The sequence below is a fragment of the Polyodon spathula genome, chromosome 10 (assembly GCF_017654505.1).
Source record: "Polyodon spathula isolate WHYD16114869_AA chromosome 10, ASM1765450v1, whole genome shotgun sequence".
NCBI classification, from domain to species: Eukaryota; Metazoa; Chordata; class Actinopteri; order Acipenseriformes; family Polyodontidae; genus Polyodon; species Polyodon spathula.
The window spans coordinates 6,391,713-6,463,801 of NC_054543.1; the positions used below are offsets into that span (position 1 = coordinate 6,391,713).

The 72,089-nt window shown below is 37.0% G+C and overlaps 1 long non-coding RNA gene across 2 annotated transcripts; it reads left to right on the plus strand.

The window, feature by feature from the left end:
• The first annotated feature begins 10,410 nt into the window (after positions 1-10,410).
• Positions 10,411-51,888, plus strand: LOC121321521. Of its 2 annotated transcripts, XR_005950949.1 has the most exons (5): positions 10,411-10,563; positions 11,290-11,431; positions 12,642-12,790; positions 49,289-49,434; positions 51,135-51,888. It is a non-coding gene; the product is annotated as an uncharacterized LOC121321521 (long non-coding RNA). The 2 variants fall into 2 exon arrangements; XR_005950948.1 differs by lacking the exon at positions 51,135-51,888 and having other exon boundaries at positions 49,289-50,717.
• The last annotated feature ends 20,201 nt before the right edge of the window (positions 51,889-72,089 follow it).

Sequence of the window (72,089 nt, forward strand, 5' to 3'; positions counted from 1 at the left end):
CACGTGCTACTGAATGAAATGAAAAAAAGAAGAAAGAAAAGCTCTTGGTATCTAATTAAGTGTGCTTAGCTGTGTAAAGAATGATAGAGCCCTTTAGAGTCTTATTGCCATGGCTAAACTTGCTCACTGGCCCGCATCCTGCCTGGTGCTCAGAGCTTATTAAATATGCATCAGCTCTTGAAACACACGGCACAAATAATGTGAGAGTTCTATTAGAAAAGGAGATTTCAAGGTGATAAATGTTATTTCGAAGCGGCCGTGATACGACTCATATTGTGCAGTGATTGGGGACAATATTAAAACCCACAAAAGGCCATTATACCTACATTCTTGTTCCAATTCATGCAATATCGCTACTGTTTAATATGATTTCTATTTATTTTTTTCTCTATTGTTAGAGTTTTATTGAGGTTGTGCCTACTTTATCAAACTGATCTACGCTGGAAATGGAGGTCACGCAAGCCAACGCATTCACTCCAAACCTCCTTTTATTGTGCTTCACTTGCTATGAGCTCATTTAGGAAGCTCATCGCAATATACAGCCTCTTATTCTGATTTCAGATTCCTGACAATACTATCTGTCATTATTTAAACATATTCCATGACAACGGCAGGCTTTATTTAACTTGCTTTATTATTGTACTAATAATGCCCTGTTCCTTTGTCTGCTGCAAGAGGAAGACAGCAAAGAGGGGTAATACACTGGGTTACATTTTCATCCAAATGATGCTTTGGTGGTTCTCTCATAAAAAGCAATAAACCCTGACAGCACATTGGAGGTTCACAGATAAGATTTTGGATCTATACGTTTCATATTCTTCTTCAGGAGGGCGAGGTAATGAATGATAAGTGTTTGACTTTATGATCCGTGCCAAACTTCATCATCAATACAAACATCTCGGGTCTGACAGCTATTCGGATTTGAACCATATCAGAAGGGCGTCCTTCAAACACCCTGTTTGTGAATAACAAAAAATGTTATATGTTTTTGATAGACTTTAAGTAAAACCAACCGAAACAGGCATACAAGACTCTATTTATATAGTTTGACATATTTAATATATATTTTTCTATATATTGTACCTCCCCATCCTTTACCAGAGACACAATATCATGTATGGCAAAATGTATGGTGTAACGGTATATTCATTGTATACAGGTTTTGTAAATGATGAGGCAAACCAGCCCATATTGTGTAGGGTAGTATTGCTAATATGTGCCAAATAAGCTACAAAATTGGCTGTTCATTTGATTGATCAACTGTTAAAACAAATGGTCCAAAACATAATTTAATTTCACATGGCACTGCATTTTGTCTAGTTCTTTAAAGAAGATCTTATTACCTTGTATGAACACATACTATTGTCAAAGATTATTAATTGCTTTTTGATGGATATCATCTTTGGACAATACACTTCAAGTGGACCTTTTTCAGTAGTAACGGGGGGTAAGCAGGACCTGGTCAAGAAGGCCCCACCACCATTAGTCAAACCAAGTTCTCTTGCCAGGTCTCTGAAGCTTGTTTGTCAAAGTGATGCAATTGTTCTGCATTAAGATGAAGTTTTATTCTTTCACTGCTGGGGCCAAGGGCTAAGAGGTTTCGATTCAGCCTACGGGCCATAGTGCGACCATGCTGGCCTTAATCACGTTGTGATCACACTGCCTGGGCTCCTGGTCATCTCTTTCATTAATCACTGGGGCTGTCAACAAGGAAAACATTGAGACAAAACAACAGTACTAATCAGATTTTGATATATCATATTGCTACAATAAATACGAACTAACAGTAACTGCAATGAAGTATTACTGTGAAATTTCACTTGAGTATATCTACTCCAGGTACTACTGCATTATAATCTCTGAGATGGCTCTTCATAGCAATTTAAAAAATGTATCAAATAGCAAGAGAAGAAAGATGATGGGACAGAAATACATATATATATATATATATATATATATATATATATATATATATATATATATATATATATACACACACACACACACACACACACACACACACACACACACAGCAGTATTGTGATTAAAAATGCAATCCCAGACTGCTTCCTGAATATCGCAGCACAATACTATTACTATAGAATATATTTTGTAAGAGCTTATTGTGTGCTTGTGGCTGCAAGCCTGGCCTTTGTTCGAGTCTATCTGTTTTATTGAATAAAATTAGGCAGTGGATCCCTGTGGTTACTTTCATGAAAGCACTTGACACTCAAGTTCGCTAAACAAAAGGTATCTCAATGCTTCTTATTACTTGGAGAGATTATTCCCTGAACCTGAATGGAAACTTCAGACGTGTGAGGTCTTCGTTTCTCCAATGACAGTGAAGATGCAAGACAGATAATAAAAGCATTGCCCTTCACCGAAATTACTCTGCCAAAACCCTGCTGTTAAAAAGATTAAACTCTGAAAGAAAAAAGTTAATATATAGTTGTTAAAGTTAAACCTTGAGACTAAAGAAACAGAACGCCTCTCTGCAAGCAGCGGGAAAATAACCCATCTGTCATTACAGATGGGTGCAGCGTGTATGTTTTATAACAAATTGTTTGGAACGTGATTGAAATCTGACAAAATAACACCATGTTTTATAATAATGTCCCGAAGCAAAAATATGGTCTCTATAACTAAATAGTACTTCATCACCTTTGCCATTCTCAACAGCTCCCATTAATAGCAAGATCACAGTGTTATGCCTCTTATTCCCCAGCTGACCATGTAAGTGACAGCACAGGCTTCGGCAATGACATTGAAAAATATTTGCACTGACATGGCCACAAATCACCATAAGACAAGTTTAAAACTCAATATTCACTGAATGTGCATCTAGTATATTCTTGTTAAAAGTGTAATTCAGTACTTTCTCTGCTCCGCATTCTTTTATTATTATGGTATTGACTGAAACTGTAATAAAGTTGTGTTGCTTGACAGCAAAAAAAAAAAAAAAAAAAGAGAGAGAAAGAAATGCTTGAGTACATTTACTGTAAGAAAGCTTGAATAGAAAACATACCCTTGATTGGGGAACATGTAAGTAATGTAATGAAGCTATGGACTGGTTTGAGATTGTAGCAGAGGAGCTGCACTGCTATAAAAGTTTCCAAATAGAAATAAAAAATAATAAAAATTGAACATAGAATACAGTACAGTGGTAGATAAAGACAATCTGGGTTATTCAAGTCATATTCATTAGTAGCACTAAAAACTATAAATACTCACAATTGCTGCAACTATCCTCAGTTCGAGCAAGGGCTCTACTTGATAACCACTTAAAACAGCAGCCTAGTATACTAATTATATATCAATATTAAAATTCAGTAGACTTGGCCCTTGCTAATCCAAATCCTGATCATCCAGACTGACCTTTCACTGCTTTCTCTTAATGAAATGCCTACTGATCACAGTTGAAACCGAACCAATATCATACATTTATGATAATAAAACAAATACACTAGACAAAACATTTGTGTGTGTGTTGCAAATTAGGATCAGTGTAGTGTTCCAAACGTTAATATGTAGACATTGGGAATTCAGCTTCCATAAACAAACATTTTCAGTGCAGAAACAGTACCTCCACAGTTTCATGGCCTTATAAAAAACAATGGTAGAGTTTCCATGTGTGTTTTTTTTTTTTTAGCTTGAGACATTTACTCGAGAAAAATGTCTCGTGTGAAATGCTTTTTTGGGTTTCCATTCGCTCAGTTTATTTTACTCGAGTAAACCGGGCATCTTGCTGGTGGGATGAAGTTGTGCTGCATTTATTCTTTCACAGATCTGCAGTGGATAGAGTCTTTTCGCGTCACCAGGACAACATTCAGCTTTATAGTGGAACTGGTAAAGGACGATATGCAGCGAAAAAGGAATTACGTACAGCCTCCTGTGCCATTGGAAAAAAAAAAATAGTGGCGATTGCTCTGTATAGGCTAGCATCCTCAGCTGAGTACGTTAGGGTTACTCAGCTGAGTACAGTGTAGTAAAACCACAGTTCATTGCTGTATTTACAAGTTTGTCAACTCCCTTGTTCAGAAGCACTGCAACCCGTACATAGCTATTGCAGGACTGTCCTGCTTCTCCCGAATGACACTTTCTTGCTTGTTCCTACAGGTAGGACTGTTTCATTTTTTAAAAAATGTGTCCCTAGCTTGTGGGAATGTTCTCTCTGTTCCTTTTTCTGAGAGTGCATCAACTACTTGTTGGCACATATGCTTATTACGCTGTTTCGAGCAATCGAGCTGGCTCAATACATCCAAGTCACTAACTATACACTTATTAATGCCCGGGTTTCCTCCTCGCTCCAGCGATTTTGAGTGGAGGGCAGACACACGTCGTCTTTGGACATAGCTGGGATCAATAGCGAGGGAATTCAGTTACAAACATTTAGTAAGCAGCTCACTTGTTCTTCGTGTTTAACTTTAGCATAGTTTTTACAGCAAGGGTATTCTCAAACAGCTGCTTTAATACTATAACAAGGGCAAAACGCAGCTCATGTTAAGTGGTTTTATACAGAACTGGAAAGCCACAAGATATATACAACATGACAGGCCAGACACAGCAAAAAATAATAATAAAAAAGCCGCCCACATTGTCATTAAGGTGAACTACAGCACTGCTAACCATAAAACCACCCATCAGCCACTACTTTCTGCCGTCTTGGAATCCACAGTAACAACTTACCTGCTCCCTTGCAGTATTTATATTGATGTCACTCAAGGATAAACAAGCTAATTAACATTTACATGTGAAATGCAGGTTTCTATGGGAAACTGGGTGTGGATTTTCCCATGTTTTTTGTCATTTACATGAGTAAATGAGTTTTACCCTATCCCTCTTTTTGGCCACAAACCTGATTTACACAAGTAATTCTCCCAAACGTGCACGTGCATCGCCATTTCACGTGTAAATTGCCCCACATGGAAACCCCATGAATCTCACTGCAATCTGCACAGGTGGTGATGACTAGATTTCAATCCAGCAAAATCTGTTATGCATTTATTCATGTGCTAAAACTAGTCAGAGCATTTGTTTCAGTGTGGTGAAGACTGGTCAATATTAAATATAATTTCATTGTGCTTTACTACAGGTTATGGTTCTGCCTTGTAATTCCAATTGTAAGGCATATTGTCTGGGATGTTCTAATAGTATTATCCCTCTATTTCACCAAGCAGTTTAGGCCTTATCATCTGTGTTTAGTTTAATATGTGCATGATATGCTCCAGTAAGTGTGCTTAAGGCACATTGTTAACATAAGGCCAAATCTATAATATAGCATGGACAATTAAGTGCACAATTTTTGTATAAATGCAAAATCCCTCACTGTGAATTATTTAATTCAACCTCTACAGTTCATTTAATAGTGCTCTTTCAGCGGCGGTTTCAGTCACAGAAAACTAATTTCATTCTGCACTTTGATTTAATTAGATTGTATGATATATGGTATTGCTAATTCGGTGGCTCTGTACGCAGTGTCTAGGCCTGTCCCCTTCATTGTCGGCAATCTGTCAGCCCCCATTTTTAACAGTATTGAAAAATTCAAGCTTTATTATTGTCCATTCACTCATTTTCTCCCATCAGGAGGAAAGTAATGAGCTTTTCTTCTTATGAGAGCCAGCAGAGAGAGAGAGAGAGAGAGAGAGAGAGAGAGAGAGAGAGAGAGAGAGAGAGATGTGCCCTTAGTGCTCCAGGCATCAAGCAGCATTAACAGCCTGATTCATGAGTTAAGTTTCTAACTGCCCATGGCTATTAGCTCTCAGTCCTTTGGCTGTCATTTAGTTAACAAGACTCTTTAGTTAATTCACTCTTTTAATGAGACCATGCTGTTGGACTAATATATTTTACTGTATGAAAGGTCACAACAGGAAGCCAAACAGATCGGGTAATGTAGCGGGGAGCGGTGGCTGTCAGGAGCTGGTTCAAGCCTTGCAGGCAACCCGACACACTCTCCGGAGCTGTAATAGGCTGCAGAACTGATGGGCCCACGTTCACCTCAACAGTTGAGTGCCATAAATCACGGGGGGGCTAAATAGAAAGCAGGCTTAATCAGAAGGGCAGACAAAAAGAGGGAGCACGTGTTTCATTACCCATTTAATCACAAACATGATTGCTATACAAGCCATGGAAACGTACGCCGACCAGGGCTGACAAAGAAACAGCTCAGTAGAGTGCTGGTGGAGCACAATTCAGTTTAGCTGCCAGCATTAAATCCTGATGCTTGATCTGGACTGTCTAGGTTTTTCACGTTACAGAATAAAGTGTAGAATTTTAAACTCACTTAATACCGCAGCAGCACAAGGAGTATGGGGAAAGATAGAAATATATAAACCACTGCCACATTTGAAACATTGGGGGACACTTATTCAGTTCTAATAAATACTATAGCAGACTGCAATTCTGGAGAAGTGTGGAGTTTGATAATAACTTGCATTTAACTTTATGTTTAACCAGTTTAACCATAAATACATTTGCTTTACTATGTCTCCTGTTTAACATTAAACTTTTAAGAAGCCTTTTAATTTTCTATAAGTGCATCTCAAATCACCCTATTCCACAATACATGCATCTAGATTCAAGACGGTTATTTTCTATTAGGTACACATAAATGTAGAATAATTTAAATAAGTAACACATTATGTAAAATGTATTGGTTGCCCCTCAGTATTAATAACCTCCCACAGTATTATGGACTCCTCCCACACAAATGGTGGGATTGTTAAAACAAAACAAATTATATATATATATATATATATATATATATATATATATATATATATATATATATATATATATATATATATTTTTTTTTTTTTTAAATAAATATTTTGTTGTAGTGCAGGACACAATTTATTATTTTAATGCCTAGTGGCTAATAATACAAATAAAAAGTCCACTTTTTTACAGGTCTGCCTTTGCTGCTATTTCAGCTGTTCCTCAGATGAGTCCTTCTGCTTCTAATTTTCAGCCCATTGTCCGTCTCTCCTCATTGTCCACACTCTCACTCTATTCTGTCTCCTAACTGGGTTCTAGCTCAATGCAGGATCTGAAATGTTGCCTCCTCCCGTTTTAGGAACATGGCCCCAGCCACTTCCATCTTCTTTGTCTGATAATTACACCATTTTCTTTTTTTGTCATAAGATTAACCAACAGCAATGCAGCGATTGAATCCTTGGCACCCTTCCAAGTCTGGGATAAAAGGGTGAGCCTTACTGTAGAGCCAGGAGTAAGGGCTGGGGTGAGATCATGACCAGGACTGGTTTCATTTACTGCAACCTTAAGCTACTGTACTTATTCAATACATTTAGGTAATACCACAGACCTAATCTGAACTTGAACTGCCAGCAGACTAGTGGGGGAGCTGTCATCGTAAATAAAAACAACATTTAAAAAAGCAGTTTGGGAAGGGGATTCTTTATGCATTTCATTTCTTACCTTAAATATCCTGTTAGTTGTGTTTTGCACAACACTGGCAGGCCCAACCACAGCACACAAGTGGAAAAGCATACTCGTTTTCATATCAGCACCAAGGCATGTGGGGCTTGCAAGCTGTCAAACAGGGATCAGGCAAGCTTTGGGAGCAAAGAGGTGCCGATTTTAACCCCTGAACCAGATAATCTAACAGTAATCCATTCAAAACTAATCAAACATTTACAGAACTGCAGCGGCAGCGAGGAGCAAACAATTCATCACCTTCACATGCTCGTTACAGTCCCAACATCTCAATCTACCTATGTAAATTAGGCAAGGGACCTGACATAGGGTCTGTGTACAGAAATTATAAACAAATATTCATCCATTACGCTGCTGAAATCTAACAGCTGAAGTACTAACAGAAGCTGAACTCCAAGCCCTGGGTATCAATTATTTATAAAGCTGGAACTGACAAGACTGTCTAGGTGAATTAGCAGCATATGTCAAGCTTGTGTTATAAATCCCAGCCTACTGTAACACTCATTTTGGAAGAATGTATGAACAAGGTTGACGATATATCAACAGTTCTGGATTAATAATTCAACAGAGCAATACCTTAAGGGAGTACCCATGGAAATGTGGTTTGTACCGCAGTCGGGGCTGAAAATGGAAAGAAATCCCAAAAAGATACATTTCCCAACAAAGCAATGATCAAACAAACCCATTCTGTTTTAAATGTGTTTCACACGCGCACAATCTTTATTGCCCAGTAATTTCAGATCGGAAGCCGCAAGGCAAAGAAATAAAAATGAAATGCATTCTTTTTTTTTTTTTTGTCTTTAAAAGCCTAAGGAAAAAGCTGATTGCAAAAATATGATAATCGGTGATGAATTTAGTTATATGAGAAGTGTGAGGTAATTATTGTTAATAGAGACGCTCTATAACTCTACAAGACAAAATGATATCCTTGAAAGGTTTGCTTTGATTTTTTTTTTTTTTTTTCCTAAATTAATTAAAGGAGAAAATGAGCTGGATAATCAATATACCAGTAGTTTGTTTCTCAAATGAATTAAACATTATTTTAGTTTTTGTACAGGCAGTCATTCATACCCAGTGTGGACATCAAATAAATGGTAAGTTGAGTGATGGTTTCCATTGATTTATAAGGGGTTTTTAAATTGCAGTATGTTTTATTTTCTCAATGTTTGTCAAATATGACTTGTCTGCACATCTGTAATAGTTAATTTGAACAATAAAAAGTAGGAATAAACTGGTCACATGGTGAGCGAGGAAACAGACAAAAAATATAAATTTGCATTTTGGTGAACTCCTGTGCATTTGAAAGCTACTAGGTAAGGACTGCTACAGTCCTACTGTACATAATTACAGTTCAGCCTCCAAGCCTCATAAGTCAAGGCAAAACAGAACATGCCTCACTAAGGAACTAAATACTGAGTGTGTTATTAAAGAAATGCTGGTTGAAGAGTGAAGTTTCATTTCAAAATAAAACTTCTCATATATATATATATATATATATATATATATATATATATATATATATATATATATATATATAATTTATGATAAACGATTCCTTACAGTTATATCCAGTAAATTAAAAATGAATGAGGCTCTGTTCTTTCTTTTTAATATTTAAAGCAATATTAAAGCCCCTTGCATCCCATGAAAATGTTTTTTAAGGGGAATGATACCATTGGGCATTGTTTGTTGAACAGCTCAAACATATTTATTGTTTTTTGCAGGTTCTTAAAGAAATTCAAAGGCTTTGAATTGTTACAGCTTTGCAAGGAGTATAAAAAGACTAAAGTGGGAATAAACTGCACTGACATTGCTTATCAGTATATTTTGTTTCATTATAGCATGTTCTGTCCTACGCATACAAGGTCAAACATACAGAATGACTGTAGGTGGTGTTCTGTCTACTGAATTACCTGAATCATCTTGCAGTGCATGTATTGTAATCACTTTTGAATGTAAGTGGCAGGTTTTTTGGAAAAATACAAGAGACAGTGTGTGCCTGACAACAGGCAAGTCAGTTGACTGGCTTGTGATGTTCTATCCAGCGTAAAAAGCAGGTATGTGTTGCATATTTGTAATCTGAATAGCGTTACCAGATGTCCTGGGAAAACTGGGATAAAATTGTAAAAATTGTTTAATCTTCCAAGTTTTGCTACTGATTTCACTTTTTTTATAATCACAAAACTGTAGCAGTGAGCTCAGCAAGTTGACAACTGACTAATGTATTATTCAAAATGTAAATAAACAATCTTATGGATTACTTGTTTAATAATTCTGATTATGTGTTAAATAATTAATATTCTGTTTAACATCCTGGACCATGTTAAAAAAATGGCAATAGCTGATCTTTCATAATTGTTATGATCTGCACTAGACACACACGTTTTTTTTTTTTGTTTGTTTGTTTTTTAATTATATGAAGGGAAGACAAAAATGTCCCGGTTTTAGAAATCTATTAACCCTAAATTTGAAAGAAAGGTCTAGGAAGCTTCTGCAACACCATAAAACCCTAACCCTACATCAGGGCCAAAACTAAACCACCTCACCTGAGAAAGGGCTGGGATAATAACCGGAACCTCAAGGAAGAAATTCCCAAACAAGGATTGAATAATATCGCCCAGGAAGACTGTCTTCCCACAACTGTAGTTATACATGTTGCACCTTCATAACAAATGTACAGTGCGCCACAGTTACCGTGCTTTTATATGTTGAACACCTTCGTTAGTGCTCGGTTACCGGCTATTTTTGTCATCGTCCTACAAATACCTAAAATAAAACGTTTCAGATGCCTTCTTGTGTTGACTGTTGTAAACATCAACCATGGCTGAAGCCCAGGTGAAGCGCTGGTGGTTTATCACTGTACTAGTTTTTCTTTACGTTGTGCGGGCTGACGTCAGCTCTTTCTGTTAGTGCAGACGCTCCACGTGGCGTGTTGTTTGTTTACATCTTCCACGGGAAGACTGACATGGGGTGTGTGAGTGGCAGCAATCTGGTGCCATCACATGCCATGAATATTAAGTAACATAGGCTAACTACATGAAAAGTACAAACACAGATCCTGAACTACAACGAGGTGACGGTTTCATGACTACATTTCCCTTTTCCAGCAAAGTAAGAGGTTATGATAACGTTATATGTGGGCTTTGTTTACATGTGCAACGGTATCTCTTTGTTTGCTGCGAAGCGGTTGTGCTTTTACTAATATTATATCGAGTCAATCTTAAAATGTTCTTTTTAGAGAATAAATGTAGCTCTAGCATCCGTTAAAAAAACATAGCTGAATATGTCAGGCAAAATGGCCTAGTAAATGTGACATTAACGTGTGAAGGGTGACCACAGCTTTACAATAAGAGAATGACTTAACTCGCGTGGTTAGTTATTCCTACACTAATAGAATAAAGATTAAAGTTGTTTTTTTTTTAATGTGTCAAAGAACACACATACACACACATGCCTGGTTATGATGAATCTAGGCATTTGTTTTGAAGATGCTATTCTGTATGCTGTGAGTGTACTGTAGGCCGTGGTGACCAATTGTTTGTTTATGGAACACAGGGCTATTTGGATGATCTTAACAGCAGCCAATCTTAATACCGCTTCCTTTAAATGTATAAACCTTGATAGCTATATGACCTTTTAATAATGTTGGCAATAAACCGCCCCTTGGGGAATACCCCAGAAGGATTGCTATAGCGTTCAAATAGAATCAACATATAACAGGTGGTGGTTTGGATCAATAAAGTAGACACTACCGTCACCACTTATAAAGAGATTCACCCACATATTAGTAAAGAATATTAAGTTCAAATATTCAAATATTTTGTTTTTCTTCTACAGATACAAATCTGAAGATGTTCAAACATGGAAGTCGGCTGGTCCTGTTTCACCCTGCCTCAGCCTCAGGTTAAGAGGAGTTTGGTAATCAGGAGCAGAATGTTCAGGAATTGCAGTGTTTTATGGATTTCTTGGCAAAGCTGAGGTAATTTGCCTCTAAACTTTGCACTGTTATTTTATGGAGCGTTGTTGCGTGTGCGTTCTGTCTGGCAACACGACAGCAACACCCCTTTAGTTAAATAATCAAAGATCTCTCATTTAATCTACATGCTTTCATATCATAAAGTAATTACTTTTTACAAATGTCACTATTAGGAATGCAGGCAACTTTAAACACTTTTGTCTCCTATGTGACTTTCGTAAAGTAAAAACAGACAACAGTTAACAAACAGACACAAGACAAAATATCATGGTTCACAGTACGGCAACACAGGCTTACTAGGTTAACGAGCACATCCGCTCCTCCAGTCCTCGGATGCCACGCCGTCTCCCGTCTGAGTCGTTCAACTTGGGTACAGTAGCTTAGCCCCCTTCCTAAATGACCGACTTCCACCTACCCTAAGGAATATATTGTCATGCCATTTGATTAAGGGTACTCTGTTCCTTTTACATAGTGCCCTCACAGGTCAGGAGGGAGACCTAACATCAAGAATCATTCTATCTCTGTCACACACTATATATATATATATATATATTATATATATATATATATATATATATATAATTTTTTTTTTAATTATGTCTCAATCATAACATTCTCGGTGATGCAATACTTTTGGTCATAGCTATAGCTGTGATTAGCTTATTACAATGACAGTGGCTGCTTTTCCTATCCTACCTGTTGATGCCCCAGGTAGTGTTGCATGAGCAGCGTTGCCATGATGGTAAAGGGAATAATTCTGTATTGGAAATATTTGTAAAACACACATACTATAATATACATTTTAATATACTTTTAATAACATAAGAAAAACACACATTGAAGTTACAAAGCGATTGAGGAGTTTAATTCAAGAGCTCTTTAGGTATTCATAAGTTGTTTCTGCATTATGTAACATCATATATAGGTGCTGTTTAGAAAATGTGTTGAAAATTATTTCTCGCAGTCTCTTTAATGAGCACTTTTGACACGTCTTCTGCTTATGTGCCAAACAGCAGCTTTGTACATTTTTTTTGTGTGTGTGTGCTTGCATCATTGTGTTCAGACATTATTATACTTGTTCCCTTTTTTTGCTACTGTGGATTACAATTAACAGCTGTTTAATGTGCAAGGTGCTCACATTATTGCTATGCTGTTAAACAACATTTGCTCAAATTTACATTGTGCCTCTCTGGTTTATTTTTCTGTTGTCAAGGGCATGGCATGTTTTGCCTTGATGTTAAAACCTGGAAGAGCAAAGTATCGGTCCAGGAAAACAGCTGGCATTTAAACCTTACAGAAGAAACAAAGCATTACTCAAACACGTCCATCAGCCAGGTTGCTGATCCCATCCAGGTCATCAAGGTAACCCTATACCTACTGTTACCATTTCTTGTTTATTTTATCATTTTAAAATACATCTGTCAAGTTCCTTGGGGAGCGCTGATGGACAGCAATCTTCAAGGAATGCTACAAATTTTCGATTGGATTTAGGTTGGGACTCTGACTGAGCCACTCAAGGACATTTACCTTTTTGTTCCTTAGCTACTCCAGTGTAGCTTTGGGTCGTTGTCATGCTGAAATTGAACTTCCATCCCAGTTTCAGCTTTCTTGCAGAGGGCAGCAGGTTTTCCTCAAGGACTTTTCTGTACTTTGCTCCAGTCATTTTCCCTTCTATCTTGCAAGTGCCCCAGTGCCTGCCGATGAGAAACATCCCCATAACATGATGCTGTCACCACCATGCTTCACAGTAGAGATGGTGTTCTTTGGGTGATGCACTGTATTGGGTTTGCGCCAAACATATAGCTTTGCATTTAGGCCAAAAAGTTGCATTTTAGTTTCATCAGACCACCAAACTTTTTGTCACATGGCTACAGAAACTCCTGAGTGTTTTTTGCATACTTCAAATGGGATTCAGAGTGGGCTTTCTTGAGTAAAATACAGGTCAGATTTGTGGAGTGCTTAGGATAGTGTTGTCACATGCACACTTTGATCAGTCTTGGCCATAAAAGTCCGTAGCTCTTGCAAAGTTGTCATTGGCCTCTTGGTAGCCTCTCTGATCAGTCTCCTTCTTGCTCGGTCATCCAGTTTGGAGGAACGGCCTGATCTAGGCAGGGTCTTGGTGGTGCCATACACCTTCCACTTCTTAATAATCATCTTAACTGTGCTCCAAGGAATATTCAAGGCCTTTAATATTTTTTTATACACATCTCCTGATCAGTGCCTTTCAACAACTTTGTCCCAGAGTTCTTTTGAAAGCTCCTTGGTGCTCATTGTTGAGTCTTTGCTTTGAAATGCACTACCCAGTAGAGGGAACCTGCAGGAACTACTGAATTTTTCCTGAAATCATGTGAATCACTACAGTTTTACACAGGTGGAGGCCTCTTTGTGTGTGATTTTGAAGGCAGTTGGTTACACCTGAGCTAATTTAGGATTGCTATTAGAAGGGGGGTGGACACTTGGACACCACCAAGCTATTTCAGTTTTTATTTTTAATTAATTTTCTACAAATTTCTAGAATATTTTTTTCACTTGGAAGTTTTGGGGTAGGATGTGTAGATAAATGAAAAAAAATATATATATATTTTACTACATTTTCATTCCAGGCTATAAGGAAACAAAAGGTAAAAATTTTGAAAGGGGGTGTAGACTTTCTATAGGCACTGTAGAGTCTGCTACGAGACAGACATGCCTGCTCAAAATAGCATGGGCTTTGTAAATGTCTTCAGCTACCTAAATATAACCATGCTCCATAAAAATAAGAGGTTCAGTATGCCGTTTTGAAAAATTAAATCAAGTCCCATATTTTTTTCCTCTGGGCTCCATCAGCCCCTAATGGACACGAAATAGATTAATTTGTGCACTGATATTGGGGGCTTCACTTGGCAAGCACAGAGAAGGTAGTAGTTTCATAGTCCTCCTATAATTTTTGATTGATATAAATTATACTGTGAGTGCTATTTTTCTGAGTCAGGGTAACATTGTCTGTACCGAGATAGCAAATACTTATACTTTATTAAACTCCTGAAGCTGAGCTCTTCATTTCAATTGCTATAATTATATTCATTGGAGGAAAAACAAGTGCCTAAGCACAGCTGGCAGGCTATGTACTGTCGGGCAGGATGGGATTAATTGTTTCTGAACAGAAGCTAAATTTTGGCGGAGGTTGGGATAAGTGGGGGCGGCCTCAAACATCTTAGTACTGCGGCTGACATAAGTAATTTACTCTGTTTGCTCTGGTCCATCTCATACTTTAATTCTAAATGCAGGCAGCTTATGCCGTAATTATTCCAGGTCTTCAACTTAGCTAGTAGAGGCAAACTCCTTGTGAAATCTGATTTCTGTATAGATAATGAGTGGATAATTATCCAATTCACCCCCCTAAAAGTTTTTTATTTTTTATTCTTACCCATCATTAATAATAACCTTTCCCTGGAGAACCTTCTTAATAGTGGAGGGAGCTGGGCTTTAGTTCTTTGAAATGAGAGGATGATGTGTCTTTTTTTCTATCTAGTCTGAGGATTAGCTAAAAGCCAAATTTTCAGGTTCATTCTGTGTTTCCAGGGCTGTGAATATTCAATATTCAAAGAAAGAATATTCTTTCAGCTTTGGTGATTAGTGTTTAGTATGGTAATCCGTTGCGTATCCGCCTGTCACATATCTGCCCTAACCGTTTATCTGCCATGATCAACCTCTTCAACAATGTTAATTTATTATTGAACAGCGAAGATTAGTTCAGATATTGTAGATCCAACCAAAGTTTTCGTACACTGTGTTGTATGTGCTGCATGCACTAGTGTAAATAAATCCTATTCGTCTGCGGGGGCATATCATCTTCAACCTCCGTTTTGATCTCCTGCCTGCCAAGCAGCAGTGAATGCACGCAACCACACGGAAGATGGGTACTCTGTTACAAGCATTAACTCTTTGCGGTCCTATTTCGGACCAGATCCGACATTACAATTTTCCCTTTCCACTCCGATGTTGGATCAAAAAGACATAAAGCACAGGTCTCTAGTCAATTTTTTTCTCCGTAAAAAGCCGAGAAAACCCTTCAATGGCCGAGTGAGACTGATAGGAGCCTAATGAAGCCGGGGAAAAAAAAAAAAGGCTGTATCAGATAGTCCCATGCACACAGCGATAGCACAGACATAAACAAAGGAGATCGCAGCTTCTGCATCCAGCACTTAAAGAATATCACAGACATTTGCAAAGCTTTTTGAGATGTTATAGTAATAAAATAATGACTTGGATCGCATTATTGAGGAGTTTGGTGATAAACCAAGTGATCAAGAGAGGATTTGTCAGTATGCACATCTATAAAGAGGTATGTGAAAAATACAGCAAACAAGGGGTGGGGCTTGGCTGGAGATGCAGTACTGACTGTAGTTTTGCAATTCAGTGCCTTTTCAACACATTTTACTCTGGAAAAAAAAAAAATTAAACAGCGTGTGTAAAATAAACAGTGCGTGTGAAAATAAACTGGACCTGACGCGCCTGACAAGCACTGAATAAATGAACCGCTAAGGGTTAATACCCTGTATCCTTCTAAACAAGGGATTTGGGGGAGCTCCCTAATAAAAGCTGAATCACAAAACAATAATTGTGTGAATACAGTAATTGTTCCAGCTGTGTATAATGCTATTTAAGACAGGATTCATTCTCCCAACGTTTTATATATTCACCTTTTACTCTGGTCCCACCACAGTCGGATATGTGACGGTTTACTGTACTAGTAAATACGATAACACTTAAAAATAGTGGCCAATAATTCATAATGAATTCTACCAGAATACCACAAGAATAACACCTGAATATCTTCTGCACTTCCTCTTTGTTTTCATTTTGAATTCAGCCCTGTTAATTCATGTAGATTGAATTATCCATATTTATTCCATGTTATTTTGTAACATGTATAACATGTTATTTTGGTCACATGTATAAAGCAAGCATTCATGCATGAGTTAACACTTCTAACAATTCTTTGGCGGGCGAGTAAGTAAGGGTATGAATTAGTGAAGAATAAACAGTGAATTAATTAGGGATGGATGGAGGGGAAAGAATAACCTAAATTAACGGCTGAATTTAAAATTAGATACTTCAGAACTCGGAGGAAGTGCATAAGATATACAGATGTTATTCCTGGGGTATTCAGCTATAATTCATTATGAATTTGTGGCCATTATTTTAAAGTGTTTTACCGAAAAAAAAAAGTATTTCTTTAGAATAATGCAGGGGTTCCTGTATGAAAGGAAATACTGTACTGTGGAATGGAATGGAGTTTATATACAATGCCCACAGTGACCTCATTCCCCCAAACATTTGTGCTGCTGTCATAAAGTGTTCAGTCATGTAAGGTTGGGTCCTGACTGACACAATACATATGCAGGAATGTTGGTTTTGTTCAGTGTCACTCTGCATTCTTGAATCATTATGAATAGTCCCCCATATCACCCCAATTCAATAAGTGTATCATCTGTTAGTTACAAATATTTTAAAATGCAGATGGGAAGCCTATATAGATTTGAAAGCATTGTATTATGTATCTGCTGCTTTGGCTTTGATTGCCTAACTGCTGGAATTATCGACTAATCAAATAGGAGGAAAAATAGATTGAACAATTGCCGTAACATCCTTACAACACCGGGCAATAGTCTCTTGTTAAAGGAACGCCCTCCACCCCCACTCCTAACAACAAGGTAAAATGGCTGAATGAAAAAAAAAAACTGCTGAACGGTGATTTTGTGACTTAACAGAAAATTAATTGCAAAACATACTACAAAAGAAAGAGCAAAACCTTTTTTGTTATTTGTTTATGTTATTTAGTTATTTACTTATGCACTGTCAGCTATATTTAAACAAAATGCTGTAAAGCCATAAATATTTGCGACCACTATATTTAGCGAAACACCCATAAAACCTGTTTTGCTGCAAAAATGTCGATGACCTGTTGCACTGGTAGCAGCATTTACAGCACTAAGTTATTCTTATCAATTTTTTTTTTTCATATGTGAAAAACACAATAAAAAATTTGCAAATATGTATGGCTTTACAGTATATAGAGTCATATTTACTATCCAACCTTGCCTCTTATCATTTTAACTGACTCATATATCAAATATGTACTGCAGACTCAGCCATAGTGGAAAATGAATGCCCCAGGAAGACTATTGTTACCTCCAGGGTTGCTTCCTGCATTGTAGTCCCCTGTCGGAAACAGTGGTCTTCTGTTGGGTCAATAATTTTCCACTATAGTTCTCTCAAATCCATATTTACTAATATATATATATATATATATATATATATATATATATATATATATATATATATATATATATATATATATATATATATATATATATTAGTGGCAAACAGGGATGTAAACAGAGAAGAACACTAAAAGCACATGGGGTATTTCTAGTGTTGCTGTCTGTAAAAGGATTAATTGACAGCTGGGAAAGCTAGAGGTAAATTTAAATGGAGCTGCCCTAGTCTATGGGAAAGAGAGAGAACCAGGAATGTTTTGGAGCCCTTCTTCAGCTGTGAACTTTTCTTTGTACACAACTGAAGACGGGCTTGCCCGAAATGTCCTGAAATATAAGATTTTGTAATCATTTAAACCTTTTGTGTGCATCTAAAGATTAAAAAGAGAACATTCTTTTAAGGTCAGTTTGCAGTGGATATACATTTTTGTAAACCAAGAAAGTGCTTGCAATTCAGACAATTTTTTGTTTTGTGTGTGTTGTGAATTAAACCAGGATTTTTGTACTTGATTTCGATTATGATGTTACCCTTGTGAATTATAATGTGGACATTCACAAAGATAACGACATTGAATAGCCTGCTGTTGGGATTTGAAAATGGTTGTCGTTTTGTACAGTATGTACAATCCATACTTACTCCGCATGTGTGTTTTATTTATGCCCATGACTATGAGGGATGTTGCTGAGTGTACCAGCTGAGCACCCTGGCACATTCAATCTGAACCCTGGCAGCAAGGGGCAGGCTGAGCTGCAGCTGTAATAAATTACATACAAGTGCTGCAGAACAATAACAAAAAAAAAAGTGTGTGCCATCCATTTCAGTACCATTTACAAGAAATCAATATCAATACTTAATGCAATATTGGTGAAAAATGAGCAAAGATACAGAGCGCATAATAAAGCAGAAATGAAAGACCTTAGAGTCCCATTTCAGGAGGGGGAAAAAAAAACAGCAATACAGTGTTTTTTGCTGTTTTGTTTTTTCCCTGGAATGCATTTTTACAGGGGTTCATGTTTAACCTTTTCTTAGTCTAAAGGCTGGGTGGCTTACTAGATTGTGAATAGAAAGGGAATCATTATACTACTGGATCACTGGTTCCATTCTGGAACAAGCCACCCTTTGTGTGAGAAATAAGTTTGAGTCATTATCGCCATTATTTTCTTTGGTGGAATACTTTATTTCAATTTCTGTTGTAAATGTGAAGAAACATAATGATAGTAATTAAGATTTTTAAAAAGCCTTCCATAATCCTAACATGAATCTCACTTATTTTTCACTGTGGTCAAATCCATTTACCCCTGCAACACTACCCTTACTGGATGTAAGATATACATCAGTAAGAAGTACAACATAGAACGAATGTAGTCTTACATCTACTGGGGCGCAGTTTTGCAGGGGGACATATTAATGGGGCACTCAGGTGTACCAACAGTACTTGGAGAGAAGGCATGATTGAAGACACAGGGCTGGATAAGAATTTGATTTATAATGTGGTGACAGCAAAAGCTGACTTCATCTGATGCAGAGTGAGAAAAAAAAGTCAAACAGCAAAACTGTTGGAATATAAAAATAGGGATTTGTGAGATTGTTTTTAAAGTCTTGGTTATTACCCCTTTAAACCCTGCAGTAGTATTTCCCATGGTAGTCAATATTCTGGCTTTCAGGTAGGTAGCTGCATTCTTCAGCTGTCCACGGTTGTAAATTCCTTCTGGAACACTCTAGTGCCATAAGGTCCATCACTTCACTGTACTTTTCTTTGATTTACTAACTAAGCTGCCACAGCTCAAGTGGATCTTGTTACATTTTTTTTTTTTTTTTGTAGGGAGTGCACATTAAAAAAGATAACTCTTAAAAAAATTTCTCTAACTCTTAAAAGGATACCTCTTAAAGCAGTAGTGATACTCCCTAGTCCCGTTCTCGGTTAAAAACAAGAATGTGTATTTTTTGTTTAAAAATAACCCACCGGTTATTACTGTGTATTTGGCAACTATAAAAAGTAATGTGACCAATAATAGCATTTTGAATTTTGTTCGACAAATGGTTTACGGTACTAGTGTGAGGTGTGACACTTGAATGAGACTCTAATATATTATTATATATATATATATATATATATATATATATATATATATATATATATATTTTGTCACCTTTTTTGCTCGCCACACAGGCTCTCACGGGTTCTTCTCCCTTCTGAATCACAACCCAACACACAGGATTCTACTGAAACAGCGCTCACGCGCACTTTTAATAAACACAAAATGAAATAAACACAAAACAAACACCTAGCTCCTATTTGGAGCACTCACTAAACATAAACAGGAACCTAACTATCACGCAGGACGGCTAAACCGTTTACCTGCCACAAACATTCAAAAACACACCCTCACACAATACCTCGATACAACTGCTCACTCACACAGTCGGGCTCTTCTCTCAGCAGCAGCCTGGAACAGACTGGCTGCCTCTCTTAAATACCCTGCACCTGGCTCTAATTTACAATTACCACCAGGTGCAGGGGATTACTAAACAATAAAACAATTACACAATTAAACCCCATAACACCCAAATGTGCATTCTCACAAGGTTTTTAGCAGGGAAGGATTTTAACCCCCTCCCTGCTATCTCACTATATATATATATATATATATATATATATATATATATATATATATATATATATATATATATATATATAAACTGCATCCAGTATCAAAGCAAAAAAGTAACTTTTTTGCAGTTTGATGAATTGCAAGGAGCATTACAATACACACTGGTTTCGGTAACACTAGACCATTTAGGCCAGTTGATTGCAGCTAGTCCATTGGAAAGAAGGTGACAGACAAAAAAAGGAAGTGATTAGATTCTAACAAGAGCACTCGGGAATACACATATATTAGTTTTGGCAAATAAAAGATTCTGTTGACATTTCTGCAAGTATATTTTTGTCATTGGATGCAATGTGGTCTCTATTACTTCAATAGAAATATACAGGAATAGGCAGGCCGTCGTATTCTGTTTTTGTTTCCAACACGACCAGTGCAGAGAGAAGGAAAAATGGTGCCCCTTGTATATCGTGGAAGTGTGAAAATGTACCATAGGTATTTTGTTCTCCTTATATTTGCCCAAAGTTCTTGAAATATTCATGTTTAGTGTAAGGGGCATTTAACAAAAACATTTCCATTACAAATTACAAGACAAACTATTATTCTAAATACATAGCGACATAAAGCAAGCACAGATGATTTATGGATGTATTGCTAGATGATGGCAGCGTCATGCTCAACAATGTATTTTTTCATTAAATTGATTTTATTTTTCATTACTATTTCTTATTTGGGATGGATGAAACATTAAAACCCTTAACCATGAATTGAGCCATATATAACGCAATATAAAGGAATACCATTAACTATACTACATTCAACTGCTTTGTAGCATTCTTACCACAGACATCTGAACATGTGGTGAAAGTGGCGTTTTTAAGTAAACTATAGAGCGTAAAAATGTCTATTCATTAATTGTTTGTTTAACACGGCATCTTACTCACCTGCGATAAGATGTCTGATTTTGATTTAAAGCTTGAATTCTGTGCCAGTAGATGGCACTGTAATCAAGTCCTAAAAGCTTCTTTCTTACAGAATAGAAAAGCACATATTGGAAAAATTGTTGGCTTTACACAGTAGTCAGCTGACAACTTGGGGCATCAACGAAGAGATTGTTTTTGACTTACCTTTAAAACGCTGCATTGTTGAATTTATTTCTTTGTTACTTAGACTTTCAATATTTCTTGTTAACAACTTTTACTTGTACGGGATCCCCGGAAGTGTTTAAAAAGATGCATTGTGCCCTCAAATGTAAAGTAAGTAAATACTGGAGTTAATTAAGTTATCTGTGAATACTGTGCTTTACTTCTTGATGCAAGATATTAAGAGTGTGAATCATATTGGGAATAACAGTAAAAAAATTAAAAAAAAAAAAAAAAAAAAAAAAAAAAAAAAAACATTTCTAGTGGAAATGGATACTTTCACTTAGTTGTATATACATTTTGATATAATCTGTAGCAATCGCAGTGATGGCATTTTGGCAGCCTTTCATATGTCAATCTTTAAATTCAGTGCCCCAGTTTTATTATATTTTACACCAGGGTACAGTGACTAGAGCACCAATATTACCAACACAATGATGTTGACTTCAACTGTATCATGTGTCATGCAGACCAGTGTAAGTATTATTTGGGGCAGAAAATTGGTAACAAGGCTGGATAACATTGAGGGATGTGATCAGATTTACCTTTAAAATCTGAGTGTTGCGAATAACTTAGTACAGATGCCCCTTAAACGTGTTTGCCGATATTCAGTACTTATACTGTGACTGCAAAAGTGATTCGATTGTTCTGTACTTTCCATGCATTGGGTGTTCTGCATGGTACTGTATCCAGACTTAGTTTCCCTTTGAGCTTGAGAAAAATAATCTGTCTCAGAAGAAATTAATTTGTGACTCCCAGCAGATTGTACCCGTTTCTTGTGTGTCTCATCTGTGTGTGAATAAGCAGCTAAACAATATTGTTTCAAGTAGGTTTAATACACAGCACTAAATATTTTTGACAAACAAGAAATAAAGGGCTGATTATTGTAGTATTCTTAAGGTGCGGTGAAGTGTATTCCAGTTGCTATAGAAACCAGAAAATGGTAAAAGATCCTGTATAAAAGAAAATGTAAATGTGTATATTAAGTCTTGGAGCTTTATGTAACTGCCTGCATGAAGCCTTTACAAATGAAAGCTTGCATACACTTGTATTAGCCTGTTGAACCACAATGCACATTTCACTTTTAGATATATTGACTATATTTAAATGCCAACCAATAATCACTCAGCCTTTTCATGCAGTTCCATAAAATAATGTGAAATGATAGCAAGATTTTAAGGAAAGCAGGTATTTTGAGCTTAAAACAAACCACACAAATAAAACATTGTAAGGGATGTGTATTGATCCAGGCAAGGCATTTAATGAATTCTGTTATCATAAATTAAACATACTTTATCTAAAATGACAAAAAAGCTGTTATTCATGAACAAAAATACATGATCTATTATTTTATGAAGGGCCCAAACACACCACAGTAGTAGAAGTTTTGGAACTTTATGTTAAGTGATTGGTAGATTTTGTAGTGCAGCTGCATACTCTGTGTTGCCCTTTTCTTCAGTTACAGCTATGATTCAGGAATATGTTACTTGAACATTGCTTCCTCAGTCCTGTCTAAATCCCTTCCTGGTTCCAGTGTGTGATCTTAAATGAGAGCACTGTTCTGTTTTACAGTCTGTCTGCACGACATTTAAGTGTTACTAGTACCAAGTATGAATTTAAAAGTGAAAAATGACCCTGTTTTTAGTCATCCTTAAACACTTCTAATAAGGGTGACTAGGCTACAGCAGGTACGGTACTTCATGGAAAATACCCACATCTATTTAAATATAGTGTCTGCTGGCTCCCAGGCCCCATTTCTGACCACTATCTCCTATCAGTGATAATAGAAAGCTTTCATTTATTATCCTTTGTTCAAGCTCTTGTTCCTGCATTGAAAGTTATGAGAGTGGAGTAAGGACTGTCTAACCTAGAAATTCAACAAATTAAACATTGATGGAATTTTATTATTTTGTTCCGCTCTTCGAATCACGTGATTTGGCTGCAGTATTTCACAACATTAAAGTCTCTCTCTCTCTCTCTCTCTCTCTCTCTCTCTCTCTCTCCTCCCTTGTGATTATTTTAGATCACTGCCATTAACGTTGGTATGTTGAGCGATAATTAGTCACTCAGTGTTCTGTGTGACTGAGCATTCATTTAGGTAGACAATGCTAGCTGTTTTCAGGACACTTGTTAACTGAATGCAGTTAATTATATAGAAGCTAATTACATGTAAATGTTGCATCTAAAAGCAGCTACCCAGCCCGCTCACTGCTTTAATAGGCGAACAGTTGGAATTCCTGTTTTGTTTATTTTGGAGTGAGGCAATTAATTGATTTAGCTGATGAAGTGAATACGCCATATAATCTTTCCAGGCAATATGGCAGCAGCCCAAATGAGTTACTGTTAATATATATGCAGCAGCCATGTTTATTCTTCTGTGTTTGACTCATCACCTTGACTGCCAGTTATGTTATTGTTTAAATTGATTGCCACACATGATAAGCAACCGTTTTTTCAACAGATTACGCATAAATTTTTTAATTATTTTTATTTCAATCACTGTGTCCAAAACCAGATGTTCATAGGCTTTCTCACTTCCTTGGTGCTTTTTGAAACTGAGATCCGAAGAAAATAGAAAAACGTTACTGTTTGGAAAAAGAAAAATAGATCCCATTCTAGTGGTTAACCAAATGGTTTTCCACAGGGACAGTAACTTAACTACAGTCCACTTGCTGTTCTGCAAGCCAAAATGAATATAAGATCTGTGCCTTTTTATCGGCACGCCTCGGGAGAAGGAAGCATATCCCAAATAAGCGACTGCCCCAATTAAACGAGAGGCAGTTCAGATGACCATAGTCACACTTTTTTGTTTCTTAAATCATAGCACATTATGATTCAGTATTAAATACATAATTTAAAATACAAGGAGTCAGTGTTTTTTTATATTATTATTTTTTATTCCTAAACAAAATTAATCGCTGTTTTTTATTTCTACGTGAAATGAAATTACGTCTTATTACAAGACGAGCACTTGCAATGTTGACACGCCAACTTTCTTTGCAACAGCAGCCCGAGAAACCACAGGAGTTCTTCAACAGTTTAATGTGGTTTACGCAGTTTACACAAGTCACAGCGTAATCACGTACTCCCTGCACTGACTGCACTGTGCTACGCGGCCTGTCTTGCTCTGAAAAGCAATCTCCATTCATCAGTTGAAAATACTGTATCCCAATTAAACAAAGTGACGTCCCAATTAAACAAGATAAATAACATTGGGAAGAACCGACTCCCAGAGTTGTGTCCCATTTAAACAGAAATCCTGATTATCAGTATCCTGATTAGGCGCCACGAACTGTATTAGAAACATGTTCTTTTTTTATGTATACCAGTTACAGAATGTGTTCTTTTATTAGTGCTTCAACTACGACGACAACTATGTAGGAAGAACAAAGACCTGTGCAAGGGCATGATTGCTCACTAGGGTGATTCCAAAGTAGGAGAGCCGTAGTGCCACACGATCTTTAGCGCGAGTGCCATTGTCCTTGTACTGCAGCAATCTTCCAGGACTCCCATAGAAGTCAGGTGTAAATCGCAATGGGTTGGGGTTAAGTAGTACAATTTAATTTAGCTGAATCTTTCGTGCCTTCAGGCTAGAAAGGAAACATCTTAAGCTTGCATGTTTCAGCAGTGACACCATGCTGGGGCATGGAGTGCATTAATAATGCCACCTACTAATCATCCAAATACCACTTCCACAGTGGCCTAGCATACCAGATAGCCACCAAGTGACTAAAAGTCCCTACCACACAACCGTCACAAATCTATTTAAGACCGATCTGCTTCAGCAATGTGTTTGCTGTTCAGTGCTCCCTCGTTATAAGGTGGACCTTTATACCACGGAACAGGTTATACGAATTTGTGGTAATGGCTCCTGCCATTACAATAGTACTTGTGCTCTTGTTATAAGGCAGAGCACAGATTGCATGGTCTCATACCTATGGCTCCTGACTTCAGCATTATAAAGGGACTGTACCATAAAAAGTCCACAGATGACAGCATAAAAAGTAACAAAATAGATCTACATTCTACATCTTTTCTTTATCACTAGTGCTATATTAATTGATACATCTATAGCAATAAACATAATACTCCCTAAGCTTTACCAAGGCAGAAAAAATATATTTTGTTTAATGTACAGTTAATTTAATTTAAAATTATTTTTCATAAAAATAAAAATAAACCTTGGTTATGTACTGTGTACCACCTTATATAAAGTGAAATAAATGTAGCAGCACATTTACCCATTTATCAATATTTGATCACCTGTGGCAAATTATGCTGTTTTAAGTCCATTTTAATTAAACTGTTGTCAAATTAAGAATATTTAGTGCATTCTAAGAGAGTGAAGTCAAGGGTAAAGCCAAGCAGAGGTCTCCGTATTTGCAGTCCTGTGGGAGGACCTGTAGGCTATAAAGGGACACAAGATCCATTACGTGTTGTAATGGAGGGAGTCCTTTGGGTAACATAAGGCTAGTTCTCTGGGGGAGACTGGACTGCTGAACCTTAGGCTTGCAATACTCCAGCGGAATCCCCTCAGATCCCAGGCGGAGGGGCACAGCACTAGCAGAGCCAGATGCTTTACATTTGATACCAATCAAACATGAAATCTTGAATCTCCTGTGGATACAGGAACCCCTTTCGGGACATGCTTTGTTAAAACCTGATATGTTATTTACAAAAAATATTTGTAAATGGAAGCACTCTGGTCCATCATGATGTGGTCCCTACAACATCTTTCACAGGGAAACATGAGGCTTGTTGTATAGATGTCACAAAATCTATGCTTTTTTTTTTATTTGGGGGGGGGGATTCTAAAACATGTAAAAATGTTGGATACGCCCTATGGGAGTTATTTTAAATGCTTGGTAACATATGTTGAGTAAGCATCTGGAACTAAAAAATATAGTCACAGTTTGAGCATATTTACTGAAAGAACACTTAACCCAAGAAAACAGAGTATTACTGAAACACAAAAGCAAAGCAGAATCTATATATGAAAATATATGAAAATTATGAAATTGAGTGAAGATCAAAAAACCTGGTCTATACAACCAGAGTGCACACATCTCTAACGTTCAAACTGAAGATGGCATATTGCTAAGAATGTGGATAGATACAGTATATGGGATGTTAGTTCAGAAACTGAAAGCAGCACTTTATGTAGTGTCTGGATCCCACAAGATACGAATCAATAACAAGAAACTAAATGTTGTAAATGAAAAAAATAACCAACTGTACAGTACATACAAAGAAACAGAAATTGTAATTGTAACAAATAACTTTCTAATTACAAGCCACATTTACTGTCGTTCTTTTAAGATGTGTTTTTACAGTATAAGGCTAACTTATGTCATATATTCAATTGTTGGAGTAATGTATCGTACATTAACATCACTGTACTTCCCAAAATGAGTTTTATGATTGGTTACAGACATTTTGAGTATGTTATGGTATAATTGTTTAAACATGGTTATTTGTAAAGAAAATTAGGAAATTAAACCGAATCTAACACCCTTACTGCACCTTTCGCACTGGACCAGATGGAATTCATGGAGAGTAGGTGACTTGTATGTAGTGTTGCATTCATAAAGTACTGTATGTTCAGCTGTAAATATAGAATTATCTGTTGATAACAAAGTGGAGTTCACTGTTTATTCCCTTTCTTGTGTACCCAGGGTAGTGCTTTATACTTTTTTTGCGGTTGTGTTTTCCATTGTTAGCAAGTTTCTTGATGTGTTACAGAGCCACCCAATACACAATCTCACCAGACTTAAAGATGTTATCCTGCTGAAAATCACTGAAAGAGTTTGTGGTCATATTGGCTCAGTTTAAGTATTAAAAACAGGGAAGGTTCCTATTTCATATTGTACAATCAACATTAATTAACAATTCCCCAAAACACAGGGAAAGCCACAGCAGCAATGCAAACTTAACGCTAGTGAATAAATGTGTTTCAAAAAGGATTTTATTTTATGCACTAGGCACTTAATTATGCAGCATGTTACCATGTTCATTTTGCAAATACATGAGTATTAGGCTGTAAGTAGCAGCTGCTCTGGGAGGCTTGGATGTACCAGAGTCACCCGATAGCTCCCCAGACTCGCTTTTCAGCCCCAGAAATAAGATGCATCTTTGATTTGCTACTTGTAAACAGACAGAGACAAGAGGAGCCCTGATCAGCTGAACTGACCTGCCACTTGTGGCAGCTGTTTAGTGGAGTAAAATCATTGCATGCTGCAATTACCAACTGTAAAGGGGTTCCACTAGGAAACAGCATTGAACAGGGAGAAGTCCATTGTTATTATAGGACTGGACTGCTCTCATCAGGTTTGTCAGGGACAGATGGGTAAATGGTGCTGCTTGACTGTTGTTTGTTTCTTTAACAGTCTAGAAAAGTTTGATTTATTTTTTTTTTTAAATATGTCATGAATTTAAGGTTTCTAAATAGGGACCATACAAACAGAAGGTGGATGTTTTGTTATTTTGCCATACTGGAGTTGCATGGAGGATAAGTGTTAAGCGATAGGGAGTTTGTAGGCCAAAGTCTTAATTCTAAAGAAAAATTGACTCAAAGTTAGTAAAAAAAACAAATTAATCATGCAATAATAATAACAATGGGTTTTCTAGGAAATTGAGTGGAGTACAGTGAATCAAAAAAAGCTTTACAATAGAGCACCACTGATGTGGGTATTAAAGGAAGCGATCCACTAACTTAAACTGCCTGATAATGTGGCTCCTTGTCACTTCAGGCTGATATAAATTGTGGTGATACACAGCATATGACAGCAGATGTCCAACATTACTGGAATGAAAACCTAATTGGTGCATGTTGTCCTTTAAACAGGCAGCTAGAAAATGGATCTGGAGTGCCCAAACCATTCTTACATAAAACAGATGTCCCCATAAAAAAGGGAAATTCTTAATCAGCTTCTAAAACCCGTCGTCAATAGCTAGAATTATATGTAATACTTAAATGGATCAGTGGATTAGCAAACGTTTATACCAAACACTGAGTATTTCATACAGATTGTAAATCAACACATAAACCTTAATGTATGTTGTTCTGAGATTCCATGGCAATTTAAGCAATGCAGTGTTTGTAATATATGGCATTATATATTTTTGACTTCTGTATACATTCGATATAAAATATATGTTTTAACTTTGTTGTGTTTTTTAAGACTAATACTGTACAGTAATAGAAGGTGTTTGGCACTTTCTAGGGTATATGTGATTAATTTTTGCGTATTATTTTTTACTTTGGTTTTACTCCTCCTAATTTCGATTATCATTGTCTTAATTGTTTATAGTATCACAGTGGCCCTCTCAGTCACAGATTCTGGAGTGACGTGCCAGAACACCATGTTATTAAGTAATAGGGGTTTATTTTTGTGAAAGGTAGTGATATATGCATCAGGAGGTGCTAAGGGAAGCGCTTGGTTTATGTGTCGCCTGCATGGTAGTCCTTGTTTAGTACGGGTCTGTACAGATTCAATTATAAATGGAAGACTATAAATTGGCCATTGGGACCCACTTGGAGTGTACCAGACTTGTTTCAAGGTTGTCTGAAACACAGGCAGGGGTTGAACCTATGACCTCTTGGTCCAAAAGCACCGCATTTAATTACAGGTCAGTAAAACATATCTCACCCCTGCTACTATACAGTGCACTTTGGCATCCAGTTAGCGTTGACAGCTTACCCAAAAGTACATCTACAAGGGACTCCTAATAGCCTCACCAAAGCGGCAGTCTACACCTGTGCTCACCAGATCTGGGAGCAGTTTCCTGCCTCACAGCTGTAGGCAGCTTCCTGAGATGCCTGTCACAGAAAGGGCAGCCCTGGCTTAAACAGCCATAAGTGAGTGGAATAAGATTGACAGATCCAATCTTATGCTTTTTCACTCAGGAGGTCTGTTTCTGATTTTACCCATAATAAAAAATAGCTGTAGACCGTGTTATGGGTTAATCAGCTACACTATCCAGTTAGGATTTGGTATGTGGTCAGATGAATCACACTGTAATTGGCTGTAATGAATTCAATTATTTGTGATTATCTACTGTTGGTGGTAAAAAAAAAAAAAAAATAGTCCGTTTAGATAAATGTGGTTCTTTCTTTTTTTCTTTGTTTTTGCTTGGGTTAAGAAAATAAACATCTACATTTATTAAAAAGTAGACTGCAAAAAGAAACGAGAAAACAAGTGGTTTTCTATCTCATTTTTTCTTGTTCGATTTTGGTTGATTTGACCTTTTATTTGTCTTTCATTGAGGAAAGCAAGGACACTGATGAGTCAGTGAGGCTGTTTAGGGAGAAGCAGTAGCTGTTAATGCAGGCAGTGGTGGTAGACTGTCTGCCTCCAGTCTGAATTCCAATCGGTGCGGTGGACTAATGAGCCAAGATAGTGAGCTTCGCTGGGAGCTGCAATGGAGGTAAGATGTCATGTCCGTCTGTTGGATAACAATTAAATGTGGCACCTCAAGCAGATCAATTTAATTTCAGCCGAGGGTTTTTTTTTTTTATATGAAGTGCTACACTGCTCTTTGCTCTCCCTGTTAATGTGGGGGCCCTCGAGTGACTTTCGGATGACCTGTGCCTATTATCCACCCCTATCCTTTCCAACCTAAAGCAGTCACCGAAGATGCTCCAAAGAAATGAAACACGATAATAAAACAGTACTTGAAATATCAACATCCCGGCCTAATTAGAGTCAGGCTAATGGTCCCTAATTGCATATCTGAAATGTACCAGTTGAGTTCTTTCTAGTGTAACTTGACTACATGTCTCTTTGTACTGATTAATGGAGCCAGAGCTGCAAACTAAAATGCAGTTAATTTATTGTAAGATCTATTAGGCATATAAAAAGGGGAGAGCACGAATTATTAGCCTCTCGTTGCTGGGGATACATTTCATCTGTGAGTCAGAGCTGATTCCACACAGATTAAGCTTGTTCATTTTACTTACTGCCGACATTCTTCTCTGCATTGCTAAAGCCAAGCCACACGCTTTCCAAGCTGAAATGGGTAGGGGGGGAATGAAAAAAAAAAAAAACAGGGTACTGTACAACACTTACATTAACTACTTTGTTCTTCTAATTAATCTAATTACACAAAGGGGGAGGCCATTTTCCATCTGTGCGTAGTAGCTTTTACAATTTTGATTATATTGTTCTTTTGTTCAGTTGCTTTTTCTTTTTTTTTTTTTAGGAAAGAAATATTGAAGCCATTGTCAGCAGCTAGCAAGATGTAACATTTTCAATAAGGATACAGTTTAAATGACCTTTTCCTCCATGCAGGAAGCCACTAAGAGGATGGCATTTCACACAAAAGTGTTCTTATTTTATTTGTCTACTGGTTTACCATTTAGCATCTATCATTATTTAATCCTTTATTTGGTGATATTTGGTTTGGTCTGATTTAGTTGTATTTAAAAGTTTTATGTTTTGAATGCCCCTGAATCTTGAGAAGTGTGTTTTCAATTTTGCTGTAATTTACATTTAACTGGTTTAGCTGGGAAGTGCATTGGCAAATGTGTTTTTAATCTAGTCCTTGTAAAACTAAGTTAAAAAAAAGTAAAAGCATCACCCTGTTTGTGGTTTCATGCTTCATACCCTGTAGCCTATCTGTTCCAAAAGCAATTTACAAGAAACAGTTAAAAGCAAATTGTCTGAATGTATATTTTTAGCATATATACCCTTACAACAGTACCCTTTTTATTTCAGAATTTCAGACATTTTACTGTAGAATCTGGTGCTTTACAAAATAGGAAATGTAACTGATGAAATGTTTGCACTTTCAAGTGTTTTTACACTGTTTTAAAGTGAAGCATGGTGTTTGAGAATTAGTTGCCAAATGCCTGGGGTCCACTGTTTAACAGAACCATTAAAAGCCTGTTGTAATCATTAGACATCACATCAGTCTACAGTTTGACCAGGAGCAATGGAAATTCCCAGGGGGGTGTGAGGATGTGGTTTCACTAGTTGTGCCTTCTCTTAGTACATCTATTCAATGGCACAGACTAAAATGTTTCTTTAGTTTTGCTCAGATTTTATGGATGAATAATCTTGCAGTATAAAATATTATTATAAATCTTAGGGAGCTGGTTTTGACCTAGAGGGTTTTTCAGTTCTCTTGTTGCTGTTAGCTTCCCCTCCATGCGTTTGAATTGTACATTTTATGAAAGTATCGGTTCTGTTTCGGAAACCATGAAACACTTCAAATTGTGTGTCTGTTTAATTTTGTGCATCTCCTGAATGGAAGCTTGATGCAGGAACAAGATACTGCAATTCCCCAAGGACAAAAATATTTGTGGGACAAAATCTGTTTTAAAGGAAACAGATTTATTGTGGATATACTTACATGTGTTTTGACCACATAGCTACTTCAGTATACAAGGCTGCGTGTTTTTGATGTGGTTTCAAAGGCAAATAAAAGCAGCTAACAAACTTTGTGTTGAATGTTGTTTAAAAATACTTCGAGCCACGGTAGATACAAAAAGTAGAAGGAAATCATTCTTTATAAAAAACATTTTTCAAAATAATAAAAAAAAGTTTTTTCTGCCTGTAAAATGAACCTAAATTACTATAATTTTCAGATTTGTGGAAGTTACAATTGGTTCTTACTTCAAAAAAGACTGTGATTTGAAGTAATTGGTTTGTATGTTTGGGAAGTCACTGAGAAAGTTAACCAGATGTAATTGCATATGACTTGAGCACTGTCTATGCAAAACTGGGCTAGAAAATTGCTTTGGGGCCAAAACTGACAGTGAAATGCAGATAATGTATATAAATACAGTACCGGTAACTATAATAACTTCTGTTTCTGTCTCTCCTTTTTGATACACTATGTGAACTGAAGAAAAGCTGCGCTGGCAATATACAGCACAGACATCTTATTCAGCATTCCTTTTTTAACTAAATAAATAATAGGCCTATTGCATGGTTATCTTTCCTAATGTATTTATTTTTTTGCGGCGATAGAAGCCAGCAGCTGAACCTGGGGCGAGCCCATTCCCTCTTCCCCTCTACCCACCCGTTCTCCTTCTCACACTTGGTTTGCTTGTCTGTTGCTTCAAATGCTTCAAACCCTGTTTAGCCAGGCTATTTATAGTTTAAAAACTGCTATTTAAAATGATCCACGAGTGGGAATGTTATCTTTTTATTTTTTACAAAAAAATAAAAAAAATAGCGTTTATTACATGGTGCTTTATGCATGGTTAATTCACGGAAAGTTAGATTTTTGTATAGGGAATTGGGGGACATGCTATAGGAGCGTTGTATCCAAGGTGCATTATAGCCCGAGAGCCCTGTATATATATATATATATATATATATATATATATATATATATATATATATATATATATATATATATATATATATATATATATATATATATATATAAAACATATGATACATTATACTGTGTACTTGTCTTATTAAAGTACCACAGGCCTACATTTGTTTCAAGTTTTCTATGTACATAGAGACATTATCAATTAAATGTGTTCATGTAAAATTAATGAACACAGATAAGAAAATCTAGTTGAGATAAAAGCAATGCCTGAAACGCAAGAATACAGTATATCATTTTCTCATCTCCCTGATCTGCTGATATGAGCATCTCCAAACCACCCCACGGCCCCACATCATTCATTCTGTGCTCTATTGGGAGGTAAACAATATCAGGTTATAGAGATTATAATTGGGATTTGGTTTTACAGTTGTAAATTTTTTTTCCCTGGTGGATGTTGCATTTCAGCTTTGGGTGAAGGGACGTTCTGATGAAAGCTGACTTGCATTTATTTGAGTTCAACACACCTGCTTTAAAGAGTTTAAAGGGGTACCCAAGTGTCTCGCCTGGTAAAAGCACATCCACATGGTGTACAGGTGTAGTCATACAGTCAGGGGAGCGCAGGTTCATGTCTTGCCTATGCGAAGTCAACAGTCTGCGCTGGAAATTCCGGAAGGAGCCTCACATTGGTGCTCCCGTGGGTAAGGGAGGCAAAATGGGAAAGGACTTTTTAATTGCACTACAGCGGACCCTACTGGCCAGACACCTAATGAACTCAGGTGGACACTAGCTAGTCTTTGTCCTCCAGCGGCCGGTAGCTAACTGACATCCGCTCTCGAGTTCCTGGGTGTAGAAGAGGAAGATGATTTGGTCGTGGGATCAGAGGACGCCCACCGAACCTTCAGTTCTCCTGAGCTGTGTGCTCGGGTGCATGTTGTGGGGTAAAAATAATTGGACATTCTAAATTGGGGAGAAAATCAGGGGTACAATAATAGGGCACTCTAAATTTATAAAAAAAAGAAAAAGAAAATTGCTTTAAAAAAGTAAACACTAGTTGTGGCTGTACAGCTTGCTGCTTCTTTTTGTTTTAATTAGTCTCTGTGCACAATGAAAACTGTGTTCAGTAGCTGCCCTCTTTATTTCCATTTGTTTCGGTCACTGAGTGTTACAGGCGACCAATAGAAATAAAAGAAAAATCAATAGGGCTACATTAAAACAGCAGGCAATCATGGCTCTGGCACAGCTTAATTACAGTTTCAGTAGCATTTGCTTTAATTGGAATGAATAAAGAGAGTGAAGTGGAGTGAATGAAGAAATTAGCATATCTATCACAGTGTCACATCGCACTGTGGCCTCACAGCACTTTGTTTGCACTGAGAAGCACCGAGTGCTTTGGGGCGTCTCTGAAAAGGACTGCAAAAAAATATGGGGAGGCAATTTGCAAATAATCAGATTGCAGCTTTGTGTAACATGAATAAAAGGTCTTTGTCGTGCTTAGTTTCTTTTAGGTTTTTTTTTTTTTTTTTTTTTTATTTGATGGGATGAGTTTAATAGTTTAAAAATAGTTACATCACTGTGATGTAACGCGTACCGAAAGTTACAGCTATCATCAAAAACTAGGAGCTGGATAAAAAGTATTGTGTTAGAGCTACATTTAGATCTGTATAACTGTATTACATCTATGATAATGAATATTCACCAGAAAACAACCTTTAATTACTTGCAATGGCTGTAGTGGTTGACTACATTGTGAGTTTAGTTACGAAAACGCCACTAATACACCTGAGCCTTAACTGTAGAGTGTGGTGAGCTGTGATGTGAGCTGTCAAGACCACAAAACTCATTCCAGTTTTGACCTGAACGCGATTAGAACACTGGCCTCCATAGGTGAGAAAGGCTTGTGTATTAGTGCACTGTGCCAAGTAGACTCACAGTTTACAATGATAATTGCTTCTTCTACTGACCTCACAGCTACAATCTCTTACAATTCCAAACAACAACCAGCCATGACTGCATCTGACAGCTGTTTTTGCTGTGTATTTACCCTGCTGTAAATAGCTGTTGAAAAGGGTTTCATTGTTAGTAACACAATCATATTAATGAAGTCAGTCTATAAAGCTGCATAAATACATGTGTTTTATCTCTGTGTTCTTCAAGCTGTGAAATAGCAGAGGATATTAAAATGGGAATAAAAGCCTTCTGCTGCATGGCACTGTACCATAGCAGGACAAATTGCACACAACACAAATATTATGGTAAGAAAATGCAGCTAAAAGTGGGAAGTGTTGCTAAATGTAGCATTAAAGGGTTTCCAAAAGTAATTTTGAATTTCATGTTTGGCTATTCTTTTTTTTGTTAGCAGCACACTAATTCCCCCAAAGGAGATAAATACTGTAATCAGTGAGGTTTTGCAAATGTATGTGTTTATAGACGCTGCATTTCTGCAGAGCAGAAAGCCAGTGTACTTCAGCAGTAAAAAGGTTGATTTATAATTTGTAGCATTACCATCTGTTGTAGTTATGTGAAATTACAGATAAACCAGTTAGTAAACACTTTGCCCCATTGTCTGTTGTTTTGATAATCACCCATAATAACATCCAGCATCAATATGGTCTTTAAACCCGATTTGGGAGTTAATGGAATAAGAGGAGGCAGTCAGTGTATGCACCGGGGTAATGTCATTAGGAATGTTTGTGAAGAACAAATTAAATCAGTCGTAAATTTTGCTCTCAAGTCAGCCAGAAAAGCAGCCTCATTCAGGAGAAGGGGATTCATATTTTAACCTCTCGCAGAAAATGCACTTAAACAGATTAAAATAAAATAGAGACTATGTGGATGGATGTAAATGGTAATTGCTGGCGCTCTAATGGCTTCCTGTTAGCTGTGTCAGGCTGTAGGCAGAGCTATTTTAAAGTTAACCAGTGATTGAGGTCATAGCTTTGGCAATCTGGTGATTAAACTGAACTGTGCATGTCACCAAATAGCAGATTATCCACCTAATGGGGTTGATCAAAACAGACACTTCTTCTTTTTTTTTTTTTTAAACGTTTTGATGGACCTTTTCTTTTTTATTCTCTTGTGTTTCACATGCACACTGTCTCAATATATCAATAAAAAACATTTCCAAATTGCTGTACAGTGCATGTGATCGAATAGTTCCTGAACTTCTTTAACCCTATTGTTTTACAGGGCTGGCAATGTATTTGTGCTTCCCACGTTCTTTTCCCACCTGCAGCAGATAGTTACTTTGTTTCACAGCATTCGTTTCAAGCAGTGTCATCTATAGCTCCAGACTCCCCCCACAGCCTATACTGTACCTTGCAGCCAACTACCACCCTCCTAACTTTCAATATATATATATATTTTCTTACAACCCACTGATCACAACATCTATTAAGGGTTTAACCCTAGGGTGCCTCTACTTGGACGGAAAGGAGAGGGCGGGTAAACGAAACAGCAGGTAGCTGTTCACAGACTGTTTAGAAACCCCAGGCTCTTAGCAGCTAGGTCATGGCTGGGCTGAGTGAAGAGGGCTTGTATTTCTCTTGAAATGATGGGCAGCTAGTGTTGGAAGGGTCTGATCAGTTGGCTCCAGTTTATAGTAGTTTATGTGCATGGATGTTGACAAAGCAGCCCTGAGCTGATGACTGTAAACAAAAGGGTTGGCTGATCATACAGTTGCCCTACTGGAATCAATTGTTCAGTAGGTGGCTGGGTATAGCCATAATGTTAAGGCTTTGAGTCATTTTAATAGAACTTCAACAGAACTTTAGTATTTCATCAGTGATTTATGGTGGAAGAGGCCTTGCGGATATGGAAGATGAGCACTGTGTCAGCAAAGAAACATTGCAGCGGTCCCTATGGAATTGTCAAACAATTTGATACAATGTTGCTTCATAACATTGACAGCTTTTGATTTGAGTATATACAAGATTAAACATCCAGAGGTGTATATCTAGGTCAGAGTTCAAATCTGCAGCATACTGTATGCTGGCAAATCCAGCACGTTTGTTTGTGTGCAGGAAGCCTTTTCCAAATGCCTTAATGTATTCAGAATTGAAAACATATCGTTCACATTTGTATGCTGGCAATGTGGTCTTGCATACTTATCTGGCATATTGAAAGTTTTACTCACCACAAACTTCACAGGAGTATTTTTCTGTTGAGGGCAAGACTGGTGTTTGCACCCCTCAACCCCATGCTAGAAACACCCCTGGTGTTAGACAGTGTGTGAGCTGGCTTGCATAGGGAATCTGTTTAAGTAAAACCACAGAAAATTAACTGTAATAAAGGGAAAATTAATAGTATGTGAACTCTTTTTGATGGTTTGAGATGTCTTTTAGATTATTTTTTGAATTAGTTTGGGTGTTCACAGAATAAAGTAAAAACAAAATGTGTTTTTCTTTTGTTTGTTTGTTCTTTGTACAAAGCTGGAATCCAAATATAGGAGTGGCAGGCAGTTTGTTTCATCTGGTACTGGCAGACCTTGCTTGTTTAAAGAAGGGGCGTTTCCCTTCTAACACAATATTTAAGTGAGTCTTTGTTGAGAAAAATCTGTTTTATTAACATCATGTAATGATTAATATAGAACAGGTACATGCAACAACGGTTTGTTAGTGCATGTTAAATGCATGATAGCTAGCTACAAATGTGCTCCTTCCGTAAAAATGACATCACTGAATTGACTTTGTATATCTGGCCACTATAGAGTTACCAAGATGTCCTCCCAAGAAGTTGCACACTGAAAAAAACGTGAAGCGCCAAACCCTTTCACCTGGCTGCATTGTTATGTCTAATGACAGATGTATTAGCAATGTAGCTGCCATTATTACCCTGGTATGGGTTTACACTAAATTCAGGCTCGGTTGAAACCTGGCACCTATTGCTTCAGGTAAAACTCCTTTGCAGTAATATTCATGCATTGTGTAAATTAACATGGAAAAACCTGTGCATATTGTATGGCGAACATGCAGGTGATGACATGACTTCCCAGATACAAAGTATGTGTCATTACTCACAGGACAACGGTTGTCAGTTCAAGCCCATATCCAACATAAATTTACTGTTTTGGCATATTCCAGAAAACAAAGACCGGAATGCCTTGTTTTTTGGCAGACATATATCCTGTTACATTAAAGCTTTTACCGAGATCGTCTTACAACATGAGGATGGTTGCCGTTACGTATTAAAATTAATCAGTTGGACGTCAAAATCTTTTATTACAGTATATTAGGAAAATAAGATCAATTGCTTACCTCATCTCCAGCTTGGAAGAGGTTTGCTTGGTGACTGAACCTCCACTTGGGTTTCCATTTTCTGCTAAAATCTCCTGCCATTTTATGAGCTCACAATAAGAGATGTTAAAAAAGTCATATTTAGTTCTGTGTGTGTTATGCTGAGAGACATCAGGTTTCTGTAGTATTAAACTGAAGACCTTGCCATAGATACTTCCATCAACCTAGAAGAAATCCATTACCTAAACAGCAAAAGACATTTTGCAAGAGATTCTTTCAAGAATGCTCTAGGACTTAAAGAGATGCTTCTAGATAGTGTTATCTGTCAATCTCTATTGTTGTTTAGATGTTTTACCAAATTTACTAAGTAAATTATTTTTATCCTCGCTTCTGAAAAGCTTTATTCCTGAAATTAGGTGTACAATTTTGTTGAACTGTAATTTCTGCCCCAGTTGCAACTGTATCAGATATGAGGTTAGTAAATGGAAAATAACAAAGGGGACAAAAACTGTAGAATTAGCAACTGTTGTAGCTTGGATAATGAGATTCTACTGTACCGAGCATTGTGTGGTGTTCAGTTTTAAACACCATGGCTATTTGAACATTGGAAAGGGTAAGAGAGAGAAGGCGTTACGGCATTGCTGCCACACAGGTACGCTTGAGACTCCTCTCAAGCCCATTCCTGTCGACACAGAGTGCTGTCTGGGCAACTGGTCTGGACTCAGTAGATTCTGTGTAGGAGCGTAGGTTAATCCATACCGGCCAGCACAAATCTGTACGCAAAATACCAAAGAACCGGAATGACCAGTTTTTGTTACAGCCACCTGTAAATTTGGTAAGTTTCCAGCGTGGTCTCATAGGTGGTTATTGCCATAACATGGGTGTTATTTTTAGCTCAAAGGAAACTTTCATGAAGGAATACAGTGTTCTTGTTAATTAAAGCCTGAATAGATTATTGTATTGATTGATGTGTTATGCTAGGTGTGTTAACATGCTGTTGCTTTTTGGTTTATACACATCTGGTCAAGTAAATGAGTGTGCCAGTGAAAAAATAAAAAACATGCTTGTTTGGTTTATATATATATATATATATATATATATATATATATATATATATATATATATATATATATATGTGTGTGTGTGTGTGTTTTCTACCTTTTGGAGGTAACAACAATAGAACATTTGTTTTATATAAATTATATTGACTTAGGTACCCTGGAGTAAACTAGAGGTTGTTTTTTTTTTTTTTTTTTTTTTTTATGACATTGTAACATTCATTATTGAACCTATAGTTACAGTACTGAACATAACCAACTCCACCACATGATGAAATAGTAAACAACTTGCAATGTAAATGTCAATACAAACATTGTATAAAACTGTTTGTACATCAAACTATAAACATGGTCCATATACCAATCTCAAAATGCATGTCTTTTATGCACTGTTTGGTCTTATGTGTAACAATGGCAGGCCCTTATCTAGAGTTCCTGGGTCATTCACTTGCCCAGCAATCTGAATTCAGTAACTCCTGTAGTACGTCTTCATGTTTGCAAACATCATGCCATTATTATATTAGAGATCTAAAAGAACAAATAAATAAGTAAAAAATACATATAAAAATGAGATAATACTGTATTTATAAAACAGTGTCACTCCCTACTTCCTAATCATTTAGCAAATGCTTTTATATAGTTATTATAATACAGATGTAGATGTATAACGGAAAAAAAGATTGATCTACATTTATTACATTGTATGTTCATCCATAATGCAGATTTGTACAAAGTTACATTTTCCTTAAGAGATGTACACAGTAGGGCAACAATATGAAATATAAAGAGGTGTAATATAGAGCAGCAAGATTAGTTTGTGTTCATCAGCTGTGCACACCCTATTTAAGAATTGTGAAGAATACTTAACAAAGTAACTTTCATCTTTGCTTGTGTTTATATAGTTGGCAGCATCTTCCTAAGGGCAGATGTGAATTTTCTGAGTCAGAGGTTGGCAGACCTGACAATAGCTAGATTAGGCCTAATTCAATTGTGCGAGCAGCCTGAAGACCCTGGCCCTCATTCTGAGATCATCACTGTGAACAGCTGCTGTGGGGAGGAGCAGGCCAGGGGGCTGTCAGTGCCACTCACAAGAAGCATGCAAAAAAAGAAAGAAGAAAAAGTTTGACAGCCCAAGCTCAAGGGGATTGAGCTCAATAAAGCCAGCACAATGTGGCTTTTCATAAAGCGGTAATTAGTGGTGATTATTGGACAGGTAATTGAGAGAGGTAGGGAGAGGGGCTGGGTGGCAGTAGCTGGCCAGCCCGAGCTGAGGCAGTGTTAGAGGACTTGTGCATTTTGTAGCTTCGCTTGTCATGTGTCTGCTTTGAAGAACATTGCCACTGCCCTCTCTTGCTTTGTTGTGGCCGACGGGCATTTCACTTTTCTGATGTTTGCTGCTTAATTGACAGGTCTTCTTCACATAGTATCTGTGGCTAAACTCCAACAGTCTCCTCGGTCTTTCTTAGCACACCTGCTAGAAGAGGTTAGACAGGAGTAGTTCCAGCCACGGCCTGTCAGGTCCTACTCCTGGGTCAACAGCAACAGTGTCATGTGTGACTGGTGATAGAGCTACCCCAACATTGCATCTCAGAGCTTGAGAAAGAAGTGGTGTTCATTTTGTAGAAAGACCTGGGGGTAGGGCAGGGGGCTGTTACTCAACCAACGCACAAGCACAATGTGAGGGAGGGGTACTGTGTTGCTGAAGATGCAACTTTTCAAGTGAGATCTTAAGTCAAGGTAGTGTTGCTGGATGTTATCTAAAACTAGCTTTATCTAAAACCCCTATCTCATTACTGATACTCTACCACTCATTTTTCAATTCAGTCCCTGGGTGGGAAGGATGAAAGAAATAAGTGAACAAATAACATGTATTCATTTGTTACTGTAGCTTAAAACACATGCCGGTGTATGTATAGAGCTTAGTCTATGTACACTTGCATCTCTGTAAATTATTGTAATAATGAAGTCCTTTTTTGTATATGCAACAGCTCTGTATCTATAATCACAAACCTTATTTATAATCTATATGTTGCATTCTTACGATGAAGTGCACCTGACTTGTAGGTCAGAGGGCAATGTTTACTAGTAATCGAAAGACTATCTGTTCGTTTTTTTTGTTGTTGTTGCGACAGAGAAGGGTAAAATAAAAAATAAAAAATAACTCCAAGGATGATTGAAGATGTGCTGTCACAGAACAAACAGGGAGGCTTTTGTCTTAACTGTAATCACTGCATCTGAAAAAAAAAAAAAAAACCCTGACCCCTCCCCCCGATGTTGGCAGAAGCCATTTCTTTACAGTTTGAAGAGGGGTGAGATTGGAATTACATATAGGGATTGACAATTGAATGTACGTTACTAAACTAAGCAAAAAACGCTGGCTCATCGGTCTAAATCTCTTTCTTGTTTCTTTTTCTATAGCTTGCAGTCTTTTTTGACAACACTTTCTCACAGAGCTTGGGTCCATTACAGGCTTTCTTTTCGGTTCTAAACAAGGTTGGCATTAAGTAACAAAGAAATTGTATTTCTGCAGTCAAGCTGAAGACACAACAAGGCTTTTTTTTTACACTGCACAGTATAAAAATAAAGTCATCCTGTTTCAATAAAACGTTTTACTGAGAGACAGTAACTGTCTTTCCACTTTTTTGCCAGATATGAGCTGGCAACCCTACTCCCCCGTTATGGAAGATTTAGAATATAATTTGCTTCAGCACATGCAACAGATTTGGATGTTGGTCCTTGCTTCTGGGTGCATATTGGAAGATTCTTTAGCGGTTGCTTTAAAAACTGGCATTTTGAAAGAAAATAGAAAAAAATAAACCACTTTTTTTTTTTTTTCACTGTAAACGGAGTGTGTTTTTGTTAGTGTTTCTGTGCTTTCTGCAAAACAAGTCTTATTACAAAGGAAACTAAATCGATTGCATGTTTAAATACTTTTAAGTTGGTGTCATCCGTTTAAGCTAACAATTTATAAGTAGTGTTTTGAAGAATAATTATATCCAGCGGTTGGAGATGTTTCGGATAACAGACCAAATATGTGTTTATTACCAAAATAATTGTAGAAACTTTTTTTTGTTTTTTAAAAGCAGGTACAAATTTTACAGATAAACCAGGATACAACCAATTACTTATCTCATCTATGCTAGTTGTCACTCTTTTATGTATTTGATAATAGAGGGAACAGACCCACCAGGATAAGCTGTCCCTGCACAGCGCTACGGAAAAACCTATTTTTAAATATGCCGGGATAGCGGCGGATACAATCCAGGTGGATTCCCAAATGCTTGAAAACATCTCAATAAAACCCATCTCTGGCTAACCCCGGCGGGGTAAAGATTGATCAAATAGTCCCCTAAAACTTGTTATGCTGGTAACCTAGTCTGAGTTTGTACCTGGAAGCCATTGTGTGCTACACAATACCTAAATATGCAGGTGATTGTAATGAGAACATATCTCTGACAGGTTCCAAGTTTGTCTTGTATTTTCTGAAGAATGTGCCCTGTATGCATTGGCACTTGAATGATCAGCTCAGAGGATGCTTTGTGGTTCAGCAGCACATACAGACATGCAAGGCAGACAGGTAAAGCAGCTGCCGTGCAAAGTTCTTGTGCCATTTACAGTTATTCAAAGGAATTACATTAACTTGCATACTTTAGCAGATGTTTGCAGAACATTAGTGTGTAATTTACCATATTCATGATTAGTGGTCAGTTGACCACAGAAGCAAAATAAGGATCACCATTGTGTGCGATTGGTGTACGTTACCAAACCACCCACAACTGGATGTGCTGCCAAATACGAACTGAAAGTGCATAAGTATTGTCTATGAAAAAATATATTTTGAGTATGCACACTGTGGCATGTAGTCACAGAGTTCATCCACTAAGAGTCACATTATTATTACTGAAGATAAAAATCAGCTTTCCTAATAACACTAGCATTTGACTGTCGCAATTGTACACAGCCTTAAATTATAGGGTAATACAGCCCCAGTCCAGTTTCTATTTAGTTCTAAAACACAACGTTGCAACTATTATTTACATGAAAACATTTCACAGAAATCATTGGATGCCTCAAAAGTCCTTCAAAACAATTGTATCTGAAGTGTAGTTTTCCCCCACATGTGAGGTGCAGTTGGATGCCACAATCCAATTAACCAGTTCTTGCCTTAACCTAGTGAGTTGACCCAGACATTTTCTGTGTGTTATAGTAAAGTTTTGTCCGAGCTCAATATTTGAAAGTTACAGTGTAAGAATGTGCCATAACAAACATGCATATAATACAGTACATTGGAACAACTCATATATGCATTGATTGGAGTCCCTTCTTGTCCAGTAAAACCACCCTGTTAACTTTGCCAGACAACTATTTGTGTGGTAAAGAGTCTTCCTGCCCTAGACCCAGCAAAACTGGGCCCAATCTGTTTACTATTACATCACACGTCTTTGCTAATAATGACTAATCTTTTATAATAATGTTGTTTACAACTTAATCTAGATTTTGTCCATTTTAGAAAATATTTTTCATTCCAATTTAAAGAGATGTCTTTAATTACAGGTTATCCCAAACTAAAAGTCTTTTCTAATCAAGATATACGAGGAGGTGTGTCGCCTGCTTAATGAATGTACCATCAACATGGCCTCATATAGTTTTCTTCATAGCTCACTGGCACATGCAAAAACTCCCATTAAAGCTTCTCAATACTGTTTATATACCTAAAGGATCATGCAGTCATATTGGTAGTCAGAGGTAAAGAATGTTGTTAGTTAAGCCAGTTGAAATATATGAAAATATTAGGGGCTGTTTGAAGATATTTTAGCATAAGCAAGTTTCCTGTAAAATCATGTTACCATAATAATATAAAATGCAATACCCTTTAATTACACCAATTTAAAAATGACACCAATGACCTTATACTGCTGCAAGTACAGCTGTGACATATTCGTCAGACTCTGAAGTGTCAGCTTTCTGAATGCATTATGTATTATGAGACACAGCTTAACAAGCTTTGAAAAAGACAAGTTTAAGAACATTCCTTCCTTTCAAAGGAAACAAATCATTGTATCATATTGTAAGGCGTTAGCGCCCTACTGCTATTTGGTGTTCGCATTTTTCTTACCCTGACATCTCCCACCCCCCGCACACAAACAACCAAACAAACAAACAGAAAAATCAATCCTACCGTTTCTGTAAAGGTCATAAATCATCAAAAGGTTATGAGTATTTATGACAGTTGAATCTAAGAGGTAAATAGTATTTTTTTTTTTTTATTTTAGCAAAGACATTCATCCATTAGGCAGCAGTGGCAGCCCCCTCTGGGCTGAAATCTAGTTTTCTTACATAAAAAGTTTATTCTGTAGACCACGACAGGGACCCTAAATAGTAAGAATTCGGTTTTTTTTTGTCCCAAAGGCCTTTGATTTGATAGCACACTATAGTTTCTGATATATGTATTTTGCAGGGTTTGTTTTCTTTAGAACTACAGTGCAGTTCTTTTCAGAACTCCTTAATCAGTTAGACCTCAGTTGCTATATCTGGCTAAAGTCTTGTGTTGACTGCAGTATTTATGTAACGTCAGTATGTACATTCTGGCTACTGAACTCTATTGCAGTTTGTATCGAACTGCTGGGAAAAGTATGTCGGCGATCTTAACCCAATGTAAAAGATAGTTTATGAGGATCAAACTGCAGACTCCAGCTTCAGAAACCAGCCTTCTAGGCCAAAAAATCCAAGCTCCATTTGTGAATAATGTTCCATTTGTGAATAAAGTTTTTATATGGAAAAACTTTGAACGGTTGCTAAGCCAACATGATAATGCCGCCCCATTATTTTCAAGTAGGATGTGCTATTTTGTTTATGCAATTAAGGAAACCAGACCTGTTGGATCATAAGAGCTTTTCTCTAACCAATAACACAGCAGCAATACATATTTAAAGGGACTTAATGGCAGGCAGCCTTTGAATTCGGAGTCCTTGTGATAAAATAGCTACGTTGAAACATCTAATGCTGTTAACCCTTTTTTTACATGAAAATAAAAAAACTATGGGTCATCAAGCATCGGATGTCAACTGCTGTTTTAATAGCTCTTAAACTGTGAGGTGCAACACTAGCTGCTTAGCCTTCATAATGAATTGCTGCCAGCTAAATGCCCTGAATAGAAATCAGTGCTACAGTAATATAGGCATCGGAGCTGAAAACTGATTCGTAACCAGAATAACTTACCAGTTGATTTGAAGTGTTGTGGGGATGACACTAGTTCTCCTGCAGCAGGATAATGAAGGATAATACATTAAAGAACAAATAGCAGATCCTGGTTCATGAATCCTTAAAACCAACCATCTCTTGACTATTAAAATAATCAACAATTACAACAAGAAGGAAAAAACAACTCAAAAGTAATTTTTCCCCACCTCTGATACATATCCGTCCTTTTGATGTTGTGTGGGTGAGTAACAGGACTATTGGGCCTCTACAATGCCCCAGACAATGCAGCCGAGCTGGAATAGAGAACTCAATCTGATGCAACTAAAAGGCCTAGACAATGTATTGAATACTGGGAGATGAAAGAAAAGAACACATAATTTAAAAATTGACCACCTCTAAAAATGAAGAAAATAGAACAGTAAAAAGGTATTGTAATATACTTTAATCTCCTCTGAATGTAGCAAAATAAGAAATGCCATTAAATCTTCCTTTGAAATACATGTGGGCCAATTATCTGAGCGACAAAATCTCGTTAACGAATCTATTGTTAAGGCACATAAACGGGAAAAGCAATATTGGGAGGGCGATCTGTGTATGATGCAGGCTCATTTAGGAGATGAAAGATGAGAAAATGTAAGTTAAATTCATATAAATATCAGGGCAGAGGCTAGTTGCAGGTGTAAAAAACTGAAAATTGAAATTCCATTTGCCGGTTAAGTAAGAACATTAGGTTATTTACCGTAACCCTGGTTCCCTGAAAGAGAAGACGACCACCAACTACTATATGTATGGAATGTGCCTGCCCATTGGGTAGGTAAATTGCTGAGCTCTCTATACCAGAGCTGCCAATAGGCCCCTTCCTGGGATGACACACTCGGTCCTGCCCACGAGGGATTAAAACAGTCATCCCGAGGAAGCCATTTCTCTTTTTCCATCAAAAAAAGCAAAATAACCCTGCGCTTTGTAAACAAAATTGTTTGTTGCGGTGCGTAGACTAAAACATAAACAATAAAGAAATCCAAAAAAGGTGAGGGTGACCGATGCAACATCACAGTTTGTGATCGTCTTCTTTTTCAGGGAACCAGGGTTACAGTAAGTAACCTAATGTTTCCTTTCAATTCCCTTTCGAAGACGACCAACAACAACATGGCAGTTGGGGCTGTAACGGAGCTGGGACTGCGGCCAGGGTCGCGGGTGCCTGTTTGGCCAAAAGCTCCAGGACCTGGGCCATCTGAGCTTTGAGGTCCATAATATCCCTCGCCTGCTTCGAACGCTTCATCTTTCTCACCTGCGGAGATGGGGAGCGACTATGGAGGGCCTGTGCATCGGGGATGTCCAGCAGGGGGTCCTGGGATAGTTAATTGAGGGGGGGCTCTGGGGCTCTAAGAGCTGCCAATGGTCCGGCCACCGAGGACGCGGAACTCGCCCTCGTGGCCCTGTCCAACATGTTCTCCCTTACCTGGGGCTGAAAAGCCGCACAGATACTGCAGGCCACCTCTCTCTCGAGGGCAAAGGTGGCATTTTGGACACCCAAGCACCACGCACAGAGGGTATGCCTATCCTCCTACGGGATCTTTGCCTTGCAGGCCATGCAGGGGTGGAACTCCGACTTGCCTCACATCAGTTTGGTGTTCTGCATAGGCTGGGCATCAAAGGCTTTTTCAGAGTGATTGATTCCGGGAAAGCAGCGATCCAGCTTTCAGCACAAATGCAAGGGAAATACAATCGACTCGATTCAACTCGAGAAGCTCTTTTCTTTCAACACACTCAGCTCAACGCAGAGGTCTTACCATACCGTCTTGAGAAGGAAAAAGAGAAATGGCTGCCTCAGGAAGACAGTTTTAATCTCACGGTGGGCGGGACCGAGTGCGTCATCTGGGAAGGGGCCTATAGGCAGCTCTGATATAGAGAGCTCAGCAATTACCTACTCAATGGGCAGGCATATCCCATACATAATGTCATTGGTGGTTGTCTTCGAATTGAAAGGGAACAAGCTAACCTCGCTGTACTCGCCCAACAACTAAGTGGGAATGGGATGATGAAAACTGACAGTAGCATTATAATTAACACTAGAAAAGAACATCAATAATTGTAAATCAGAACAGGAGCTGAGTTACCATAGCCATGCAGTATTTTTTTTTATTTTTTATTAAAGTTAGGTTAAATAGGATTGTTTAAGCAATGGCATTTCCTACGTCTCTCTCTTTTCATGATTGTTGCTTAAATGGAGTTTCAAGTCTTCTTTATGTTAGTGTCCTGCCACGGTGCTTTCCCCATATCTGAAAGGACACAAAGAACACATAATAAAAGTGGAGGGGAATAAAATATATATTTGGTTGTGGACTACAATTTAGACAATGTCATCCTTTATGACGAGACAGTCAAGTGAATGATCAGATGGCAATTAAACTTGTAGTCATAAAAGTCTCATTTGCTATACCAGGGGCAACACCAAGAGGGCTTCAGGTAAATGCAAATAATAAAGCATTTTACGGCAGATTTTTTTTAAGAAATGAATTGTTGTTTTTTTTTATTATTTTTATTCTATTGGCAACAGCTTGGAGAAGGCAAAAGGTTAAGTCCACTGAGTAGCTGTAAAGGTCTAGACTGGGGTTAACAGGCTTCACTCAGTCCAGGGGTCCCAGTGACCTCTGCAGGCCTTCAGAGACATTGGGGGGGTGGGCTTCCAACTCAAACACGTGATTGGATAATTGATTTCATAAGTATTTGCAATGGCTCTGGAAGAGGACATCAGCGTAAGAATTACAGTTTTAAAGTAGAGGTGGTCCAGATTAATAAGAGTTGGAATTTAACTCTTGGGTATATATGGGTCTGGAAATTGATAATTACATAGGAATTTAATAGGAAATCATATTTTCATTTGTGTGTATTTGCTTTTGTATTTTCACATTTAAAAAAAAAAAAAAATTATAAAGTGCAAGGTAAACAACCTTTGGTAATTTCTCATTGTGATTTGGTGATTTGCTCACATGTGGTTTCACAATTCTAAATACTTTTTTTTTTTCTTTTTAAATAACTTAATGTAAGGTACAAACTATTAAGTCTCATACTATCTGAAAAATGCATAGTCCCTAATGTGTTAAAGTGGTTTCAGTTATTGTGTAGCATTCTGCACCTGTAAATGAGCTCATGAATAACAGGTGCCCTTCCTGGTTAAATTATTTAAATAAATGCATAAGTAAATGCAGCTAACGTGACTGCAAATAATGATCCATTATGCAACTGGGAAAAGAGACAGCTCTTCTTGCACAAAAATGCATTTCAAACAAAAACTGGAAGGAAAATCAACAAGAAGCTTTGTGGCACGCTGTATGCCTTGCTTAAAACAAACCATTTTGCACGTCTTATTGTGTTCTCAGCTGGAATATTAACAATAATTGATAGTGATGTGTATAGCTACCCTACTGTACTATTCATTCCCTCATTATTATTTTATAGATCTATGATTAACACTTATTGCTGTTGCCTGAGTCCCTTTTACTGTGTCAGCAGCCCCTCAAAAGACTGCTCAAGCCTGAGAGATGAGTAATTTTGATTTTACAGTTCCATTTACCCTGCCTTTTAATTTACCATATAATGGTGCTATTAGAATAAAATACATCTGGAAGTTCTCTGGGGAACGCTTAATGTTCTGTGGCTTTTGGAGTTAACAGAACTTGCACCGTGGAGGCAACAGATGCTTTGAGTTCAGTGGTTACGTTTTCACGTATTTTGGATGTTTGAGTTTCTAGTTTAGAAATATTCAAATGCAGATTATTCAGTGCAGTAAACAAGATAAAGTTTACCCACGTGTACAAGGATGAGAGAGAGAGACAAAGAAATTGGGATTAAAGCACTTTGACCTGCGATCAATGATATTTGCTGCTTTTTCCAATACAGTGCAAGCATCACTTTCGTGGCTCAACGACCTTTGCTTTGGCCCAATGCCCTCATAGGTGAAAGGGGAGAATTGGAGTGGTCTAATGATGTCCAAGACCATTCTCTAGTTGCTCCCAACACTGCTATTCAGCTGCTGGCTAACTGCTGTCCTCGTCTTCTCTCTTTTTTAAAGGTTACTGCCAAGATGTACAGGAGAGGAGGTCAGGGTTGGCTATGATCCCCTACAACACGCACATCGTCTTCAGGGTCTGCGGTGAAGAAGCAGATGCCAAGATCCCAGCCAAACACATTGACACAATCTGCCTGAGGGGTGATTGGGTGGGTGCAGAAAAAAAAGCAAAACTAACCACAGCAGCTGCTTACTGGTCCAACAAATAACGTGCAGCCATTTTTTATTGATCAGTTCATTTGTTAATGGGAACACCTATCTTTTTAGCCATAGGCTTACTGAGCGATGAGGGGATTCTTTGTAAATAGCCTAGTTAATTTGAGTTATTTTGTCTTTTTTTTTTTCTTTTCTCACACCATTACAGTTAAGCATTAAGGTGTGCACTTTGCATTGTGTTACAAGTGCACAGTGTATAGATATTCTGACAATCAGGAGTCTGCTTTTACAGGAAAGCTGGATTCATTGTAATTTACAGGACTATACAGGCAGGATGGATTAATTGTGTTCATTTCATATTTTATAGTATTATGATATAGTATTACAAATACTATATTTAAAAACTAAGACAAACAGTGCCTGGGGTTACATTTTCATTATAGCTCCGCTATCCCTTTTACCAGTTTAAGACAAGTACCAAACAACAAAACAAATATAATCTGTGATGAAGATAATTTGGTTTAATGTAATTCTTACATTTCTCTGAGTTTCACACGAGTACACCAGCTGGACCGATTACCTTCCTGCTGAGGTATGCCATTACCCAACACCCGGAACAAAAATTAAGTCCCTGCCATTCAATGCATGTTTGTTTTTTTAACCAAGGTTTTTCAGAAATTGCATCATAATTTAAATCATTTTTATTACTTTTTCCACTTTTGAATTCTGCTAGAATCTTTTTTATTGAATCTAAATAAATTTAAAAAAATGCAGAATATTAAAGCCCAATCTCAAAATGAGACAGTGCATGGGTACTGGCCTTTAAACCCAGCAGCTTCTATTATGTGAATTAAGATATTCCTAGTAATTAACATGATTAATGTTATCTTATTTTGAATTACAATTCCAGTGCTTTCTGTCACTTTAAAGTAATCATTACCAATTAAAATAGCAAGCTCATTTTCTCCAGCGCAATTCAGGTCTGTGTTACCCAGTCTTTAACACTCTAATTGGACTGATTAAAAAATGTGCAGCATTTAATTAGAAAGTGGTATAAAACTTATGACAAATATTGTTTCAGTAGCTTGATGATTTAAACACTCCAGTACTTCCACAGCCACAGATCTGTAAATCTGCTGGTTGTGAATTTGATATAGTGTGCAGGACTTGTCAGGCCATTTAGTAGCTTCTCAGTTCATGATCTTATTTAAAAGTTCATAGGTACTACAAAGAATAGCATTTAGTTTTTTAGTCTTTCTTTGCTCTAAAGCAGAGCTGCTCAACCCTGGTCCTGGAGGGCCGCTGTCCCTCCTGTTTTTTTTTTCTAACTACATTCAATTAATTAATTGGACCAATTAAGCTTCTAATAAGCATTTAATTTGTCCAATTAAGTAATTTGGGGTACATTTGGAACAAAAACCAGGAGGGACAGCAGCCCTCCAGGACCAGGGTTGAGTAGTCCTTCTCTAAAGGCTGTATTAACAGGTCAAGTTTTTCACGAGTGTAATTGACTCAAATAAACTTATTCCTGTCTAGGGTGTCTGTGGTATCAGATGGCTACATCATGCAGTTCACGTTAGTCTTGGATTTATGCTAATTTCACTTGTAGATTTTATTGGTTTGAAAAGTAATCATTTTGAAGGTGTGTGATAAAAAAAGGAAACATTTTTTCCCAATTTTTTTTCCTTTCCAGTACAATTTGTTTATAGCACACAGAGCCACCAGCAGGTTATCGTGGAGAGGATCCATCGCCCCAAAATCAGGTTTAGTTTTACACTAAAATGAAATTAATTGTTCTCTGATTAGAAATGATTCCATAGCTTAAGCTTCTGTGCATTGTGTCATAAACCTAACAATGTCCAGTGGATTTTTCCGGTAACACTCTGTATCTGTTATAAATTTATATAACAGGTATAGCAATACTGCAGTGTTTTAAGAATGTGCACCTACTGTAATAAACTGTTATTCGTGGTTAATAATTGTCAGCATCTTTATAACATGTGACCAGTTTTACAGCATTTCCCAGGCATGATGCATGATATGTATTGATCTCTTACAACTTAGGAAGGGAAACAAAACTGCAAGCAGCTGATTATTTTAAATAAATTAATGCAAGTCCTATCAAATAATGGTTTTGACAGTGGGATCTGAATCAGACCTCTGGGAAAGGAAATGTTGTCTCGCAGTCCTGAGCCTGATAATGTACAGCAGGTGTTAGAAAGCACATCACTTTCGCACTTTATGCTCACTAACCACAGCTGCACTGCATTATATACACAAAACACTGTTGCATTCTTGGAACTGATCAACAAATGGAAACCTCATCAATTTAATGTTTGTTGTTGGTTTTCTATTGTTCAGTAAACATTAAAGATTTTTTAAGAGGTATTTCTAGATTTTAATGTTTGCATGTTTTTCTATACAAGTTTATGACAGATTTATGACAGTCTTTCTTTGGGTATATTTATATAATAATAATATATTAATATTTAATAATAATAATAATAATAATAATAATAATAAATAATAATAATAATAATAATAAATTAATGCGTTTTTTGACCGCATTTCGGTCAAAAAACGCAATTACAGTAATGCATTTTATTGTAGTTGCTTTTGCATTTGAATTCTCATTGGTTCGGTGCATTCAAGTCTTTAGCATGTTTATTGCTACATACTTGACTTTTTAGATTAAAGTGTTACTTTTATTATTTGAAGTTCCTTTAATTTCACATAATTGAATTAGTCATATTATTTTCACATTGTTCCTCATTAACACTTTCAGTGCACTTATAACTATGCCTTTGCCTAAGGGCATACTGTAACATCTTCATAATTATTAATTCCCACTTGGCAAGCATCATAACTACAAAAAAAAATAAAAAATGAGTCCAGAAAAAAACTAGATCTGATAGGTATTTCTGTCTGTTGCTGTCTATTTATTTTTTAACAAATGCTTTACCTCTTGTGTTGTATAAACTGCAAATCCAGCTTACTGTCTATTGGCTGTATTGTTAAATGATAATTTATGGATCTTAGTGTTACCTTCAATAAAGCTAAACTTCAGGATGAACTACATGCTTTATATTTTTTCAAAGACTTGGCTGTATTCCTTTTATCATTGTAATTTGTATGGAAATAAATGAGGTATCATTCTATTTCCTACATGGTTGTTTTTATTAACTGTCAAATCAATAAATATTCACATAAAGTAAACCTGGGTTGTATTTTGTTGGCTTAACACTGGGAATATTCAGGTTTGCAAACTTTCCATCTTACGCTTTCTTGGCCATTTCACCTGGAGAGTGGTATTGTCCCCACCTCTTTGACGTCTTCATTAACCAATTGGCTGCACCCCCTAATGACTGGCATGTTTTCTACTCAGTGACATGCTTTGACCCCAAAACACTGATGAAGTGAAATGACAAGGAAGCGTCTAGGGCTACCGCTATCAGCCATACCAGCCCTGCAGCTTGTGACAAATCACGTTGTATATTACTATTGCAGTTAAGTGACCCATGACCCCAAAGGTTTGTGTGACCACCACAGACTTGTAGTGTACATGCGATGGGTACGAACCATTGGCGATCTTTCAGTGTTTTTTTATTGTGCTGTATAAAAAAAAAGACTAAGTTATCATTGATAAATATGTGTTCTTTTTCTACAATTAAAAGAAGCGGTGTTGTCTTGTGCTGTTGTGTGAGAAAGCTTGCTTGTAAAGGCCACACAAACCTTATTTAGGTCCATGGTTGAAGGTCATTAATTGGACAGTTTCTAACTGGTTGGCCATGGTAAATGGCTTTTTGTTTCATTTCACTTGGTAGAATGCATTTTGTCGTCAGTATGTCCTGTCTATTAACCATGAACCAGCTGTACATGGACACAGATCAAAGACACAATAGGGATTACCAAGAGGTATCCACTGACTTTTCAAATACGAATAACCTAGTGTAAGGGAGGATTGAAGTGTGTCTGGGAAAGGAAAAACACAACCTCTTCCTGTTTTCGGTTCACTGAATCATTGACCAGCACCACAAAGAAACACTTGTACACCGTAGACACTGATGAAAGAATTTTAATCACTAGACCAAAGATGTAAATGGATGCAACTGAGAAGATAAACTTTCCTCTATGAGTACAATATTGTTCACTTTTTGTTACTAAATATTTTAATATGATTTTCTTGCAAACTTTTTGAAAGTTGTAGTGGTGTTCCTCTGTTAAATAATTACAAAGAAATAAAAATCAAATCAACCCACTGTGTTATGGCATAGCAGCACTAATGTTTGAAGCCCTGGCTAGACTGGGTCACAAGTAGGGTAACTTTGATGGTCTCCACGTAGAGCAGGTTATAAGGTCTATCTTAATTATATAAACAGTGGCAGGTCTATTAATTCCACTTGTGCTTTCCCCGAGAGGAGATGTACTGACCCCTTTTATTAACATTACATGTTAAAATAGAATAAAAAATACAGTAAAAAAAAAAAAAAAAAAAAAAAAAAGTGGCATGTTTTAGGGTAACATTAATGAGACAATTTTTTACACGGATAGTGGTGAGGAGGACGAGTATGGATGGGTTGAATAGCTTTTCCTATTTTGTTATATTCTCAGTATTGAAGCATGCATATAAGAATGCTGAAAATTTCCCAAAATGTTATTGTGCATTATTCACTATTTACAGTACACCGTGACAGAATACTGGTGTTACAGTGATGTGTTTTTTTTTACTTTTACTTTATGAAAAGTGATCCACCAGATTTGACCAGAAAAACTGAATTCCTGCCATGACCAGAATCCAGCGTTTTAAATACAGGCTCTCTTGGCATTCAATCCTTTAGATGCACTTACAGAGCTTTCTGAGTTTGCTTTTTCAAAAGGGAATGTGAATTTAAATTGTTATGTATCTTTCATCTTTCATGTTTTGACCTCTCTTTTTTTTTTTGCACCAAGTTCTATGGCTTTCCAGCACGGCCATTCCGCCATTAAGATCTATTTAAATAGCTGTGTAATGTATGAGAAGAGAAAAACAAAGCAAGCCTACCTGCTTGTAATAGCTCTCTTGGCCATGATGTTTTTTAACAAATGTCAAACTCCTGAGTATGTTAGTATTATCTACTTGTGCTTTGTATTGAGCCTTGAATGGTAGGGCTTCAAAGTCTTCAGTCATTAGCAACCCATTAGTGTTCTTTGTAGGCTTAATATGCCATTCAAGTTGCAGCTTTTTTGTATTGCTGTATGGGTCCAAGTCCATTTGGACTTTTTTGTTTAAAAAATAGTATAAGCTGAAATGTTCGTTTTAGAAATGTAAGTACCTGTTTAAAAGCATTAAACAACCTCCAGATTGAATTTACCTGTTTTAACAGCTTGTTTCTTTTTATAAAGTATGCAAATTACGACGCTAGCAATGGGCCTGATGGTTGCACAGTGCCTAAACGGCTCTTGTGCTGATACAAAGTAGATTTTTGTGCTTTTCAAATCTCTGCCAGCATGTAGTATGGTCCTCATAGCTAGACACTCTTATCAGGTCAATGCACAAAAGCATCCCGGATTTCTGCCAGGTTGTCCATTCCCCTTCCTTTTTGTTAATACAGGGACTGCAGTGCAACCAACAAGCCTGCCCAGCCTTAATGCACATTAGCCCCTTTGAAAGAATTATGTTCTTTTTCTCATTTTTGGAAAAGGCAGCAAGTCACCACTGAGTGTTAATTGAATAGCGCTGTAAAAATTAATAATGCACTATGCTTTTCTTTGAATGGCACAAAGATAAAAGGAAGCCAAAAATAGGCAGTGTGTTTCCAGCCCCTTACTGAATAGTCTAGGTAAATTGTGTTTTCAGGCAACACATCAGGAAATCAGGAGGTACAGTTGTCCACAAATGGGCTTGTTGTGTACTCCAGTTAAAGTTATCTATTATTTTTCATTGAGTGACACTGAAAGTGAATAGCAGAAAGATTCTGCTTGTCATCTGATTTTGGATGCACCTCTCTGTATGTTTCTAATACCAGTCAGGTTTTGAGCAGTGTCCACCAGACGAGTAACAGAACTGATAGCTAAAGGTTTCATGACCTGTCACGTAGAAGCCTGCCATTACAAACTCTGCTGGCCACACTTTGCCCTCCAGGCTCGTGACCCTGACCTCTGGACCGTGGAGTTGTCTTTCACCTTCTGTCTCCCGGACAGCACGGCAAAGGTGGCAGGAATGACCCTGACAGGACCAAGTACTTGAACTGCAGCAAGCTAATGGCCAGAGCAGCGTAGACAGTCCTGTGCAGAGTCACGCTGCCATATGTGAAAGGGCAGGATCTGCCTAATTGCTACAGGCGACTGGTTACTTTGCCTTCTCTGGATAGACAACAGTCACCCTGCACCAGGTTTTCAACGGAACTAGGCACTCCAGATGTTGTGCATTAACATTAAATACTATTGAAATCTCACAAGTATCACACAGCTTCCTACATCTTTCCTTAAACACCATGAGGGGCATATTGTCAAAGTATTTTCTATAGTATTTAATCAAATCTTACAGCTTAGTTATAGAAAAGTCTCTTTCAGAATAAGTAGCCTTCCAGAAAGATAGCTCTAGGATGACTAATTAAGTAATTGAATAAAATGGATAGAGTTAGGAGTGGATATTTATGGACATACACAGGATTAATTTACTGGTCTGCAGTTTTTGAAGGTTTTGAATGGTTTATATTTTCCATATTGCCATGGGAGTTCATTTTTCTTATATCTGTACACAGGTCTGCATTGTTGATTAAATTACTCTCTTCCAAATGGTTTGATTCTCAGTTTTGCAAGATTCATGTCTTAAATAAATAGGAGTTTAGCCGACGACCCAGTCTGCCTCTAAGGGGATTGTTAACTCTTTGAGGCAGGTAAAATCTGCTCTCGAGGTGCCATTCTTATGCTGGCAAGCTGCTGCTGGTGCACCTCCAGCATCACAAATCCATGCTTTCAAAACTGCTGCCAGAACTGAACTAGACAGACAGATACGCTTCGGCTGTGTGCATTAGCTTTCAAACACCAAACTAATTGGAAGGTTTAAGTAAGCACATGCTTTTTACGCCGCTGGAACCTTGCTAGCCATTATTAGGATATTGAAACATTAACAGCAATAAGCGCATCCACAGTTCAGCCTGTAATCGCAGTGAGCATTGGCAATGTTTTCTTACACAGACACGCAAATGGCATTTCTGCAGAACTGCACATGACATAATGATATGGACATAAATCATCATAATACCAATTTAGATCTGACGGCTTGCCATCAACATGGCGAGTGCTGGCGGCCGTAAATACACACAATTATAAATCGTCATTTCCTAGCAAACTCTGCAACCACATACATTAATATTCCCCGGTTTGGCTTATTAACATTGCTGTGTTTAAGGCATGCTGCAAACAAGGTAAGTATTGACAATTTGCAAGTGCCTAGAAAATGACTAATATTGCTTTTACAGGAAACAGGCAACAGAAAATGAGAAGAGTTTATACAGTATTATAGGACAGAGGCTGCTATGTTTACCATGAGATTTACAGAACAAGTGCAATGGTAGTTACAGAACAGCTAAAATGATTCCGATGTTTAGACAGTTAGGAGCACACACTATAAGGCACCTTACTGTAGAGTGAAAAATTACTGTGCATTACAAAATAGCAGAATCAAAATAGGTATAGCAGAAAACCAAGACTGGACTTGAATCCTAAAAAGGGGAACCACAGATCTTGGAGATGCCACGGTTATTTAATTTATTTAAATGCATTCTCTTCTTAACTTTTTGTCTTCCCTATTTACACAACTTTAAGGATTTATTTATTTTTTTATTTTTATTTTTTTTAAGGACTGTATTTTTAGATATTATCTGGAGTTAAATAGTAACTTGAAAATGAGATTAAGCCAAACAGTTTCCTGAATTGCAAACTGGATTTTATTAAACCAAATGGACTTTTTAAAAAAGCCCTGTTTTACCTTTTTTTGAACTCATGAATTCGTTCAGAGAGGTTTTAAACGAACAGTCCTTTGTTCCTATGCTACTTATTTCAGCGTTTCTTCGACCAAATCAATATCTCATAAAAAAATATAGCTAATAAAGCAGTAATAAGATTCAGCCTGCATTTGGTCAGTTCTAGTTCAATGTTACCCTTGAACCTATTTTTAAAGGGACAAAGAGATGTGTTAAATGCATTAAAGCTCTAATAAGATCCGAATTTCACTAAACAATAGTGTGTAAGATATCTGCCCTGCAGAAAACAACTTCCAGCTTTAAACTTAGAACCCCCATAATATTGTTTCCACGTTTATAGCCTTGTTTTGTGGAAAAAAAAAAAAAAAAAAAAAAAAAAAAATAGAATGCATGTTGAGATGCTATCAACACAAATAAGAAACATACCCATATTATGGACTTGCTTTGTTTTCAGATTTGCTTTGTTTCCATAAACAAGGAATTCAATGACACTCCTTTAAAAGCCACATACAGCAAATTTGCCATTGAGCGTGCTACAGACTATAGGGCACCGTTTCCATATCTTTCTTCTTTTTTTTTACTCCAAACTAACAAAAGTTAAAAGCTTCCATTTAATCAAGCTGTGTTCAAGTACCTGGTTAAATTAGATAAAATACTAGGCCCTCAAATATAAGACACCCTCAAATTTAAGACGCAGCCCAAATTTCCCACCTTTAATTTTAGGAAAAAAAATAAAACATCAAATAAATCTGCATTTACAAAGATGCAACCTCAATTACGCATATGGAGGCAGATTGTGGACGTCTGCTGACACACAGAGCATTACAGTTATGAGCTGCTTCTCATTTCCAGTCGTGATTACTCACACCTGATTTTCTCCCTTTTTGTGAACTGTGGTATTGCTTGACATGTCAAAAAATATGGAGGTCTGATAATACGGAGGTCTGATCAGCATTTCTGATCTGTCCAAGCTGGTTCTGTTTGTAGAAACGCTGAGATTGTAAAAGCTTCTCTTCGAATTCCTCAGGAAGCTAATGAAACTTCTTTGAAAATGGCTGTGTGTATGTCATGGACGAGATCGGGCAGTAATGTTTTGGTTCATCTTTTCTCTGTAGTAAGTCATGTTGCTGCTTGTGTACATGCATCACTATACTGTACTTGAATTTAAGATGCAGGATATTTTTGAGAAGTAAAAAATGGTTTAAAAAGCGTGTCTTAAATTTGAAGGAATACAGTAAGCGATAAATGTAATCGACAGCCATTAAAGTTGTGCTCAAATACAAATAACATTTTAAAAGAATGAAGCGTTTAGCATGTTAAATCACAATAGCCTTCAGATATACTTTAAGAACAACAGACCTAGACATATCTACAAATTATATTGTACACAGTCTGTCATCCCTCATGCTCATCTACAATATACATGTAAAACATTTAACAGTTTAGACAACCTGCACCATTTTACCATAAATACTAAATCAGGAAATCCATGATTCACCTAATCACAAAATGAGTCTGATGGAATAGAGCCAACAATTTTGCTATAATTTGGTCTGTTTCTTTAAAACCCAATTGACTTTGTAAGATTATCTTTAGGAGCATGTCTGTCAAAACATAAATGCATAAATAAATAAACCATGAAAAAAGCCAGACTTCACTAAATTAACCCTTCCATGACATTTGCTTTTTATTTATTCTTGTTCACTCCACAACTGCTCTTGTTTTTTGGTGATCATGGTGATCAATGGGATCTGAATTTCAAGCTATTGATTCTCTATGTAGAAGCAGAACAGGCAGGGGCAAGACAAGTGAGCTTCCCACTTTGAGCACGCCTCAAGTCTGTCCTGGAGAGATCACCAAACTCATTAGTAACCAAGGCCTGGGTTAAATCAGAATTATGGCAAAGCCATAGCCATTATAAAATATAGTTAACATACCTCAGTGCTATAAACTGTGACTTATTACCATTTATTAAACAGGTGGATGTGCATTAGGCATTAGGACAGGTAAGTGGGTAGCATGTTTTATCAATTATTTCTTCTGCATTAAATATAAGAAGAAAAAAGGACAAAAACAAGTGGCTGAGTGAAGAGGGGTGAGCCATTTAAAACTGCCTCTGCTCACTGTCAATGAGGCCTAAAAGGGTCGTAGACAACAAACGAGAAGTGAACTCGGAGAAGCTTTGTAAACCTGTCCTTTTTTTATTTCATTGCTGATCACTAATGTACCCGACTCAATAGCCACGGCACAAGGGAGATAGGCTGGTACGCCACAATACAAAGAGCATTTTAAGGTGTGCACTTTCTCTTCAGTAATTGGTGAAGAAGCTGCATTTCACTCGCTGATTTCCTGCCTTTTTACAGGTCTTAACAAGCATGATGCTTTTAATAGCGGTTTGAGTACCTGCCATTCTCTGAGGGCTCCCTCTCTTTCTCTCCGTCTCTCTTATTTTTAAAGCAGCATTGACTGTACTCTTTTTTTTTCTGCCACTAATGCCTCAAAAACTCTACCTTTAATCATTCCTAGATCAGGAACCAAACAAGCAGGCCATTTCCTACTTTCAATTACTCGCTGAAAAAAAAAAAAAAAAGAATTGAGATGCACCTTTATCCAAAAACACCATAAGTACATTTCACAGAATTTTAATGAAAAACACGCATCTAAGAGATGGTTTTGACTATCACCAAATGCTTGTTGTCTTTTATCAGCGCCAAACTCCTTGTTACAGATGCATCAGTGAATGAGAGGAGAATAATGGCTTGGGAAATGGGATTGCAAATTACTTTAAATTTGTCCAGAATGCCACCATTATTACTAAGGAAAATATATCAATAGGTACTTCACAAGTATTTTAATAATGTATTACTTTCCTAATAACTAGCTTTAACTTTTAGAGAACATACCTACCACATCAATATGAGTATCTTGGAGTGGTGTCAATACAATGAAAGATCTTTCTCTTATTCACCATTGCAGGGTTCACTTACTTTGCAGACACTGAAACAAAGACAACATTATTTGTATAGTTTGCTTGTGGAACATTGGTACAGAATATATTCAGTAACATGCCCTCATACCCAAGTCACTTTAATACAATTTTACTTCCCCATTTTTATTTTCATCTAAAAAATAAATAAATAAAAATAATTGTTTGTATCTCTTCCTGTTGAGGGCCCCGTAGCTATTGGCTGAGATGTAGTCAGGGTCCTAATATCTGATGCACAGGAAGTGAGTCTATAGTGTGGTGGCAAGATAAACAAGTCAAAGTGAAAGTAAAAATTCTGGAAAATAAAATGATGAAGGGGCTTGCAAGAAAGTTATCTAACTAACCAGCCAATAATAATAATAATAATAATAATAATAATAATAATAATAAAGACTGACTTGACACACTGCCTTTCATTCAGTCACATCCCCTGTCCAGTGAATTGCCACTACTCACCCATCACACAGTTGATGGTTTTAAAGGGAAAGAGATGGCAGGAGAGCCTGTTATTCACTGTATGGATTCACACTCGCATAGCCTTTCACTCCACTGGGCTCTCAAAGGTCCACTGATTGCGACCATCTACTCCTTCTTATTGACCAAGGTCCTTAATTACCACTGCAGCAGTAATACCTGCTATTAAATTCTTCTAAGCACATTAGCTGAGGAGCCGAGGACAATGCTATGCGTGAGTGTGTGTGCATGTGGGTAATTACATACAGCGGTTGGTTAGGCGGGATGAGGGCTAGATAATTGACCTGGGTCAAAGCCTTTACTTTGCAGCCCCCAGTCAGGGGTTCAGGGGGTCTACATATGAAATTAAACGCTTGCCCTGAGAAGGCCTGCATAGAAAGAGTTGAAACTGTCCAGGGGAAGAGCTGTGGGACTATAATCATTTTCAAGCTGCCATTTCTTTCTTATTTAAACTCAAAGACATTTACCTTAAGGCCTGTATCAGCAAAATCAATAGCACAATAGCCCATTGTTTCATGTCCATTTACAGAACCACAGAGCTGCTCCAGCACATTCAATGAAACTACATGGTGCTGGGGCAGGTTTTTCTGCAAGATCTTGAAAAATGTCTTTAAATATCACACAACACAGTTAGTGGTACTGGTTAGATTAAAAATCGATTAAAACATGCCAAAAGGTCAGTGTTGCTATTGATATATTATATACAGTAAGATAAAAAGAATACCCAATGTATATCCAAGTTCGGAGGACGTAAACATCACAAGATAATGTGCCTCAATGTAATAACCATAATCACATTTAGCTGAAACTGAACAGGATTGTGGGATACCGCAGCTTTCTTCTCTGATCATGTGACCTGGCGCCAGGTGTGGGCTGTGTAGATGTTGTACTGGGCCACCAGCAGGAACCCAGTAGAAATGAGACATTGCAAGGCTGGTGTCCTGCCGTGGGCACATAATGTTGCTGGCAGCTTTTCTGCTGTTTGCAGTAACTCTGTCAAAAGACACAGTTCTGATCATTTCTTGGATTTTAATTTGTGTGAAACATGCAATGGCTTCATATGCAACGGCAAATCAAACCAAAGACAAAATTAGAACAAAGATACTCTGAGTTCCTCAAATTCAAAGTACATTATTATTATTATTATTATTATTATTATTATTATTATTATTATTATTATTATTATTATTATTATTATTATTATTATTATTGTTCTCTGATTTCCTAGATAATGAATGTAATTTAATAATTAGAATTTCAATATGTTAAATTAGAAGATATATGGCATAGTCTGGCAGTATCTTTGTAAGTTTTTTTTAGCAGGGCTATTATAAAAAATGATGCATCAGCCATCACTAGTGTGTGACTTGGATGAGAAAAAAAAGAATGAGGAGCAGCCATTGCATATGAAACTAGAGACAGTGGCACCTTCATGTACATTTGTTTTAATAAGACTATTATATACTATTACATTTAAAATTACTTGAACCCCCACGTTGTGTTTTTTTTTTTTTTTTTTTTTTCCTTTATTTACCCTTTTTGGAAAGCTAAACGTTCTGTAATCTTTAAAAACTATTATCCAGTTGTAAAAAAAAAATAAATAAAAAAATTGACAGGGTAAATGAAGAGGCACTGGGACATTATTATTTTAGTCCAATAAACTGCTGGTTAAACTAACAGCTTCTAGTTGCCTGTGAAAACCTCTAACATTCAGCTGTTTCCCATTCCACCCGTTACATCATCTTTGGCTAATCTGTCATACATTTTAGACAGCCAAAACAATTTTCAAATCACTCAGGATTTTGCCACAAGCACCACATGCTGTTAATAAGATTTTCATTTGGAATGATGCCACGCTGGTCGCATTTTGTATTGTATATAAATACTCAGATTTAATGGCTTTGGGTTTTGTTTAATGTTAATGTCAACGATGACAAAGTTAAGGGGAGAGAGAGTGAGAGAGAAAGAGACAGAGAGGGGGGTAGGCACACACAAACGCATGCTGAAAAGCAGGATTCTGACAGCTATTTGCAAGGTTAATGTTCTAGAAAACAACATCCATCTTTGAAACAGCTTCATTAGCCCCATCTAGCTGACCCCTCCACATAATGTTGTCAAATGTGACACACATCAGATTATTGGGAATATGGAGATCAATAAATATGCAACAGTGCTGCAGAGAACGCTCCTGGCATCATTTCCGAACAAATGCCATCTAAAATAGTGCAGGGGTAGCTGTCATCTGTCAAGAAATCTGTTAATAAATAGACAGGCTAAAGGGGGAAGCTATCAATAATAATAGAATGTATGCGTAATGATGAATTGGACTGCACATTTCCTAGCCTAGATACTGATGCACTACCGTTCCAAATGAGCAGGCACTAGACAAACACATTGAACTTGTGATTTACATTAGTTACACAAATAGAAATATGAAACAACGGGACACTACACCCTCAACCGGCTTCCATTTTCTAATCACATTGCTGCTGTCAAAATAAAACTCAGTTAAAAAAAATAAATAAATAATTACCGTAAATCTTAAGGGTTATTTATTTTATTTTTTTTTCAGTGTGAGGTAACATGCAAAACCAGAGAGTTAGGTCTTCCATTTCAGGATTTCTCTGATATGTGTTTCTATTGAGGTTTCTTTATAAAAGCCATACCAATAATAGGTTTTAGAAGCACTGCATTTCTATAGCAGACCCCAGCGTCAAGCTTGTACCGGGACAGTATTATAATTGATGGCTTGTGTATGAGATATGTAATAATGCTGGCTATTTGTGCTGTTTTTCTTTAATCCTGCTTTGTTTCAAGGTTTTTCATTCTTTTAAAAAGAGTCCCTTTGATGCTGGATGTAATCAGTTCAAAAGCCCTCATGCACAATTAACTTGTTTCTATATACATTGACTTTTCATGGCCATTGTTAAATTGGTATTTGTGTATTTTGCATATGCCAATATTGTGCATCAAGCATTTACAGCTAAGCATTCCAATACTGATTTTAACAAAATGAACATAAAAAGTTAGACTCATAAACTGATTTATCTGACTTTATAAAGCACAATAACAATAGCATTATTACTAACTACTGTGATATCTTAAGGGGGGAGCTATTGATGATTTACATGACAATTTTAATTATAGATAACATACCGTTTAATAGATTTTTAAAAACATGCAGAAAAATGTTGTTACATTAAATTTGTGTTACAACAAATTAGTAAACCCACAGACGTTTGCTAAAATAGTACATCTAACAGTACTGGGCATAACTCCAGAAAAGGTTTATTGTCTGTATATAATTCATGAGTTTTAAGTTTTGTGAATATGGCCGAGATTAAGGAAAACAGCCTATGTGGCTCTCCGAATGAAAACCACCAACAAAGCCCGTAGAGAAAGACCCCCCCCCCCCCCCCCCCCCCCCCCCCCATATTCACACCCAATTAGAATTCTATTCAATTCCTCTTCAGTTAGGCAGCGTCTTCCAGGCAAGCCGCTATAATGTGGTCAATAAAACTACTCTGGGCATCTGCTGATCTGTAGAAGGGTACCCTGCTTGGTTAAATTAAAACATATTTTGTAGCACATTTAAACCAATAAACTATCACCACTACTTAAACCCACTGTGTGCCATTTAAGTAGAGGAAAAAGCAATTATACACAAAGTTGGAAGCAGAATCCAAACGCAGCATCTTATCTGTGATGTCAACAGTCAACAGCTCCCTTATGGCAACCTAAAGGAAGTGCTCTGTCATTGTCAAACTGACCTCGCAAACACTACACACACACACACACACACACACACACACACACACACACACACACACACACACACACACACACACACAGCCTGGGTTAAGAAGAATGACAGTCAGCCAAATCTGATCGTAGAGTAACGTTGTATCACCATAGCATTTACAGTTGGTGGGTAAGTGAATAAAGCTGGCCGTGGATTTCATACCCAATTACATCCAATGCAGCATTTCCATATAAGCAATTCTCTAAAAATGTAGTAAAACAGGATGGTGTGTATTTGTTTGAAGCAGATCACTGGCTTCATCTGAGTGAAGTCTGGAAAATGACACCAGATCAATAAATGAGTTGGGAGAATGTCAGTGTGCTGATAGGAGAAGATGTATAAACACCCCAGTTTTTAAAAACAAGGTAACATTTACAATAGAAATAACAACAACAAAAAAAGACTGCCATCTTCTTTGTTCCTTCGTTGTCCTTTAAATACGAGTGTGGCAGAGAAAATCTCTGCCGTTTAGAAATTGGCAGGGATGGGGTTAATTTCCCCTACCTGCCTGGGTTTATTATGTTCAGGTGGCTGGGGTTGATTAGTTGATTAAATAATTAACTTAATTAACAATCAATCAGCGCCCAGCCACCTGACATAAAAGGAGGCCTCTACTTCTCATTTAGGAGGAGGGAGCTGAGGAAGTCAGTTGGTGGTTTTTGATTTGTTTGTATTTTTGAAATTTTGATATTTTGAATCCAGTGAAGGCATTGTCCAGCCTGGAAACCTTATTTTTTTTGTAAGTTTTGCTTTTTGGTCTTGCTTTATTTGTGTTTGAACCTTTTTGTTTTGCCCTGTGTTTATTTATAATATAGTTAGTATTTTTTTGAACTGCAGTCTGTCTCTGAGCCTCTATCCACTCTATTCTCTATCTACTCGCCAGCCTGCCACAATGAGGTTCTGGTCAAGTGATTTTTTTTTTTTTTTTAATTTTTTTGGTTTGGTTTGTGGTTAAATTATGAATGAATTCAACCAAAATGACCACATCAAATCCACCTAACTCTGAATCATCTCAATTCTCTTTTTAAAAACCCTCTCTGAAGTGAGGCACTGCAGGGGGATAATAAACTACATTTATGTGAGGTGATGCAGGCTTGGATGGATACATGTCTATTTTTTTTTTTTTTTACAGAACAGTATTCAGTTCTAAAGAGAGTATTGCAGCTTTTCTGGTAATAAGGCCTCTTTTAGACCTCTTGATCAATCTCAACCCTTTAAGCACAGCGCCATCCTATAAGTAGATGTTGCGCTAACTGTGACTTCAAAAGAAATGGGACCTGATAATAAAAAAATGGAGCAGTATTGAGTGGCCCTAGCAGACAGTGTATAAAAGCAGCCTTGTTCTGCACACACCTCCTCTCTTCTGCACAACAGCCAGTTAGGATAATAGTCGAGGGGAAAGCATAATTACAGGTAATCATTGGCTGGAAAAGAGCTAGTGATCATTATAGCATAACAGATCGTACTGTTCCCTGCTAAAAAATACTGAGGCCGGCATTAGTGCAGAAGGCAGGTAACGATAAGAAAATTATCATGTAACCTTAAACCTCAGACAATTTGAGTTTCTCTCTCTCTATCTATCTAATTCTAAAAGAGATTGTGTAAAATTGAGGAGTCTGCTCACTAAAAGAAACCTCATTTCCAAGCAGAGTCTGCACTTCTTTAAGAGGATAGAGTGCGAAGATAAGAATACCACAATGTATTGGTTAGAAAACCCTTTTAACTAAATTGTGCAAACATTACATCTGAGGCTATTTAAATGTAAAATAATGGTAGGTTTTAATACTGAAGTTCTGCTGACCTCATTCCACTGTATGTAATAATTGTCTTTAGAATTTAGACCTGTGACTGATTGGTTCAATACAATTGATCAATTTTTGTGTAACTAATACAGTTTTACATTTTCCAATTTGCATTTTTGGTTTTTTTTTTTTCTTTTAGAATACAGCAGTAGATTTTTATTGGGGGGGGGGGGGGGGGGGGGGGATGCTGATTGTCAGTACTTCCAGTATTGATATGCGTTGGAGACATCCATACAACAGACAAAACCAGCAATCTAGCAGTTGTTGTAAATATTGTGAGGGTCTTATCTCGGAGATTGTGATAGTGTGCTTATTGTCCAGCAGGGGGCTTAGAGGCTGTAATAACCCAACTATTTTTTTTTTTTTTTTGTATGTCAAGGCAAAAAAAAAAGATAATAATAATAATGCATTTATTAATTTATGCATGTATTATTAATGGTTCCAAACTTGTTTTAGCTTATGATTTTAATTTACTGCATAGCATTAACAAATATAAATTATAAAGAAATTATCTTTAAATGCAAAACACCTAACTAGTTTAGAATGGAAATAGAAAACCAGGCTTAATAACTTAAAAACAATTCCCATAATGATTTCATCACAATGTATTTGACCTTCACAGCCACGCTATCTGCAATAACAATCAACACATACAGGTGCACACGCGGCCTGGCTGTCTTTACAGTGTTATTGCACCGATAACATGCCAATGAAGAAATATAAGTAAGCTCATGAAATCCAAATGCCGTCAAAGTGGGAATTTTAAACAGGTCCAGTGAGAGCGTTTGGTTTGTATAATTAAAAAATGTATGAGCTACATTTGTAAAAGCTTTGAATTTCACTTTTTTTTTTTTTTTTCTGGTGGGCTAGACCAAGCTGTCCATCTCATTTCAAACATGGCCTTTTTGACTCTTGCATAATTGAAAGTGAAGTTTACAAGGTTAACACAACAGAGGGTCATTTCATCTATTATAGTGTCCACATATTTAATTTTTTTGTTAAAAAAAGGCTATTTTATTTCTTACTAAGGAGGTATTAATGAATGATGTCCAGGTAACCCAATTTAAACATCAAACTGCAATGAAGTCTGGTGTTCATGTGCTTTCATCTCTAGTACAAAAAAGGCTCTTTGAAACAGGATTTTTTTTTTTTTTTTTTTTTTTTTTTTACCCCAAAATAATTGCAATCACAATTAGAAGCAGAGCAGTTACATTATCGATTTTCTGCTAAAAAACCTTTTTAGTAAACAGGCACAAACTACATTCATTAAGTATAAGTGCTTCGAGCTATGCTGTGAAATTCAATTCAGCCATTACTATGAATTACACTGATTACTGCTGTAATTACTTCTCTTGGCTAAAACTGTATTTCTGTCCCTTGCTATTACTATTGAACATATGACCATGTTCTGCATTTTGCAGCTAACAGATTTACATTCACCAGCTCACACCACTTATATAAATCACAGCCGCTGCTTTGTACAAAAGAGAGGGAAGGGAACGCAAAACAACCTTTAGGTGCAGTGAATGTGCTTTTTTTTTAAATAGCCAATGCCACTGAGTGATAATAGAAAGTGTAGCTGTCGACAGATCTCAGGAGAGAAAGGTGATGTCACCATTGATCAAAGTGAGCTGGATTCTAAGCAGAGTCATTGCATTAACAATGGTTTGATACATCTGTGTAAGAAGCCATGGAAGCTTTTACAAGTATACCGTTCCTCCTCCTCCGAGGAGATACAATATCCTTTCAAATGGCTTAGGAATAATTACTCAGCCTCTTCTGAAGAGACTTACAAATAATCTTGTCTAGTGTGTGAATGTGTGTGTGTGTGTGTGTAATTGTATTCTGCAAATGAGGCCCCAGTGCTCACTTTACAACACTGGCTCATGACATTTGTGTTGCTCAGGAATAAAAAGATTGTGTAGAAGCAAAGAACTTGCAACTCTATAAGTAGAGCATAATGACACAAGGTTCAGAAGTGAAATACTTGACTCTACTTGTCTGAAATTCAAGCGGGACTGTGTCAAAAAACATATATACAGAGTGGCAACACAAAAATAATGCATGCTGAGTTAATAATGTATTTATTATAAAGTGTGTGAACAACATGCATTCTCCCTCATCAATGATATATTTAATTATTACTAGTATCAATACCAAGAATATATAGGTCACCATGACCTACATTCAAAAGAAGTAGACAAGCATCTCATAAAACATATACCCATGTACAGTTTGTTTTGTTTTTTTAATAAAAATTTGATTATCAGCTGTAGCTTTCAATCAGATACCCAATGCATAGTAACTAAATATAACGGCCTCCCTCCATCTTCATCTCCATTGAACCAGGACCCAAATGATAGACCAGCTTTAACACCTACATAAGAATGATGCATTTAACTACACTGTGACTGGGGGAGGAGTGGAAGTGGCACTACAGCGAATGCAAGGTAGGACGGCCAGGCCAGTATGTGTTTAACGCACTGGCTGCCTGAACGTAATGTCGTCTTTACAGTACTTATCTCTCCTGTTGTTTTATTACATGCCACACATGTTGTGCTGGTAGTGTTGAAATGATGTGCATGGAAAATACATTTTAAAAGTGCATTACTGAAAATTATCCTGGAAACACTTCAAAATACATGCACAATAACTAGAAGCAGTTACATTGTAGGTAGCGTTTACACATTTTTACTACCTGCACTTTGCTCATAGTTATGTGATTGTGAGAATACCGCTCCATACATAAAATAATTGATATCACACAGTACTTTTACAGATATGTATACATTAGAGATTGGTGGGGGCTTGTGGGTTGTAGACTTTTATTAAATAATGAAAGTGTACGTACAGTGTGGATAATACACCTGTATAAATGTTTCCATAATATCTATATAAAAATAATAATTCAATTTAAAAAAGCAGATTACAATCCTGATGATATTTCTTTGTCAAATATTGTAATAATAATAATAATAATAATAATAATAATAATAATAATTTTTCAATCTTTTTTAAATGTTTGGCAGGTTTAGGATTTAGTAAAGAAAAAAATAAAATTTGTTGACATCAGAAGTGCAAGAAACAAGAACCTTTATATTGATAAAAAGAAAAAATCCCCTGCACTCAATAATTATTTATATTGTACTTACAAAGTGCAATTCCAAATGTTTTCAATATTTTTTCTGCTTACCTCTTATTCTCTTATTAGTGGTCCAGTGGTTGCTTCCTGGTACCGAATCATTCCGATATTGAAGTTCAAACTCATGCCAATGATCTAGTTGCAATAAGACTGTGTGACATGTAGTACAGGTATCAGGATGCAGCTGTTCTCTACTGTGTTGCATTTGAAGTATTTGCCGATCTTCAATTAGTGTAAAAGATAAATAGTGGACCAAGGACAGATGACACCAGTCCAAGGCATCGATCTAATAAGTAGCAACCCTAAATACTGCTCTTGAATATCATAATACATTAGATACAAAATCTTCTTGACATATTTTTGACAGAAAAAACAAAAAAAAACAAAGAGACTTCAGGACCTTGGTTATCTAAACAGTGGCAACACTGAGATCCGTTGTTTTATAAATCATCTGTCTCCTATGCGTACAACTTTTATCAGTAGCATGTTGGTTGACAGAACAATAGCTTGGAGCATTGTCAGTACTTGGATGGAAGCACTCCAATGAATATCAGGTGCTGTAGTGCAATTGGACCTTCAGTAAAGGAGAACTCTACCCCAGCTCCTACACTGTATTCACAGGTGAAGATGGGATGAATCACTGACAGACAGGCTGACAGGTACCTCTGTATACTGTCAGATTAGCAAACTGGCTTAAGAATGCCCTAAGCAAGTGGTTCTCTAGATCTCTGTAAGTGTGAGTGAGAGACAGTCAGACACAGGCTCTGTAAAGAGGTAATGAAGTGGATTCCAATGCCTTGGTTATCAGTTATCTAGTTCAGATTGTTGCTCGTTCTCCTCTTTCCTTTTTAGCTCATGCCCAGGTGTAAAATGCCCTCCTTTCCCATCACTTTACTGGCACGGCTGATGCCGAAGCTGATAAATGTGTTCACTTAGCAGCAATGATTTGTGTATCTAGTGGACAATTAAGCACATCGCGCGCAAAAAAAAAAATCACAACTAATAATTTACTGGACAAGAGCAATGTCTGTGTGAGAATAGAGCCCTCGCTGCTGCCCCCTGAACCACACTAGGGTACAAAAACATCTATTTTAAAAAAAGCCTTTAAACCTCAAAGCACATTAAAAACCCAGTACTAAGCGACAACACTACATGTATATCATCTAGCAACACTTTTTTGAATGATGGTGTGCCTTAAAGTTAGTGGAACCAATGTGGAATATCATTAACAGTCTGTGATATAGTCTATGAAATGATTCTGGCGAATGGAGTGAGTTAGTATCCCAATGAACATATCTGTTTGCTGATTACAATATCTGTCCTGATAACAATGAAAGCAACTTTGTAACAGCAAGCCTAACAATACTGTATAAATCTGATTAACAGTGACTTACAACGGGAAAAAACAATAGGTCTACAGTTTGTAGATAAACTATCAGCATGCTGTTTTAAAAGTGCATTTCTAAACGTGCATTGCTGCATTTTGTTTAATTATTCATTGATCAAAAGATCACAATTTAATTTCCTGCTTAGAATTTGTGTTTTTACAAAAAAAAAAAGTTACATTGAGTGTAAGCATATATTGCATAGTTGGTGAGATGAGTTACAAAATGAACAGATTAATCATCTCAGGTATAGATTAGGAATTATATATTTAATTACTTCAAAGTGAATTACCAATAAATAACATGATTGATAAGTTTAATAGATCGTAATAGATATACAACCATGCCATCTTCATAGTTTCATCTTCCCTTGGGCCATTCTGAAAATTTGTAACCTAACCGTCAAAGATTTGCTGCATTAGTTCTGCTTAGCTAGCCATGAATACTAATTGCAGGAAGAACTAACTGCACCCAGTGCCCCACAGCAATGAACACACTAACTAACACAAGAAAAAGTTTCATAGCAACAGAGGGCAAACAATGAAGGGGAACTGAAAGGCTTGCAATATAATTCAATTTAAAGGGGATAAACATCAATGTTTGAATTCCCTATAGTGCTGTCGTTAGTAATGGTTTAGCACAGCTATATAGCAAGTGATCCCTACAGTGCAACATATTGTATCCATTTCTATCTTTTTTTTTTTTTTTTTTTTTAAGCTCAAAACCTTTGTTGCTTGTTCTTGAATTACCTGGTGGGCAATTATTCGTTGGCCTACTGGGAATTATGATTCTCGCTTTTATTGAGGTTGGAAGGGAAATTCATTTTCTCACATGACGAAAATATGCAGAGGTAAGGGCTTTCTTTATGTAAGAAGCATTGGGATTGATTGTCTACTAAGACAAGTATTGCATTATTTGTTTTTCATTGTTGTTGTTACAAACAAAAAATAAATTAAAAATAAACTAACCAGCGCCTGCCCACACAGTCCAGATGATTGAGCAGTAAGTGCACGGTGCGTGAGATATTACAAATATTTCAAGAGTTGATCAAATTATAGCCAAATCTAATCCAAAACATCTACAGAAAGCT